Genomic DNA, 72,089 nt, shown 5'->3' with positions numbered 1-72,089 from the left:
TTTTGGTTTAATTTTTTTTTCACCTACCTGCTCAAAGCTCTTTAACTGCTGACAAATTATGGTCTCTTGCACCACATCTTTCTGTGTATAATTACATTGAAAAGAGAAAATGAGAGTGTGTTTTTAGAGGTACCAGTTTTGTTATGTACCTTGACAATTTTAACAATCCTAAGTATGTATAGAAGATCCTTCCAGCTCTAAACCTAAATCTATATCTAACCCTAAAGATAAATATCAAAAGGCTTCCAGACACTCTCACCTGTTCTCCTCTACAACCCTAGCTAATTGGGTTGTGTAGTCTAAAAAGCATTTTCTCATTTCCATATACCCATTTCAAAGCTTTGGGGACTATGGCCGGCATTGCAGTTATCCTCATTTGATGCAGGAGAACAACATGAAGACTCGAGTTGTTCAGTGCAGTTGTTAGAATCACATGTACAATGCCCTGCCCAGTTGTGACAAATTCTTGTTTGTTCTGTATGTGGTTTTCAAATACAACAAATTTAAAATGTTCTTAAAATACAATGAGTCATGACTGTACCTTGATGGGGTGACTTAAAAAAATACAGAAGTTGTGGGAATATGTGGAGGGCAGCTCGGATCTGTTCATTCTAAAACAGAAGTTACAGAGAGGTTGCTGGGAGACTTTGAAAAGCCTAGTTTCTCATGGACAGAAGGCTGCTGCAGACTGTGGGGACAGTTTGGAATATGGAATTGGGCACCATTCACAACCTCGATTATATGGAGAACCCCAGAAAGATTGCCTTTTTTTGTGTCTACTCAAGGTCAAGAACCACATCAATGATAATGCTGAAATTAAGCTTAAGTATAAAATATTTGATTAAAAATAATTTCTCTTTCTTTTTAAAATTGGTTCAAAAAAAAAAAAAAAAAAGAAAGAAAGAAAAATCCACACTACAACATAGAGCAAAACAGAGAATGTTTGTTGCCAGGAGACAACATGAGTTCCATGATCAAGGTCATCCTGTTTTAGGTCACCAGGATGCCCATATGCAATCTGACAACAGCACCACTGCACAGCCCCCTCCACCCCCAGCAGGCTCCACTGGAAGAAACTGGCTACTTTCCTATGGAGACATGGGGACTTCCCAGTGAAGAGCATGGCTCATGTGTCTGCATGTTCCTGGGCATGAGGAAGGAGCCAAGTTGTGTTTTGCTGGGTCAAGGTTACAGAGGAAGTGGACCTTCTCACAGCTTCACTCCAGCCACATATAGTCATCCTGCTTCAACTTTGCAGTATTTTGCTTTCACTTCAGGACCCACTTCTAATGTCCCAGGAGCATGGGGACTTACGGCATCAGGTGCCCTCCCTCTACAACAGCAGGATACAGGTTGTCAAAGGAATGGAGAGACCCTGGTCTCTGAGATGCAGTTTACATCTCCTCCACAAATGGAGGTCAGTTTTCTATCAGTGCTGTTTCTCTCTCCTGAAGCTGTAGAATTAGAGAGAGGCTTATTAACAAACTAGCATGGTTGTCAATTCTGCAGAATCAAGGCAGAACTCTGGTTGCTTTTTGTTGTTGTTGTTGTTGTTGATGATGATAATGATGGACCTTTATTTTATTTATTTGTATGTAGTGCTGAGAATCAAACCCAGGGCCTCACACATGCCAGGCAAGTGCTCTACCGCTAGGTACAACCTCAGCTCTCTGGTTTGTTTTTACAACCAGGCATCACCCAGCAGTTTCTGGCCAAATCACCACTAAAATATTTCCTTCTGGAATTTTATCTCCAGAAAGGTTGAAAACTTATTTTCTAAAAAAAAAAAAAAAAAAAAAAAAAAAAAAAAAAAAGCCAGAATTTTACTTTTTCTTCCTCTTTCTCCTGTTCACTCTTAGGAGATAAAGACTGTTGCTGAGAATGAGAGGGGCTAGAAAAAATGCCAGAGGCTGAAGAGTCTTAGCTAACATTTTGTAGTCTTTAAAATCAGAAACTTAGATAGAAACCACACATTGTATGCTATTACAAAGTGAGTGAAGACAGTTTCTATACCACAAGATAAATGACCATAACATAAACTCTCCCATGTGGATTTTGCCCAGTTTCTTGGCCAGTGGTACCAAATGCCTCCCAAGAATCTGCATTTACTACTCTTTTCTTAAAGAAACATACAAAAAAAGTTGAAAAGAAAATTCTAAAAGCTGTGACAACTGTGCCTTCCTTATCCTAAGCATAAAAGAGCTTTCTTTTCTTAGTTATACTTTCAGAGAATATTGCAAGTTTTACAGGGCTGACTAAACAATTTACTCCACCCCTCTCTGTGTTTCAAAAATGATGTGGCATCCCTTTTATGAGGAGTGTCCAAGCTCACCTGAAATTTCTCATTCTGAATAGCTCATGGATAGATCTTTGTTCAGGTACCAAAATGTCACTGTGGCCTAAAAAATGAGGGATCAGATAATCACATGGAGGAGTAAGCTGGCTGGGAAATTAAAAGTCTAAAATAATATTTAGAAACAATGACAAAATACAAGGGAATCAGCTTCACAGTAGGTGCCTGGTGAGTGGATGAGATCTGATGAATCCAATCTCTAAGAAAGAGTAGGGCTCTGCATGGTTTATTTAAGGGGAAGCACATCAAAGGGATATATTGTCAGGAAATATTCTTCAAGGTAAACAAAGTGGGCAGCAACAGGCGAATTGCGACTTATACATTTATGTGATATATTCTTCTTCCTCTGGACAGCTGGCACCTCAAGGCAATTGAGCTGTGACAATATTTCTTTCACTGCAGAGCAGCAGGCATCTGAATACAAAATAATCAAACCCATAAATCCCAACCATGCATGGAATCTGCACCATTAACAGCAGCCACCTGCAACTGGTCATGTCTTTCAGCACCATTGTACTGAGAGAAACCCAAAAGGTCTATGGAGTTTAAAGCAATGATTCATTGGTTGCTCCAAACAGCCCTAAGAATCAGAAGAGGTACTATGAACTGTGGTCAACAACATAATTAGGTAGCTTGTGTAGAAAATAAAAGTGAGGTATAGAGGAAATTTATTGAGCTACAGCATAAATGGTTCAAAAGTTTCCCACATGAACTGAAGTTCAGTGTTAGCTTTCCATTGTTGTAACAAAATACCTGAGTTTAAGCAACTTCAAAGGAGTTTCAGGGGTTTCAGTCCATGATCTCTTGGCCTCATCACTTTGGGCCTGTGTTAAGGCTGAACATCATGGTGGGGAGCATGTGGATGTACAAAACTTCTCACATCATGGTTGCTAGGAAGCAACAGAGACCAGAGAAGAAAGGTCAGGATCCCAACATCCCCTTCAAGGACATGTGCCCCCAAACCTAACATGCTCCAATGAAGTTCTGCCTCATAAAGTTTCTATCACCTCCCAGTAGTACCAGAGGCTGGCAACAGGTCTGCATCACATGGCCTTTAGGGCCATATGAGATCCATAGCACTCAGCTACTGTGATGGAACTCCAAGTTGATTTGGTCTATTGAATCTATGCAGGAGTCTAGGCCAAATTAATGGCTTCCCAAACATTTTATTTCAAAATCCCTAAGTCATTTTCTCTACATCACGTACGCACCTGAGCAGTGCCTTCCCATGATTCTGGATGTGGTGTGGATCTTGGGTCTGACATCTTTATTTTTGAGCCTGAGAGGAGGAAAAGCCTCTTGGAACATTTCAGTTAGGAAAAGTTTTTTTCTTTCAGGTTTCACAGAAAGCTTACTTCAGTTGAAAACAGGGTTATAAGATGGAATTATAATAAATGTATGTCTGGAAATTTGAGAAATACTTTCAAAGACTCAATTATATGATAGAATTTTAAAATATAAGAGCAATTTGTAGATCCATCATTTTTGTCTAAATAGTACCATAATAATGAATGGACTTCAGACATTACATTTCAGTTCACAAATCCAACACAATTTTTATTTGTAAAGAAAAAAAGGAAAAAGAAGTCCCAAATAGATGGTAAATTTTGCCATTATTATACATAATGTTATCTACTGATATTTCACTGGCTGATTAAAGTCACAGAAAAAAAGCTTAAATTCAAAGCTGTAAAGTTTAAAATTCTTGAAAGACATAGCCTGACCAGGCTGGCCCTATGAAGATAGACAAGAAGCATTTTGTCCTCATCAAAAAGATCATGGTCCATCTATTCATCGGGATTATTAATTTTCATCAATGTTCTGTCAGCTTCTTGTCACTATAACAGATACCTGAAATCATCAAATTATAAAGAGAAAAGGTTTCTTTGGCTCATACTTTTGGAGATTTCACTCCATGATCACTTGGCCCCATTACTTTTGGGCCTGTAGAGAGGCAGCACTTCATGGTGAGAGCATGTGTTGAAGAAAATCATTCACCTTTGAGAGTATACTCCCAATGACCCAAAGACTCTCCTCTAGGCCCCACCTCTGAAAGTTTCATCTCCTCCCAAAAGCACCACACTGGGGACCAAGCCTTGAAAACATGGGACTTTGGGGGACTCTCAAGATCCAAACTGTGGCAGTCTCTTAAGTACAAAAAATAATCTTCTGCATCTTTGTCTGGAAGACTAGGAAAGACTGTCCAAAATAGTTTGGGCTCAAATTTCTATAACACTTTCAATCTTCTTGCAAATTCACACAAACCTCTTCTTATCCTAGATAGCGAAGAACAAAATTATCAGTAAAACACTCTAGCATTATATAGTAGGAACATAAACTAGGCCTCTAAAATAAAAATGATCTATTATGGGACAAAAGGAAAGGCTAGGATAGAGCACTAATATAATACCAGGATATTGTTGGAGAGATATTTTCAGTATCCTTTACCTTCAGATGTGTTTTCCTCTGATCTGGTTAATTTCTGCTCCATGAGTGAGGCACCAAATCTAGATTCTTGGTTTTCCCTTACCATTCATGGTCTCATTTGTAGGAGCACTAGAGGCCATGCATGTTTTGGCATTTTGTCATCTGGGTAAGATTCTGTGGGTCCAGGGGCTATTATTTCTTTATCCAAAAATATGTTCTTTTAGGTCAATCCTGTTTTGTTTGGTTTGTTTTTTTTTTATGGTACTAGCACATGGACCATACACAGACACATGTAACATATTCAACAAGAGCTAATTAATGTGGCTTATTGTGTTTAGCTGTAAATGACATTAGTCAAACCCCAATATTTTATCTCATTTTCTCTGTCATCTTAAATATCTCAAACTTATTAGTTGTGATATGTTTTCCTTCTAGGAATATAGACAAGCAAAATTATTTCTTGGTAGAAGTTTTAATCCAAACATTGCTTTAAAACAATGCTGTTTGTGCTTGTTTCAGCAGCATATCTACTAAAACAAAGGTGTGACTGCCACCCATATATAAAGCAACTTGACACCTATATATGTCTTCTGAAGCCATACTTCAAATAAGTGCAAGTTCTTCAAATAAAGACAATAGCAAATTCATATTTTGACATAAATTTGTATAACTATCCTGTGTCAAACCCAAAAGCTTTTGCCCAGAAGAGACAGCAAAATATGTATAAATAATGGTCCAACCAGAGAAACAGAATGAGTAGTGTGTGTGCATGTGTGTGTGTGTGTGTGTGTGTATGTGTGTGTCTGTGTGTGTTTTTGTTTGTGTAATTACCTGGGCTTGAACCCATGCTTTTATACATGCTATGCTCATACTTCCCAATGGGCAAAATCCCTAGCCCTACATTATCATGTGTGATGTAGTCATATTTGTTTTGTCTTTCTTTTGTTGCCTGTGTTTTTAGTGTCAATCTTAGAGACCAGGACCAAAGCATGAAGTTATCATTTCTTATATGATGTTTATAGCTTCAGGCCTTAGTTTATGTTTATTCTCTACTTCAAGTTAATTTTTACCTATGGTGTGAGGTAAGGATCTAACTTCATTCTTTCAGTGTGAACAGTAAGTTTTCCTATACTATATGTTGAAGATGCTGTATTTTTCCCATTGTATACTTTGACACCCTTGTTGAAGACCATTTCCCCATATACAAATGGCTTTGTTTCTTTCTGACAGTTCTATTTCATTGGTCTCTGTTTGGTATTCATGCCAGTACCACACTTTTCGTTACTATGGAATTGTAAGTGTTGGAGTTAGAATTTCTGAGATCTCTTAGTTCTTCCATTTCAAGATTGTTTTGGCAATTCATAACTATCTTGAAATTCCATATATTTTTTTCCTATTTATACAAAAATGAAACCGAGATTTTGATAAGGATTGCACTGACTCTGTACAGCACTGTGAGTTATATGGAAATATTATCAATATGAAGTCTTTCAGTCTTTGAGCACAAGATACCTTATACTTATTTGTGTCTCATTCAATTGCTTTCAACAATGTTCTGAAATTTTGAATATTTGAATCTTTTTATCTTCTTATAAGTTTGTAAAGTATTTTATTCTTCTTGATGCTTTTGTAATGAGATTTATTTCTTTATTTCTCTTTTTTACTGTATATTGGTAATATGTAGAATCATAATTGATTTTTATCCTATAATTCTGATGAATTTTTAAATTAGTTCTGATAGTTTTGTGTGGAATATTTATATTTTTATTTTTTTTATCCTGTGCAATCATAACATCATAATGAACATAGAATTTTACTACTTCTATTCTAATTTCCTTGTCTGTTATTTCTTTCTCTTGCCTAATTGCTCGTAGAACTTCTAGTACACGTTAAATAGAAAGGGCAATACTGGGCATCTTTACTTCCTTTGTGATCCGAGAGGAGAGGCCTCCGGTCTTTCACTGTTGAGTTTGGCATCAGCTGTAGCCTTTTCTTATATGGGTTTCATTATGCTCAGACTGTTTCCTTCTACTCCTTGTCTGTTAATTGTTTTTTTTTTTTTTTTTTTCATGAATTAGTGTTGAATTTTGTCAAGTGTTTTTCCCTCTGGCATCATCTGAAATAATCTTGTGATTTCTGTTGTTCTTTCCATGAATGTAGTACATTGCATTGATTTTTCACATGTTGAACCAACTTTTTATTTCAAGAGTAAGTTCTACTTGAACATGGTATAGAATTGTTTTATTTATTTTTCTTTTCTTTTTTTTTCTTTATTATTTGTGTGTGTGTGTGTGTGTGTGTGTGTGTGTGTGGTGTTGAGGATCAACCCCAGCACCTCATGAAAGTTAGGTGAATATCCTTTTACTGAGTTATATTCCCAGAACTATAATTTTATCATTATGTTGTTGAGTTCAGTTTCTTAGAATTTTGGTGATGATATTCTCACAAGATTTTTCAAAATTTGTTGGTCTATACATTTCTTTTCTTGTAGTGTCTTTGTCTGCACTGAGATCTGGGTAATTGTGACCTTGTAGAGTGAGTTTGGAAGTATTCCTTCCTGTTATATATGTTTTGAAGAGATTGAAAAGTACATATGGCATTTAAAAAAAATGTGTGGTAAAATGGTCCAGTGAAACACTTGGACCCAGGGATTTTCTTTCTTTGGTGGTTATTGACAATTGATAGAAATCTCTTCAAAATTTAAGGGTCTGTGCAAATTTTTATTTCTTCACATGTTTAGTCTTTTGCATGCTATGTTTTTTAGACCATATTAACTTCTGTGGTATCCATTTTATTGACATAAAATTGCTTGTAGAAATTTCCTTAATGTTTCTCATTTCTGTGGCATAAGTTCTAACGTATCCTTCTTCATTTCTGACTTTAATTATTTGAGCATTCTCCTTTTTTCTTAGTTAATGTAGCTAAGGGATTTTCAACTTTTTAATCTCTTAAAAAATCCAGCTCTTTCTTTTTGATTGTTGTTTTTTTGTATTGTACTCCAAATTTTGACTTTATTTCTGCTCTATGTTATTTTCTTCCATTTGCTAATTTATGTTTAGGTGTTCATCATTTTATAGTGCCTTAAGGTATAAAATTGCATTGCTATGTTGCTCAATTGAGTTCTTTTTCTCCTTAAATGCCAGTGTCTGCTAAAATTTCCTAGTTTGTCCTGCTTTTCTCCATGTTTTTTTTTTAATTAAATTTTAATCATTTTGAGAGTTTCCTTTTTTTTTTTTTTTAGTGATTCTCGGGATCAAAGCCAAGAGCATTATGCTTGTGAGGCAAGCTTCTAACCACTAATCTATACCCCTACCTGGGCCATTTTATCTTAAGACATGGTGTCACTGTGTTGCCCTGACTGGCCTTGAACTTGTGATAATTTTTCCTAAGCTTCTTAAGGAAATGAGATTGTAATTAAGTGTTGCCACACCTGGTTTATAACATACTTTGAGAGATTATTATATCATTCTCTAGTAGGTGAGCACCATGATGTTTCATTACATTTGAGAAGGTCAGCTCTGGAACAAGGGTTGTGAATATATTTTCTTGGTACTAAGGTTACTGAGTTTCCATTCTGTGAATCTAAGAAAATGTGATTGTTCAGAAGTTTGCCATTTGAGGGTCTGTGCATGGTTTCCACCACAGCCAGTCTCTGCTTTAAACTTTTATAACTGCCTAATAATTGAGACCTTTTCTTAGCCTGGAAGTGGTGGGTATATAAGGGAAAAGTTAGTGCTTTCATATAAATTCATAGTGAGTTGTTAAGATATGAAACAAGGTGTGGGAAAATCAAATTATTGCCTGCAATTTTGAAGAAAGGGATAAAAAAAAGAGCTTTGAACTCAGGGTGTGAATCTTTTTCTACTGGCTTTAATATGGTTGGCTTTGCACTTACCTGAGGTGTAGGAAGGAGCTCCTCAGCCAGTCTCTGAGTGTCTCCCAAAAGTAATCTGTCCAGGTTTGGAGGAATTATTGTGTCCAGGGTGGGAAACAGGGTCCAAAGCTTCATATTCACTTTCTTGATGATGATACTTCTTCTTATTATTCACCAAGTGAGGCAGGCATCTGTAGGGGCAAATTTTTATCTTTAGGATGGACAAAGCTTCTGCACTTTTGAAAGGCTTATGAGTCTAACTTTCCTCTTTCTATTTATTTCAGCCAAAACCCTTTGGAGAAACTCATGTGAAACACATGAGAATAAAAATTCTCTCATAAAATTGAACTCAGCATGCCCAGAATTGTGTTTTGTGTCCATCACTTTTCCTTATGGAAATTATCTGTGACCCTTAACTGAACATGCTCACAAATGTGTCCTCCCTTGTTAGAGTTTGGATCTGGAATGTCCCCTAGTGTCTCAAGGGTTGAAGGTTTTCTCCCCCACTGGTGGCACTATTGGGAGGTGTTGGAAACTTTGGGAGCTGGGGCCTCATTGGAGGAGGTTGGTCAGTAGAGGCCTGTCCTCACAAGGTATACCTTGCCCCTGGTCCCTTCTGTCTCTCTCTGCTTTCCAGCTGTCATGAGCTGAGCAGCTTTTCTCCACCATCACCCTTTTACAATGGGAAACCCATAGTTACCTGAAAGCTGATGGAAAGCTGACTAGCAGAGATCACCACATGATTTTCCATATGCATCTGTGTAGGCAATAGAAATAAAATCCCACAGTTTCATTGTTGGGGAGAGCATTGTTTTGCAAATAAGCTTAGTGCTCTCCTTACCTGTTGAACATAGTAAATCTTTCTCCATTGTTTGTTCTCCTGATTTGGTTTTTTGGTTTTGCATACACAAAGATGTGGTCCCATTTTGTTTGGTTATAAAATTGGTAACTGAAAGGGGACAATTTCCTCAGAGGCTCCCAGGATTTTGCTAATGGACTCACAAGGAGTGAGGCTGAGAAGAATGGAAATTTCCCAGGATTCCAGGCCCTGAGCCTGATTCAGTGGCCTTGTACCACTGTAATTTTGGGAAAACTTAGTGACCACTTGGAGCCTGTTGCTTGGAAGTATCCACAGATCAGTGAGTAGTTCTGGGCCCATGAGTGGGCTAATAGGGTCATGACAATCTAGAGAAGGACTGGGAAGGTCAAAGAAGCATGCAAGGGTGAGCCACAGATCTAGAGCATTGTGCCTTTGTCCTGGGATTTGGGAGCTTAAAAAGCTACCCATCTGAAGTGGAGGCTACCTAGGGAGACTTGACCACAAGAAGTTTCAGAAAGGGTCTTAGTGATTTAAAAATAGTATTTCTATCTTGATTACTGGAAATTAAAAGCTTGGGATATTGAAAGACATTTTCATCCTGCAGATCTGCATCCAAGTAAAGGAACTCCAAAAGGAACTGTGGGGTTTATTTTGTTCTATATATGTATAGATATTTCAGAATGCCCAGATACCTAATTTTATGTTTTCAGTGCTCTGAAATCTTTGGACAATAAATTGAATTCAAAATTTATATCTGGGTAAAGAACTCTGAAATTTGCACTTTTGACTAACAGTCTTTTCTCCAGCCTTTAGGGAATTCATATGAAGGCAATGATACAGGAGAACTTGAAAAAGGAGAGTCTCTCTCATCACTGGCAGATGTTTGTACCTTCACCAGTGACCAAATCAATAAATAAATTGCCTCTGAAATTATTAGGAATATATATATAAATTTTGGCTGCCAGGGACACTTTACCACTGGGTTAAATGTCTAGGCATTTTAAATTTTATTTTGAGATAGAATCTCACTAAGTTGCTTAGGGCCTTACTTAGTTGAGGCTGGCTTCAAACTTGCAATACCCCCATCTTAGCCTTCTCAGTCTCTGGAGTGAGAAGCACACACCACCACAGTCAGCACCCTAGGAATAATTTCACTGGTGGTTTCAGTGACTGCTTCACCCTTTCACAGAATTTTCCCCTTTCTTAAATTTTTAACATTGTTGAGTCCATGATTACATTTTATGGCTTTTTTAAAAAATTCACTTTTAGGAGGCCATCCTCCAAAAATGGCAGAGTAGAGGAGGAGGAGCTTCCCTTGTGCTCTGCTGTTTGTAATTTGAATGACAGAAATAAGGCTTCATAATAAGGTGAGTGTATGAAGAAAACCATTATAAATCATTATTTGTATGTTCAATATTTGGGGAATCCCAGAGATTCTAGTGCAGTGAACAAAAGATATAAGAAACTACACTAAGACCTTGCAGCAACACTGGCGCTATGTCTCTACAAAGGAGCAGAAAACCAAATGAGAAAGAGAAACACAGTGGAAAAATTGGCACACAAAAAGTGCTCTGTGTTTCTCACGTTGTAAGTGAGAAGGAGACCCAGCTTGAGGGGATTATACTGAGTCTTGTTGCTATGGGAACCTGAGAGTCCTTAACAAATGTTTTCATCTGTCTCAGCCAGTGTTTATTGTATAACCTAAAGCACAGCTATTAAATCACAATCCCAAAGCATTCCCATGAATAGTGGATCCAAGGGGATTTGGGACAGAGATACAGAAGAAAATGTATCCTGTTTGCTCTTTAAGGCCACTGACACATGAATGACCAGCAGAAAAGCATCAGGGAACTTGTGCAGGCAGGAGTACATAAGGTAAAGTAAGAGTGATTACAATAGGGACAGAAGAATGCAACCCAATTTCCTTTAGAGCTTTGTGGCACCAATGATCAACTGCAAAGTGTAAGGGGAGATTGATCAGGTGGGTGGAATTACATTAGGGATGAAGACTAGGAAACCCAAATTTGGGTGGTAGATGGGCTACAGGAACCCTGCCTTGCACCATCCACCCAGAGGTCTGTCAATCCACCCTGAGTAGATCTCTGAAGACAATAGAGTCCTAGATGCCCAGGTGAGCTTAATTTCTACTCTGCCCTAGGGGTGCAAGGATTTAATCTCTCCAGAGAACTTACCCCTAACAAAGGTCCAAAGGCACACTTCCAACTATGAAGAGGTCTGATCAAAGGCCCAGTAAAAGGTTCTTCCAGTTGATATCCCCTGTACTGACTGATGGGTAAGCGGAGAAGTTGAGAGCAGGTTCAATAGGCTGCACTTCCAATTGACTCCAGGAGGTAGAGTGGCAAAACTCACAAATGAAAGTTGGGCTGAAACTTACCTAGTCCTGACTCCTAAGAGGCACAGAAAGGGACAGAAGGATAGTTTGGCATAGAAAGTAAAAACAGAAGTTCAGGTACCTCAATGGGAAAATTTCAGTATTTTTAATAAAGAATTTTTTAAAGAAGACATTTGGCATTTGTTTGTTAGGGATTGGCTAGCTTCACTTAGCATAATCTGCTCTAATGCCATCCATTTCCCTGTAAATTCTATGATTTTGTCATTTTTTAATGCAGAATAATACTCCATTGTGTATAAATGCCACATTTTTTTTTATCCATTCATCTATTGAAGGACATCTAGGTTGGTTCCACAGTCTTGCTATTGTGAATTGTGCTGCTATGAACATCGATGTAGTAGTGTCCCTGTAGCATGCTCTTTTTAGGTCTTTAGGGAATAGACCAAGAAGGGGAATAGCTGGGTCAAATGGTGGCTCCATTCCCAGCTTTCCAAGAAATCTCCATACTGCTTTCCAAATTGGCTGCACCAATTTGCAGTCCCACCAGCAATGTACAAGTGTACCCTTTTGCCCACATCCTCGCCAGCACTTGTTGTTGTTTGACTTCATAATGGCTGCCAATCTAACTGGAGTGAGATGGTATCTTAGGGTGGTTTTGATTTGCATTTCTCTGACTGCTAGAGATGGTGAGCATTTTTTCATGTACTTGTTGATTGATTGTATGTCCTCCTCTGAGAAGTGTCTGTTCAGGTCCTTGGCCCATTTGTTGATTGGGTTGTTTGTTCTCTTATTGTCTAATTTTCTGAGTTCTTTGTATACTCTGGATATTAGGGCTCTATCTGAAGTGTGAGGAGTAAAGATTTGTTCCCAGGATGTAGGCTCTCTATTTACCTCTCTTATTGTATCTTTTGCTGAGAAAAAAACTTTTTAGTTTGAGTAAGTCCCATTTGTTGATTCTAGTTATTAACTTTTGTGCTATGGGTGTCCTATTGAGGAATTTGGAGCCCGACCCCACAGTATGTAGAAAAAGAGCATGCTACAGGGACACTGCTACATCGATGTTCATAGCAGCACAATTCACAATAGCTAGACTGTGGAACCAACCTAGATGCCCTTCAATGGATGAATGGATAAAAAAAAAATGTGGCATTTATACACAATGGAGTATTACTCTGCATTAAAAAATGACAAAATCATAGAATTTACAGGGAAATGGATGGCATTAGAGCAGATTATGCTAAGTGAAGCTAGCCAATCCCTAAAAAACAAATGCCAAATGTCTTCTTTGATATAAGGAGAGTAACTAAGAACAGAGTAGGGTCGAAGAGCATGAGAAGAAGATTAACATTAAACAGGGATGAGAGGTGGGAGGGAAAGGGAGAGAGAAGGGAAATTGCATGGAAATGGAAGGAGACCCTCAGGGTTATACAAAAGTACATACAAGAGGAAGTGAGGGGAAGGGGAAAAATAATATAAGGGGGACAAACGAATGTCAGTAGAGGGGGCAGAGAGAGAAGAGGGGAGGGGAGGGGAGGGGAGAGGTGGGGAGGGGGGACGGTGGAGGATGGGAAAGGCAGCGGAGCACAACAGACACTAGTATGGCAATATGTAAATCAATGGATGTGTAACTGATGTGATTCTGCAATCTGTATATGGGGTAAAAATGGGAGCTCATAACCCACTTGAATCAAATTGTGAAATATGATATATCAAGAACTATGTAATGTTTTGAACAGCCAACAATAAAAAATTAAAAAATAAAATAAAATAAAGGAAAAAAATGTACTGGGAATTTGCTCAGTGGTTAAGCACACAGGCTTCAATCCCTGGCCACCCACCCACTCACCAAAAAAAGAAAAGAAATAGTGCCAAACTTCCTCTAATGATTCCTTGAAATAGGAAGGGAAGAAGCATTCTCAAATTTATTATATAAAGCCAATATCATACTGATGTCAAAATATGACAAAAATACATCAAGGAAATAAACTACAGACCAATATTCATGATCACATAAGCACAAAAATCCTTAATAAAATATTAGCAAAGCATATTCAAAAACACATCAAGGAAATAATACACCATAATCAAGTGAATTTTATCACAGGAATACAAAGTTTGTTCAACATACACAAATGGATGAATGAAATTCATCACATAAATAGAATTAAGAGCAAGAATTAAGGCAGAAAAAGCCTTTGACAAAATATAGCACTGATACATGTTAAAAACTCTGTAAGAACTAGAGATAAAAGGAATTCACCTCAACATTATAAAAGTTATATATGACAAATGCAAAGCAACAACATCAAGCTGGATGAAAAAAATATGAAAATGTTTTATCTAAATACGGAACAAGACAAGGATGTCTGCTGATCACTCTTATTTAATAGAGTTCTTGAAACTCTAGTCATAGCACTGAGGAAAGTGAAGGAAATTAAAGAGATACAAATAGGAAACAGACAAGTCAAATTATCTCTGTTTGTGACATGATCCTATATCCACAAGACTCCAAAACTCCATCATAAGCCTCTGGAGCTGATAAACAAAATTAGCAAAGCAGCGGGATACAAGATCAGCATACTGAAATCAATAGCTTTCCTATTCTTGAATAATAAACCAGATAAGAAAGAAATCAGGAAAACTATTCCATTCACAATGACCTCAAAATTTTGGGGAGAGGGAATACATGTTATCAAGATGCACGAAAGGAAATGAAATTAATTGAAACCCCTTTTCCTCACCCTGAGCAAAACTCAACTCAAACTGGATCAAACACTTAAGTACTAGAATAGAAACCCTGTGCCTAAAAGAAGAAAAAGTAGGTGCAAATCTTCACCATTTCAGCCTAGGAAATGACTTTCTTACCAAGATTCCTAAAGCACAAAAAGTAAAATCAAGAATCAACAAATGGGATGGATTCAAACAAAAAAGCTTCTTTGCAGCAAAGGAAACAATAACACAATGAGAGAGCCTACAGACTGGGACAAAATCTTTACCACATGAACCTCAGATAGAGCATTTATCTCTAGGATATATAAATAACTCAAAAAACTTTTTTCTATTGGTTGTTCAAAACATTACAAAGCTCTTGACATATCATATTCATACATTTGATTCAAGTGGGTTGTGAACTCCCATTTTTACCTCGTATACAGATTGCAGAATCATATCCATTACAAATCCACGTTTTCACATATTGCAATACTAGTGTCTGTTGTATTCTAATGTCTTTCCTATCCTCTACTATCCCCCCTTCCCTCCCCTCCCATCTTCTGTCTCTACCCCATCTACTGTAATTCATTTCTCTCCCTTGATTTTTTTCCCTTTCCCCTCACATCCTCTTATATTTAATTTTGTATAACAATGAGGGTCTCCTTCCATTTCCATGCAATTTCCCTTCTCTCTCCCTTTCCCTCCCACCTCTCGTCCCTGTTTAATGTTAATCTTTTTCTCATGCTCTTCCTCCCTGCTCTGTTTTTAGTTGCTCTCCTTATATCAAAGAATACATTTGGCATTTGTTTTTTAGGGATTAGCTAGCTTCACTTAGCATAATCTGCTCTAATGCCATCCATTTCCCTGCAAATTCCATGATTTTGTCATTTTTTAGTGCTGAGTAATACTCTATTGTGTATAAATGCCACATTTTTTTAATCCATTCATCTATTGAAGGGCATCTAGGTTGGTTCCACAGTCTTGCTATTGTGAATTGTGCTGCTATGAACATCGATGTAGCAGTATCCCTATAGTACGCTCTTTTAAGGTCTTCAGGGAATAGTTCGAGAAGGGCAATAGCTGGGTCAAATGGTGGTTCCATTCCCAGCTTTCCCAGGAATCTCCATACTGCTTTCCAAATTGGCCGCACCAATTTGCAGTCCCACCAGCAATGTACAAGTGTACCCTTTTCCCCACATCCTCGCCAGCACTTGTTGTTGTTTGACTTCATATGGCTGCCAATCTTACTGGAGTGAGATGGTATCTTAGGGTGGTTTTGATTTGCATTTCTCTGACTGCTAGAGATGGTGAGCATTTTTTCATGTACTTGTTGATTGTATATCCTCCTCTGAGAAGTGTCTGTTCAGGTCCTTGGCCCATTTGTTGATTGGGTTATTTGTTTTCTTATTGCTTAATTTTTTGAGTTCTTTGTATACTCTGGATATTAGGGCTCTATCTGAAGTGTGAGGACTAAAGGTTTGTTCCCAGGATGTAGGCTCCCTATTTACCTCCCTTATTGTTTCTCTTGCTGAGAAAAAACTTTTTAGTTTGAGTAAGTCCCATTTGTTGATTCTTGTTTTTAACTCTTGTGCTATGGGTGTCCTATTAAGGAATTTGGAGCACAACCGCACAATATGTAGATCAGAGCCAACATTTTCTTCTATCAGGTGCAGAGTCTCTGATTTGATATCAAGCTCCTTGATCCATTTTGAAGAACTCAAAAAACTTAATACCAAAAAATAACAAATAACCCAGTCACTAAATGGGCAAAGGAAATCAACAGGCACTTCACATAAGACGAAATACAATCACAAATACATGAAAAAAATGTTCAATATCTTTAGCAATTAGAGAAACACAAATCAAAGATACTCTAATATTTCATCTCACCTCAGTCAGAATGTCAATTATCAAGTATACAAGAAACAATAAACATTGGCATGGATGTGAGGAAAAAAGTACAGTCAGACATTCCTTGTGGGAATGAAAATTGGTGCAACCATTGTGGAAAGTGGTATGGAGATACCTCAGAAAATTTAGAATGGAACCATCATTTGATCAACTTATCTCACTCCTTGTTTTATACCCAAGGACTTAAAATCAGCATATTACATTGACACATCCACACCAATGTTTATAGCAGCTCAACTCACACAATAGCTAAACTTGGAACCAACCTAAGTGCCTTTCAATAGATGAATGGATAAAGAAAATATGGTGTGGGTTTCTATAACATGTACAACTAAAAGAATGAGAAATTATACTCCATCTATGATGATGTATTAAAGTGCATTAAATGTCACAAATAACCAATTAAAACAAAATTTTAAAAAAAGTTTCTGCCCAACAAAGGAAAGAAACATGAAGAGAGAGCCTACAGAATGTAAGAAAATATTTGCCAGCTACTCTTCTGATAAGAGATTAATATCCAGAATATATAAATAACACAAAAAAACCTTAACACTAAAAAAAACCCCAAATATCCTAATCAATAAATGGGCAAAATAACTAAACAAACATTTCTCAAAAGAAAAAATATACATGGCCAAAAATACAAGAAAAAATATTCAATATTCCCAACAATCAGGGAAATGCAAATCAAAAGTACATTGAGATTTCATCTCACTCCATTTAGAATGGCAATCATCAGGAATACAATATTAATAAATGCTGAGGAGGAAGTGGGGAGAAGTGTAAACTCATATATTGTTGGTGGGTTTCATATTAGTACATCTACTCTGGAAAGCACTATGGAGAATCCCCAAAAGACTAGAAATGGAACAACCACATGATCCAGCTATTTCATGTCTTTATATTTATCCATAAAGAACTAAACTCAGCATTCTGATACAGGGGCCTCAATGTTTAGAGAAGTGCCATTCACAATAGTCAAGTTATGAAACCAGCCCAGGTGCCTATCAATAGATAAAGAAAATGTGGTATATAGACACATGGAATTTACTCAGCCATTAAGAAGAATAAAATTATGGCATTTGCCAGTAAGTAGATGGAACTGGAGAACATCATGCTAAGTGAAATAAGCCAGGCTCATAAAGCTAAAGGTTGAATGTTTTCTGTCATTTCTCGCAAAGAACAAAGTAAGGGGAAAAAAGAGAGAGAGGGGGACACCATGAAAATAAAAGGGAGCTAATGGAGTATAGGTACAGACTTGGGAGTAGGAGGAGAGACAGGAAAAGGGAGAAACCATGGAATGAAACTTAACAAATTGTGCTCTGTACATATGTCAGTATACTACAGTGAATTTTACTTGCATGTATACTTATAAAGCACAAATATAATAATATAATAAATAGAAGAAAGATCAGAAGAATAGAAAAAAATGGGGGGAGAAGCACAGGGAATGAGAAAGTAGTGAGGACTTCAATGAAGCAAATTTTTTTCCACACTGTATGATTATCTCAAAACCAACCCATTCTTATGTGCACTAATATAAAACATTAAAAATTTACTTTTCATTTATGCACCTAACTTAAAATTATATTTGATTGGCACATATAACATAGAGTTTTCTTTCAAACACCTTTAAGATAATTTTAATAACTATAATGTACTAATAAAAGAAAAAAGATAATTTTAAAAATTTCATGGTCATTTGGAGGTTTATAATTTCAGTCAGTCTTAGCTGGAAGGCAAATATCTGATATTAAGTTCTAAACTTATCTGAATGTTAAAAAAGAAAAGAAAGGAAAAAAAACAATACATAAAAGAGCTTAAAAATACTGACTATATTTGTCTGGAATTTTGGTCATTCTGGGTTATCTTGAAGCAATTGTTAAAAGTAAATAAACTAAATAAATGTAATTGAGATATGTGTTTATAACTGTGTTCTTCATGTACAGTCTAAGTTATGTGACAAATATAAAACATGAGTTATTTCTAAGAAAGTTTAAATACTGAAATATTAGTGGCTAAATAGTGGGTTATTTTTTAAAAAAAATTGTTCTTTTTTACATACATTACAGTAGAATGCATTTTGACATTTTATACATATGTGGAGTATAACTTCCCTTTCACTTATGGCTTCTTAAATCCTATAGAGAACATATATTTGAGTCTATTAATAAAATGTGTCCTCATCAGTTGTTGGTGTGGGGAAGAAGATGGGTTTTCATTAACAAACAAAGTGACTTAAACAAAATATCTGGGGATTAAGGACCATAGGGAGCTAAATTTTAGTTTTATAACTTCTGAATTAAACACTTTGGTGGAAAGAGTAGGTAGAGCTCACAATCTAAGGATCTTATTGTTAGTCTATCATGCGCACATCAAGAATCCAGATATCATATAAGATTTTTAGTTAGATGTGAGTAGTTTATGGCAATCCATGAAGAATCCACAGTCAAAGGGATTTTCAGAGGGGCTTCCCCTCATCATCCAACTTGCCTTTCACATGGGACATGGTGCTTGAATTCTGAACTTCAAGACTTCTGCACTGTTGTCCCCTTTGGACTTACCTCTGGACACTTTCTCTATTCTGGATGGCTTGATGACCTAAAGAGGGAAAACAAGAAATGTTTATTTTCTCCCATAAGATTGGCCTACAGAGCTGGGATTGTGGCTCAGTGGTAGAGAACTTGTCTAACATGGGCAGGACCCAGGTTCGATCCTCAGCACCACATTTAAAAATAAATAAATAAATAAAGGCATTGTATCATGTCCATCTACACCAAAAAAATAAATATTAAAAAAAAGATTGTCCTATGAGATATTAAGACACATGATAAAGAACTGTAACAACTAAAAACCTTTGATATTTGACATGCAAAAACAAACAAATGGATCAATGGGAAATAATACCCACTAATAGAATTCATGTATTCAAGCATTTATTTTAGAAATTTGTTTTTCAAATTAAGGAGGAAAAATAGACAATTTGCTAAATTCTTCTGGGGCAATTAATTAACTCTTTGGTTCTCACTAATTTGCTGAGGCTGACCTCAAACTTATGATTCATCTGTCTCAGCTACCTGAGTTGCAGGGATTATAGGCATGCACCCACTATGCCTGACCTTGTTATCATTTTGGAGGAAAAAAAAAAATTAAACCTTATTTCCCATCCAGAAGCACAAATTCTCTATGCAGTATCAGGGGCTACAGAGATAAATAGTACCCCTGGGGGTGTTCTGAGGAGATGGCTAGAGAGTAGAAAGGGCATGTGCCAAGATGTACTAAACCCCTTCCTCCACACTTTTTGAGGATAATAATGGGGTGGGGGCAATCTAAACAATTTTAAAAAATATTTATCAAGCATTGTATGTCCAGACAATCAAAAGCAGTATTTTTTTTTTTTTGTGTGTGTGTGTGTGTGTGTTGAAGAAATGAATGTGAAATTCAGTGAAGGAAGATGAGGGTGGAAAAGCAGGAAGGGCTCTGATCATAAATGGCACTGGGTATCAACCTGCGGTGATCCTACAGCCAAGGGAAGTTAGGGAAGGTTTTTTGTTTGATCATTTTACATCAGGGAATTGAAAATGTCTGTTGTACATTGGATGGAGGTGAAGCTGGAATCAGGGAAAGTGAAAGAATGACAAAGCTCTATATGATGGGAATGGAGGAGAAATTTCATCATTTCCTCAAATAGGAATAAATATTTCTCAGGGCCTGTTTAGTGCCAGGGGTAATGCTTGGTCCCAGAGCTACAACAGTGAAGAAGACAGATGCAGTCTGGGGGCTCTCAGGGTTGGTTCAGTGTAGTTTAGCTGACAGGAAAATCAATAATAAGGATTTACAAGGGACAAGGGTTTGTTTTGCATTTATCCTGTGAGGTTCTGCATTCAGGGATTGTGACCAGGAATGTCCTCAGGATACTGAATTAACTAATGAGAAAAAGGGCAGATATAATCAGTAGGGTATGAAGACTTTGTGGGGAGAAGGGGACACCAGAGGATATTTGATGTGACTAAAAATCTTCAAATTCCACCTAGAAACCCAGGAACTTGGGAAGCTGAGAAAGGATTAGACATTCTAGGCCAGTCACAGAAATTTAGTGAGACCCCACCTCAAAAAAAAAAAAAAAAAAAAAGGACTAGGAATGTGGCTTAGTAGCAAAGCACAGACCACTCCTGGGTCCAAGCCCAAGTACTAAATAAATAAAAAAATAAGGAAAAAAAAAACTTAAAATAATGATGATTAATGATGTTTGTAAATAAATTTTGTGCAGGCTTTTGGCCTATAGAAGGATTGAAAAGAGATTTAAGGAGGAACAGAGTATAATATATATATATATATATATATATATAGAGAGAGAGAGAGAGATCTCTTTTCAAGGGTGTATAAACCCGTGAAAAGAGATTTAAGGAGGAACAAAGTATAAACTAATAATTGTTAGCTGATTTCTTGGCATCATTATGATTGAGTGAACTAAATGCTGTGATATAGGAGAATGAGGCAAAGAGCTAGAATTTACATGGACAAATTCAGTTAATGGGCAATTATTATCAAGTCTTCTCAACAAAATTCAATGTCCTAGAAGCCAATTTTCTGAATTTTCCAAATTCACTCAATTTATAGGGTGTGGTTTTAATACTTTGACAGGAATGTTAAATAGGCTTTTGAACATATTTACTTTGGGTCATGGACAAAAGAAATGGTACTTTTTTTGTTTTGTTTTGTTTTTCTATGAGTATTAAAGCCAGGGGCACTTTATCACTGAACTACATCCCCAAAACTTTTTATTTTATTGTTTTAAATTTTGAGACATGGTCTTATTTAGTTCCTGAGTGTCTTGCTAAGTTTCTAGACTGGCCTTAAACTTGTGGTCCTCCTGCTTTGGCTTCCTGAGTAGTTGTGATTCAAGCTGTGCACCCCTGTGCCATTCAGGAATTATATTTTTAAATGTTCACCTGAATGTTGATTTTTCTGAGCCTGAACTGTGCAGTTCACAAATCCATCATCACATGGTTCCAACTACAGGACCTGTTGTGTGCTGGGCTCTTACCATGGTGGGCATTTTTAAATTGTTTTTTTATTTTTTTGTGTACCTAGAATTGAACCCAGAGTCACCTAACCTCTGAGCCACATCCCCAGCCCTTTTTTTTTATATTTCATTTAGAGTCAGTTTCTTGTTGAGTTTCTTAGGGCCTCACTAAGCAGCTAAGGCTGACTTTGAACTCAAGATCCTCCTGCTTCAATCTCCCAAGACACTGGGATTACACACATATGCCATCACTCCCGGCTCCTTATGGGCATTAGTAACAAGGATGAAGGACTCAAAAAACATGCTCTGAAGACAAGATTCATATAAAGAATGTGAAGTAGGATAGCAAATACAAAAGAGATTGGCCAATATGTGTGATAACTTGTGAAAATCACCCATGAGACTGGGTCATATGCAGCTGATTCCTTGGTGTGAATCATGGAGTGAGCTCTGAGGAAAGCCTGACTGGAGCTGAGGAAAGAATGAAAGCAAGGCAGCAAGGGTGTCTGTCCAGTAGTTTTGGGAAGCAGCTTGATGGAGGAGGGGAGGAAAGGGCAACTGGTGTGAATTCAGGGTACTGAGAAAAGAAGGAATCAAAGCTGATGGGAACTTTGAATTATTGGGAAATAAGCAAAATCAATCTAAGACCTACCTTTTTATTTGATTGTTAGAAGAACTCAGCAAAATAAAATTCTGGTATAGTATTGGACACCAATGGGCCAACCACATTTAAAAAATAGCAACTTTATAGACAATAAGAAAAAAAAAAGAAAACTGTTATCTTTGACCATTAAGTTTATCTCATACAAACCATGTACTTATAGTCCTGCTAAGTACATAGACACAAAAATTACTGGAATGGTGGGAATAAGATACCTCCACCCCTTTTGCTCCTGAGGAGTGAACCAGGCCACTAATACTGAGTTGCATCCTGAGACCTTGATTTTTATCTTGGTCGGGGTCTGGCTCCATTGCCAGGGAGACTTTGGATGCTCTGCCTCAGCCACCTGAGGTGCTGGGTTCTATGTTTGTGGCACTGCAGCCACTTTTTTCATCATTATTTTTTCTTCTTTGAGTTTATAATGAACATGGTCACACCAAAATAAGGTCAGAACTCTTCAAAGGCTAATTTGGTTTTCTATGATGATTAAAAATGCTTGGCCCCTATGAAAATGTACAAAAATATGAAATGAAAATGAAAACTTTCCATTTTTAAACTACTTTGAAGAAGAAGAAAAAATAATCCTTCTGTGTTGCAAATTCATATTGTGGTTTTGGTTGAGTGGAGGGAGAGCTCAGGTCATCTGCCAATGGTGCTGACCAAAGTGGGCCCATGGGACTTTCTACTGGAAAGTGACCACATTTAGATTAAGACAGGAGGTGAAGAATGACTAAGTCACATGACATTTAAAAACATCTTAACTTTTCATTCTTTCTCTCCTTGTTTTCTTTTCTTTTTCTTTTCCTTTGGTGCTAGGGACTGAACCCAGTGGTGCTTTACCACTGAGCTTTATCCCTGGTTCTCTTCATTTTCTATTTGGAGACAGGATCTCACTATGCTGCTTAGTCTAGCTAAAATGCTGAGGCTGAGGCTCCAATTTGTGATCCTCCTGCCTCAGCTGCCTGCCTGTGTTGCTGAGATTACAGGCCTGTACCACCATGCCTGGCTTATTTTTTTTTTTCCTTGCTGTCTTGGTGTCCTCATTGGTATCAACATTGCCATCCACATCACCTTCAGCTACCTGTTTGCCATAGGTACCGCAGCCTCCTCCTTGACATCTCCATCCCCTTCCTCACCATCACCTTCCTGCCCTTCTTCATCTCCCTCATTGTCTGCCTGGTCTCCTATTCCCCATCATCCTCATTAGCATTCCCGTTAGCAAGGGCTCTTCCATTCTGACTCTGCCACAATTTCCTTTTTCTCACTAAAGTCCTTGGTGGTGATCTCAGACCTGGTGCACATGGTGGCATTTTGCATGGTGGGTAAGTCATGATTCCATGCAGAGGGTCCAAAAAGAAAACATGAGATCTGGATTTTGGAGCTAGACCTGCCAGAGTCCAGGGCTGAAGAAGGCCATCAGCACAGGGGGCTGTGGCTAGCAGGAGTGGAATCCTGGAATAATAAAGATAGCTTTTGAAGCCCCTGGTGGCTCAACCCAATTTTGGTTTGCTCTACTCTCTCAGTCGCTAATCTTATTCAAGCCTTCTCTTTCCCAAAATATTCCTCCATATACCACAAATCACCTTTATTGCCTCAAATGACAGGTTGAGGTGCCCAAACAGAAATTACAGGACCCATATGCAGTCATACTACACAAAATGACCTCTATGAATTTATTTGCCCATCAATCTGTTCCTTGTGCCTTTTCTTCATTTTAGATGCAGAGACACCATCTATCCTGGGATCAAGTTAGAAAATTATGTTCCTCTCCCCTGCCCTTTAAAATTTATCTTCTGTAGTGCTGCCATTAACTTACCCAGTTGCAAACATATTTTATTATTTATTTATTTATTTATTTTGGGGTACTAGGGGTTGAACCCAGAGGCATTCAACCACTGAGCCACAAATCCAGCCCTCTTTTATATTTTATTTAGTGATAGGGTGTCACTACATTGCTTAGGGCTTTACTGCATTATGGAGGTTGGCTTTGAACTTATAATCCTTGTGCCTCAGAGCCCCTGGGATTACAGGTGTGCACCATTATGCATGGAAAACCTTATTTTCCTCTGCTTTATCTTGTTGTAGGCAGTCTCCTCAGAGTTTGACATCAGGTAATTTAGTTAATCACTTTGAGCTTCAGGACTCATCTGTATGATCATGTACATCCCCATAGGGCTGCTAGGAGATAATGTGGAAAACAATCAGTTCCAGCTGCAGAGTTAGCCTTCAAACATTTGGAGGTTCATCCCCTAGCACCAAAAAAAAAAAAAAAAAAAAAGGAAAGAAAAGAAAAAAAAAAGCCATTTGTTTCAATAGAAAGAGAGATAGGCAGATCACTCTGATTCAGAAGAGTGAGAAACAACTGTCAAACATGTATTGCATTTTCTACACCTGAAGTACAAAACAAACAAACAAAAAAACCATTCAAATTATTATTACCTCTCCCCACATGTGGGAAAGTACAAAGTCCCAGAGGTGTGAAGAAAACTCAAAGGCCTGCAGTTTTTCCATTTGTGAAATGAAGATTTTTTTTCTATTACAGGACTGTATGAAGAACAGGATGTATTAAGTGGGCTCTGTGGTGCATACCTGTAATTCCATACCTGTAATTTTGAGGTTGAACCAGGAGGATTGCAAGTTGGATGCCATCTTCAGCAAATAAGCAGAACTCTGACTCAAAAACAAAATTCCTAAGGGATGTGGATCAGTGGTAGAGTGCCTCTGAGTTCAATCCACAGTACTGACAAGAAAAAAACATGTATCTACTGTTATTAATTTTGACAACTGATCTAAAGATCATAAAACATAACCTTATCTCTTATAATGTTCCTATTGTTCCTATGTCCTTATTCAATTTCAATCTATGGCCTCTCCTGCTTCTAATCTCAGGACTCCATAATAAATACCCTATCAAGTGATGCAACTCAGCTTTGAGTCAAGAATGATGAGAGTGTGATAGAGGAGCACAGGGTTTAGGTTCAAGGTCAGGGGCATACTATGGCTTAAACATCTCTGTTTCATTATCCTCAAGTCCAGGTGGGGGAAAAATAGTACCCTAGCAGGGGTGGAGGGAGGAGGGTGTTTGGTGGTGAGCATGAGATTGGGCTCAGAGTTAGAGCGCCGGCTTACCATGCATGAGGCACAGGGTTTGATCCTGAACAACACATAAAAATAAAGATATTGGGTCCACCTATAACTAAAAAATAAATACTATAAAAAAATAAGATTAGTTTCAGTGGATGCTCAATGAATGGAAACTAGGATTTGCTGAGGTTGGTGTTAGGGTAAACGTAATCAGATGTGTCTAGGGTGGGCTGCAGGCTAGGGCGGGACCAATTCTGCTGGCCCATGTCCCTATTGGGTGGGCTGGTTGTGTCTGTCAGGGGCCAGGCCATCTGAGGGCATGTCTAGGGTGGGCTATATTAATGGATGCTGCTCCAGAGTTGCTCACTTTAGCACTGAGAAAGATGAGGAGCAGAGGTTCAGCATGACTTCCAAAGGTGAGGTTCTTTGGTAGATGATTAAGATGTGTTTTTGTGGCAGGCTGTGGACTGCATGAACTAATGTTGGGGCGTAGAGGTGTTTGAGCTTCCTCCTTCTCCTTCTCCTTCTCTCTCTCTCTTTTTTTAAAATTTTTTGTGGTGCTGGGAATTGAACCCAGAGCCTTGCGTGAGACAAGCACTCCACCAACTGAGGTATATCCTCAGCTCCATTTTTTAATGGGCAGCTTTGGGGGCCAGGGATAGCCCCTGTTACTGACCGATTTGTCTATTGCTGCTGCACAGTGGAATTGTGGAGCATGGCTACTCCAAAGCCACTTATATTTAAAAATTAGCCCCTGGTTACATTAAAAGAGATTTCTTATATTTTAGAGAGATACGGAAGTATTTTCAGGGCAACAATATGTCTGGGATTCCCATGAAATCAATGAAGGGAAATGCTAAGGAGATGAGGCGAATGATAGGGTGGATCAAATAAAATAAAATGGCCAGGAACTGCTTGGTGTTAAGGTCAAGGGATGTTTATATTCTTGTTCTTTTTCTTCTTTCGTGTGAGTTAAAAAGTTGACCAGTTGCCATGATATGCACCTGTGATTCAGATACCCCAGAGGCTGTGACATGAGGATCCTGGCTTCATGGTCAGTCCAGGTGTTTTAAAAGTTAATGGGAGTGAAGGCAGTAAAAGGCTGGGAGAAAAAAATATAAATAAATAAAAATCAGCAGAATAGGCTGGGGGGAGGCTCAATAGTAAAGTGCTTGCTCAGTATTTTAGGCCTGCAAGTGTTAGGCAGGCAGTCTGAGGCCCTGGGTTCCATCTGGCTACTTCCCCAACAAAGAAATAAAAAGTAAAGAAAGGCATGGGTATAGCTGAATGGTGGGGTGCTGCCTAGCAAGCCACAGGTTCTGGATTCCATCTCCAGAATCCCAAGGCAGGGAGGGGTGAGAAAATACATTGAAAGAATTTTATGAGTGGTCCTGGGGTTTGTTTTTCAAAATACACATTTTTAAATTTTAGAAATAAATTGGAACATTTTTAACCTAGGATAGTGGAAGAGATTTTGGCACGCCAGTTTTTTGAGGAAGTGCACACACAAAAGTCTTGATTTGAGGCTCTAATTTCTTTCTTTTTTTTTTAGATGAGCCCTAGTTTAGAGGAGAAGGTTGTGGGGTCAGCTGTAGCTGTTTTGCAAATTTAACATGAGAGTCCTCCCCAGCTTTACATAGTAGACCCAGGAGTCCACTGGCCACATGGTCTTAGAAGGAAAAATGTGTATCAAAGGGCCTCCAAAACAGTGATGACTCAACAGCAGTCACTTTTGGATGTGAATCTGCCATGGATCTCCTGTAAGCAGGTGGGAGAGTCCATGCTTTTGACCATGGGCCTAGAGTGATCCAAAGGACTGTCTCTTTGGTTGCTCCTCCTCCTACTGAGCTTTCATTGGAAAAACCTCAAGTCTTTCAAATATTTTGAAGATGCACTTTTTTTTCAGAAAACCTGAGACTTTTTAGGTGAGTTTTGGGGTAGGGAGTGGGATAAAACAGACCAGAAGCTTTCCTAGAATCTTGATGGTGCTCATCTGAACTCCCGAAGTGTGATTTTGCTGTGAATAGAGTGTTGTGTTTTGTTTTGTTTTATTTTTAAAATTTAAATCCCCATTTGGGTGTTGGTTCCAAACAAGGGGAACTTGCAGTCTCATGGCTAGTTCCTCCTGCTGCACATCTTTGATGGCTCTCTAGAATAAGAGGTTGAAAAATGGTCCTGCATATGAAATGTTGGGGAAACTATCTCTCTCCTAGGTACCATTATTAAAAGCATTGCTTCCTTTACTCAACAGCCCCTCCTAGAGTGGCAGAAGCCTCAAATGTACTCTGCAGAGTTCACTGTCATGACTAAATACTGTGTTCAATTTTTTTTTTTTTTTTTTTTTTGTTAAGGAAATTGTACTTTGCTCCATAAGACAGAACACAGAATGCCTGTATTTTAGGGACAACTGTATTTCTCATATTAAAAACATGTCAAAAAAGAAAAAGAAACAATTCCAATCAGGCATTGCTTAATGGTGAGGGTTGGTTCTGAGAAATGTATGGGGAGATTTTTGTTGTGTAGACATCATAGATTGCATTTACATAAACTAATATAACTCTGATGTCAGTCTTCACTTGATGATATCCTCTGTGGCATCACCATCATGTATCCAGTCCATCCTTGACCACAGCATTGTTATTTGGTCCATGACTGAAAGTAAAACAGCTCTGGGCTCAGTCCAACTGGAATGGAGTCAATGTTGAACCCCCTGAAGTTCCTGTGTGAAAAACTTATGCTCAATGGAACAGCATTTCGAGGTGTGGTCTTTAAGGTCAGGGAGGCTCCACCCCCTGAGTGAATTAACTCTGTTATGTGGAGTGGGTTTGTTATCACATAAGTGGCTTTGCTGTAAAAGTGAACTAGGTTTGTCTAAAGTGTAGAGATTCAGGTCTTCTCTTTTGAGACAATTTCCTTGTGTTATTTTTTTTTTAATTTCAATAAAACATCATGTAAAATTTACCCTCACCACTATTTTTAAATGTACACTTCAATGGCATCACCTATATGACGTTGTCCTCTAACCATTACCAGCAACTGTCCACAGAGCTCTACATCTTGTAGAACTGATACTTTGTAACCATTAGAATAGAACTCCCCAGAGCCCCCTCCCCAGTCCCTGAAGACTATCATTGTCTATCTCTATGACTTCGACTATTCTAGATACCTCATAAAAATAACACTGCTGGATAATAGTTATTGTAAAGTCTTCCATACCCTAACCACATCTGCACCAATTTGTGAGTATTAAGCAGGATCATATGCAATTTGTTGCAGCTGACTCTCATAAGGCTCTTTTCCTAACAACATACCTAGATTTCTTTGAGGATAACCAGCTGCTGCATTTTGCCTAGCCGTCTCCGTGCAAAATTCCTCACTGGCAACCTTACATAACAGGTATTGTCCTCCATTTAGGACAGCTTTACACATACAAGTCCAATCTGCTGGTGTCATGTTCAAGTTGGTAATGGATTCGACTATGCTTACAGTGAAGGGTGCTTGAGGACCATAAGTTGTTACAGCCTCTTTTAGCTGCTTCACTGTTTTGAAATCTAAATCATGGTGATTTTGCTGCCCTCCTGCTGCCTCAAATACAGGGCATGCTAATCTTTGAGGTCCTGTCTCAGGATCCCATCTATCAACTACGGGGGTTGAGGGCCACTCAGCATATGTTGTCTCCATAGGTGGAGCTGTTGGTTGGACACTTACACCCTCTGGTGATAGAAAGGTGTTAGTAGAAACCTGCCATTGTAACTTCTCTCTGAATAGCCCTTCCTTCTCTAAACTTTTTTCCCCTGTCTGACTAACTCAAGAGACTTCCTCTTTTACTTGATTTAAGATGTCTTCTCCTAGACTAAACAAACAAGATTGTACCAACGTCCATAATGGTAATGTGCCAACTGGCAGAGTCCCCGGGCTTTCCTTTTGTATCTTTTAAAAATCTTCACCATGTTGGTTCCATTGTGATATATTTAACAACCCCTCTTTAATGAACCATGGGCTACACCTTTGTATCATTTTAATGTATGCCCTAACTGTTCTTGATTTTACTGAGATGCCTCCTTCCTCTGGCATTTTACTTAACACCCTTTCGGTTTGGTTCTTATTAATTTTTAATTCCATATTTCCGTGATGAAGATACCCCTCACTAAGATAATGCAAAACAAAACTGAGACAAAATGAAACAAAAGTGGAACAAAAATTCATTATATCAGCCTTTCTATCCTCCTGAAATGTTCATCCGTCCTTTCTCCCTATCTGTTCCTCAGATGCAAATAGTTTTTCCTCAGATGTGAGCAGTTTTTCTTCCATCCCACCCATTTCCAGGGACTGGCAACTTAAAACAAAAGTGAAACAAAAGGAAAGAAGAATCCTTAAATGGTTACCCATCCTCTCCTACTGCCCTCGGGAGCGAGCAGTTTACCATATTACTTACTCCCCCCCCCCCCACAGGCCACCAATTGCCGCAGTGTGGCTCGGCACAAATCCCGAGCCACTCAAGCAGGAACAAACTTTATTTCCAAACTCAGGGTTCTAATATACAATTGAATACACAGCTTAACATAACCATCATCATCTCAATGGCTCCCTGGAGTCACCTCTCAACCACTCCCTTCTGGCAAAAATGCCATGCCATCATTCCAAGTTGGCTGTGGCTCTCACCTTTCTAATTCAGTACCTGATATTCCCTCTTCTCCTCCCTTCTTCCCTCCCACTTGTACCTTCAGTCTATGCTACTGATCCTTCTGCCATTTATAGTTTTTTTTTAATTAGTATCTTTTGGATGTACATGATGGTGAGATTCACTAAGGCATATCCATTTATGTACATAGTTAAGTTATGTCAGATTCATTTCACTGTCTTTCCCTATACTCATCCCTCCTCCCTTCCCTTCATTCTCCTTTATCTAATCCTCTGATCTTTCTTCTTTTTTTTTTATCCTACTTTTATTTTGGATTAGCTTCTTCATATCAGAAAACATCAGACCTTTAACTTTTAGGAGCTGGCTTATTTCACTTAGTATGGTAGTCTCCAATTCCATCCAGTGACTGGCAAATGCCATAAAGTCATTGTTTATGGCTTGTGTATATACACCACATTTTCTTTATCCAACTATCTGTTGAGGAGCACCCAGATGACTCCATAGCATAGCTATTGTGAATTGTGCTGGTATAAACATTGATGTGGCTGGGTCACTACAGTGTGCTGACTTTAAATCTTTTGGATATATATGGAGGAATGCAATAACTGGATCAAATGATGGTTCCATTCCTAGATTACTGAGGACTCTCCACAAATTTTTCCGGAGTGGTTGCACCAATTTGCAGACCTACCAGCAATGCATCCCCACCTCTTCACCAATATTTGTTAATTGTATTCTTCATAATTGCCATTCTGACAGGGGATGAAATCTCGGTGTAGTTTTAGTTTGCAGTTTCCTAATTACTAGCAATGTTAAACATTTTTTCATATTTTTTTGACCCCTCATATTTTTTTTTTCATTTGAGAAGTGTCTGTTTAGTTCCTTTGCAGGGAAATGGTATTTATTAACCAAGTAATCAAACTTAGAGCTTGAATTAAGGAAACTCCAGGAAGGGCCTTAGCAAAATAAAATTGCAGTTGCACTCTATCCTCTAACTTCTTTTCTTTTGTGTATGTTCAGTGTAAAGACATAAGGGCCTTCTGACAGGGCAATTTGTTTTCCTAAAAAGCCTCAACACATCCGAAATTTAACCTTTTAAAACTAAGGCTTGTTAACACCATGACTTATAAAACATGTTCAGACTTGGATTCATAAACATGTGAATGGAGGTCATATTTGTTTATATATTGGTCCTTTTATTAAGTTGTGAGGTCATTTTTTTTTCTTTTTTGTTTTTCCAAACTATACATGCTCTGGAAATCTTTTGGGTTTATGAGAAAACAGGTCAGTCTCTTCATCTTCCATGTTTGCTTCCATGAAGATGCCTCTGGCCTCTTCTCATTCATCTCAACATAGATCTGTTTCTCCCATATCATCACCATGACTAATGCAGAGCCAAGATGGCTCCATTTTTCTGTTTACTTTTTGCTTCACAGACTTACTTCTAAACTCCTGGGCTGTGGGGGAAGGGGAAAAACAAGGCTCAGGATTCTGCCTCTCTCTGGAAGATGTTGGGTAGGTCACTCTCACTGGGATGCAGTTTATGGTTCTATAAAATGAATGACCTGCAGCACCTGTTAAGATCCCTTTTGGTTCTAAGCCATAATAATGTCACAAATAAGATCATAGGATTTCTTTATGTTTGGCATTTTTAAAATGCCAGAACACTTCACCTTTTGCACAGATTTTATCAGATGTTGAATGAAAACAGTAACAAAGAGGAAACAACCATACAAGGAAAAAGAGACACTGGTGTCCAACCCAGAGACTCAGCAAATACACAGGAAGGGAGAACTACACACCCCACAACCAAGGCATTCTGCATTTCTTAATCAGTGAATGTCAAACTGATATTTGAACTGTGCTAACAGTTCCATTTAGAGCTACCAAAAAAAAAAGCATAAAATGTGTGATAATATCAACATTGATCAAAACAAAAAAAAATCCATTTCATTGTAGAGAAAGTCACAGCATTTTATTTGAGTTAGTCTATTTCATTTAATCATCTGCCACATTGTTCTGGGCACAATTATTATCATTTTTAGGGTCATCTGGAGACAGCTATGTTTTAAGAAAAATCTGGGTTGGATCTCCATGATGCTTAATTCCTGGTCAAATTTTTTTCTTTACTCAAAAGTAACCCCTACTCCATGAGGAAGATCAGGAAAGACTGAGATGTATTTGCAAAAAATTTATGTCCACTAAAAACAATTCATAGCTCATTATCCCTCGGGGGCTTTCTTTTTGGGGAGAGTTGTTTCTTATAAATGTTTGCTAATACAACAACCTGCCCAAGGAATCACAAAGGGAAATGAGAAATAGCTTCCAGAGAACAAGCAGATGCTCTCCTCAGAAGGAGCCCTAATGTCTCCTAAGTGTGATGGCGCCATTCTACCAAGGTAAAGAAACAGAGATAGGGGACCTCTCTCCCCAAAGGCCAGTAGAAATATAGGACGTTCAGGTTAATCAGTGAGGTAGTAACCAGCTGGAAAACCCAGAGGTTAGCATCTCTAGAGAGGAATGTGGGTGTGACTGAGTAAGCTAGGGCTGGATGAAGAAAGCAACAGACAGCAGGAGAGTGAGGGAAAATTCACGTTTCCCCAGAGGACCCACAGAAAGGTGGCACCACTACTGAAGGTGTCCTGTGCTGTTCTAGGAGATGAGGGCACATGGAATGAATGATACAGAACAAGTGGAAGCGAAGTGCTTCCCTCCTTTGTCAATAACACTGGAGGAGAACCACCTGATGCACAGGTGGGAACAGGTGCCCTGGGGAAAAGGACAGCTGCCTGAGTTGTGACCCTGAATTGAAGGGGCAATCTAGCAGTGGCCATCACACTCTGCCTACCACAGAGCACTGTGTCCCTGGGGCCATGTGCAGGGAACGATCACTGCTGGCTGGCAGCATCAGGGAGACCCTGCCCTGGTACTCTGCTCTGGGTTCTCGGCAGGTCCTTTGGGCCTTTACACAATTGCTTAGTTGAGGAGATAAGATCATGCCTCACAGGTGTCTAACAAATGTATTATGGAAGTGTCATTTCATTTTGGTTCAGAAAGATGAGAACAAATTTCGAAGAGATGCTTTACTCAGAAACAGGGAGCACAGGCCCACCAGCAAGCAAATCTAGTACTCCTTTCAGCCCTGAAGACAGAGAGGGACCAGCACAGCCAAGGGCCACAGAGGGGGAGGCTGCAAGTCTGCTGCCATTCAAGTTTTCTGCAGAACTTGGAAAACCAGAGTTTTTTCTTATTTTTTTCTTAGATAACAACTAGTCTACTCAAGCTCAACCCAAGCATATGGAAGAAAAATGAACATTGAGAGGGTCTTAAATACCTTTGTAGGACAGACACTTTTAGAATGTAGAAAGATCATCAAGTAAACATAGCGAAAGAGAGTCTGAATGTGAAAGTGGAGAGGAAGTTTTGGCTTTCTCCTTTAACTGTGTTTTTGGCGCTTTGGCCTGTAAACAATCAAGATGGAGAGAGATGCTATCCCAAAGAGGAAAGTCTGCAAGAACCAGAGTAGTTGAGCCCGACTGTCTGTGATTCCTTTATACCTGAAAAAGAAAGAACAAAATTCAGACACCAGAATTGTCATTTTATGGGGGTTACTGACTTCTCTATTTTTTTCATTTAGCACTTCCATCTACTTTCAGGTATATTTTGCTGTTTTTCTCTGAAGGGGAAAGATGGGTTCATTTACTTTTCATCTCTCTTGTTTTCTGATAAATGCATCTTAGGTGGTACACTTCCCTGGGAACCAGTCTGGCTGCTCTCTGGGTACAGTATTGTACAACTGTTTCTCATGTGATTCTGATCAGTGGATAGGTAATCGGCACTAGCAGGGCTTCAGAGCAAGTGTCTTGAAGACAGATCAGAAGAGAATCCCAGCTTGCCACCCACTAGCTGTGACCTGGAAAATCACTCAGTTTTCTCATTTGAAAAATAGGAATAGTAGTTTCTAACTCACCAAATTTTGAGGTGATTGGTAAGATAATATACCCAAAGGGCTTAGGAAAGAGCTTGGTGCATAGTAATAATAAACACCTGCTCACAGAGTCTTTCAAATTAAACTGCCTAAAACAAAACTCCAATTAATAAATAAGAAAAATAATCTAATTGAAGAAAAATTTAGTCTCATCTGTAATATAAATCTCATTTGGATGACTTTTTATTTAAAACAAACATCACATATAAAAGCATATATTTTTTCTACACTAACAGATTTTAAAAGACCATAAAGAATCTTAGTAAATTCAGAAGAAGCATTTGATAAATTTTATCATCTATTCTTAATAAAAGTTCTCAGCAAACTTAGAAATACAATGGAGCTTCCTAAATTTAATAGAGGTCTACAGAACTCTAGAAGAAACAATTCCTGTAACATGATACACACAGAGGTGTTTTTTTTTTTTTTTTTGTACTGGGGTTGAACTGAGGGCCACTGAGCCACATTCCCAGCCCTATTTTATATTGTATTTAGAGACTGGGTCTCACTGAGCTGCTTAGCACCTTGCCATTGCTGAGGCTGGCTTTGAACTCGTGATCCTCCTGTCTCAGCCTCCCAAGCCACTGTGATTACAGGCTTGTGCTACTGCGCCTGGCAGAAGGCTTTCTTTTAAGATCAGGAACCATGCATAATGTCTACTACCACCACTTTCAGTTGACACTGAAAATACAGTCAGCACACAAAGGGAAGAAACATAAACGAAAGGTACATAAAATTGAAAAGAAGTGCAACTATCTAGACACAATTGTATATGTAGAGACTATTAGAATTAATAAATGGACTAAATAAACAAATGGACTTAGCAAGGTAGTTAGATATCAGGGTGATATATAAAAATTGATGATATCCACACAGACTACCATCAAACAATTAGAAAAGGAAGAAAAGTCATTTATAATATCACCTGAAAGTAGAAACAGCTGGCTATAGTCAATAAATGAATAAACAAAGATGTGAAATACCTCCTAAAATTACAGAACTTTATTGATATAGGAGATTTAAATAGATGGATATGGATCATTTTCATGTTTAGAAGATGCAGGAATGGAAATGTCAGTTCTCTTCAAATTAATTCACATGGTGAATACAATAAAGATCTCAACAGGTTTAGATTTTTGCTTTTGCAGCATATGACAAGGCATAAGAATGTGTAAAAGTCCAGGAGCAGCCTCCTTCTTGAACAAGAAGGCAAGAGGACGTGCTTTATCAGCTGTCAATGATCATAAAGCCACTACTACTGACAGAGCCATGTTGTCCCAAGAATGAACACTCAGACCAATGGAACAAAACAGGAAGTCTAGAAACAGCCATACACAAATATACATATGATATAAGACAGGTACATCAATGGAGATTGAAGACAATCACAAATGGCTCTAGGAGGACTGAGCATCCATATGGAAAAAGGTGACCTCAGAAACATCTTTCCCACTCCCAAATCAGTTCCAGGTACATTAAAGGCATAAATGTGAGAGGCAAAATTGTAAAACTAGGCAAAACTCTTTTAGAAGACACTGTTAAAGAATACTTTCATCATTTCAATACAAAGAAAAAAATAATAAATTTGACTAAACTGATCAACTTCTATTTTTCAAAAGATCTACCAGAAGAAAAAGACCCAGAGAAAGAATATTTGCAAAACATCTAAGTGGCAAAGTAGTTAAATAAAGGGGGAAAAGAAAAAAGTGCCTATAGATGGATAATAAAAGGGCAAATACCCAATTACAGAAGTGTTAATGTAGGTGGTATAGGCCAAATGTACCAAAGACATATTTATTGCAATATAGTTTATAATGGCAAAACAATTTAGAGACTTAAAAAGTTGATCAGAAGGGGACTTTCTTCAATACATTAAGGCACATTCACATAATAGAACACTATGCACTAATATTAACGGATGGAGTAAAAGTCACATGAATAGACACAGAAAAACAGGGATATGTAACAATGGAAAACTGAATAGAAGAAGTTCTATGTATATGTAAAATTATTTATAAATGCATAAATCATAATGATAAATATTAAACTTTTAATAATGACTATTTTGGGGGATTTTAGGAGACCTTTAAATTTTCATTTCATTTAATCTTTTTTGCAGTACTAGTGATTGAACCTAGGGCTGTACCAGCCCTTTTAATTTTTAATTTTGAGGCAGGGTCTTGTTAAGTTGCTGAGGCTGGCTTCGAACTTAGATCTTTCTGCCTAACCTTCCCAGTAACTGGGATTACAGGAGTGCACTACTGCACCTGACATTACCAAGAAATTGATTTATTTATTTTGATTGCTGAAGATTGAATCCAGGGCCATGCACATGCTAGATAAAAACTATACCCCTGAGCCACATCCCTAGCTTTGCCTTGAAATTGTTAAAAACATGGAAAAGGTGCTTAATATTATGATTATGGTTGACATAGACAAACATCGTCCAATCGTATCTCTGGTTAAGAGGAATTTACAAAGAAATGTATTGAATTTATACCAAGGTGCCAGATGTTCAGTAAATTTTAATTTTCTGCCTCTCATAATTATCTAGAATCAAGGATATTGTCGGTTGGGTGCAGTGCCACAGGCCTGTAATCTCAGCAACTCCAGAGGCTGAGGCAAGAGGATCACAAGTTCAAAGTCAGCCTCAGCAACTTAGTGGGACCCTAAAGTGCCCTGGGTTCCGTACCCATACTGTTTTGTGCATACTACTTATTCAATTAAAAAATTCACATGCATGAAAAAAGGAATCCACCAAAATGTTACATGTAGCTATTTCTGGGTAGTAGAATTTGGGAGGCTGCAATTGTACTACAGGTTTTCACTTATTTTTTATTCTTTCATTTATCTTATAATTCAAAAGGAGTATTTATTCTGATTTACAGTGACCAATGATACATTCCAACAGATTAGGCCATGATTTCAAGAACCAACTTCTCCATGTCTAACCTCCCTCTGCTTCTCAAAAGACTGATAAAAGAATGTTAAATTGAGTCTTTAGGTTTTCATTAGAGGTTCCAAATGCCATTACAAAATAATTTTTTTTCAAAATACGCATATCTAGTTTCCATACCCAGAGATTCTGATCTGGTGTGTGTTGCTTCACACATAGGAATGTTCTTTCTTAAAGTTTTACAGATAATTCTGGGACAGAATGCAAGTTTAAAGACCCCAGACTAGACCCTATTCAGCAGATACCAGTATAGGTTAATACCACATGAGAAAGATCTCTTTAAAAATTCTCTTTAACCTGTATTAGGAAAAAGATTCTCTGCATATTTGTACTTTGCATAAGCATATACAGAAATTCTGATTCAAAGGATAAGATGGTTATATTAATGCCATCTATACTCTGGCAGTCTAAGTTCAAGGACTGGCCAAACAACTCCAAGGTAAGATTTCACTGAGACACTGAAGAGGCCATTGGAAAGAGGTACCTGTATGCTCTGACATTTTCTGTGTCAAGTCCAGAGACTGGCTTCAAGAGAACCAGTTGGAGAGATCAACATGAGCCCTTGAGATTTGAAGAAAGGATTAGTATCTGACTCAAAAGTATTAAGACTGTTTTAGTCTGCTGGGTGAAAGAGCAAAGAAACCAGCTGTACTGGGAACTGTACACACTTGCAGATGATCACACTGGAAGGATAAGGAAATCAGCCAGACAGATTTTTTTAGAAGAGTACTGGACCTGGTAGGTTTTGAAGGAACCCTGCATGAAAGTCGCAAATGAAGCAAAAATGTGATCTCAATAAAAGGGTAAAACTCTTTCTCAAAACAGGTCCAGAGGTAAAACTGCAAAGTGGCATGCTGAAGGAGGCACCAAAAAAAAACCATCAAGGGAAATGCAAAGGGAGATCCACAATGATAAGCAATTTCCTCCAAATTCACCAAAGGCCCTCTAGAGAAAGAGAGTCTACACTGAATTTGCAACATAGATAGCACCCAAATGACTGATCAAGAGACGGGGCCTGTTTCCCTAACCATTCCTACCATTCCAAGGAAGCCACAAGCAGGCTCCTGAGCCATAGCTGGATAGGAGCTGACATTTTGAATTAGAAGAAGCTTATACTTTTAACAAACAGACTAGATGAGAGTGGACAATTACAGATAGTGACTAAAAAACCCACAGATCTGTTTGAGTTTCATCCAGGGCTATAGTGGGGGTGTGGGGGAGACGGAAAAATACATGGGGTAAATTTACTTGGAGAGGGGTGAAAAGAACATAGTTGCTTTCTGCTCGTTTGGTAGAAAGCCCAGTGTGTTTAATAACAAGAAGATAGAATACCATAATCTATACTTAGCAACTTAGCAATTTCTTGCATGGTATGCACCCAATCAATGTTAATTATTTTTATTATTAAAATATAGTGGAAATACAGTGTCCCACTTTGCACTTTTAGAAGTAATACAACAATAATAGAAGTAATAATTAATCTGGGTCATACAAAGATATTAATTTCATAGCAATTAAGCATTAGGATAATCATCATATTCTCTGTATCATAATTTCTGTATTTGCTTATGCAAAGCACAAACGTAAAGAGAATTTTTTTCTAGTACTTTCACACTGTATTAACCTACACTGGAATTTGATGAATTGGGCATTGTTTAGGGGCTTTTAACTTGTATTGTGCTCCAGAATTATCTGTGGAACTTTAAGAAAGATCATATTCCTATGTCTGAAGCAAGACCTACCAGATCAGAATCTCTGGGTCTGGAAACCAGACTTGTATATTTCATAAAAGCTCCTCAGGTGACTCAGTTGTGACACTAGGACTGTGAACCATTGGCCTACATCAATAACTTTCTTTTTCAAATTAGAAGGAAGCCTAACCTTTTGTTCTAGTTGGGGCCACACAGCTTTGAAAACATAAGAAAAGTCATCTCAATTAGATAACTAAATAATTGATTCATTAACAAACAAACTGAATTTATTCATCAAACATTTACTGAGTACTCCATGTCAGGTTCAGTACTAGGTATGGGGATTCAGATCTAACCCGAGAGTGCTCTCAGCCTACAAGTATATAAATTATTGAAATGTGGCTACTCTCATCTTCAATTAGATACCATGAGAAAAGTGACAAAAACCTATTGCAAAGACTTACTTGCACAATACCATGGCATATAAGGACTCTCCCACGTGAATCAGCCAGGCAAGCCAATACCTGAAACCGGGAAAACAAAAACATTTTGTCTAGTTTAAGGTGACAGTTACCAACTGATGGAATCTAACACAGAAATCTTAAAAAGAAAGGTGTCTTAATGTGAACTAGCAACACTGTTAGATATCTAACGGCAATTGCAGGCTTTTCAGGTCTCCAGTGAGACCAAGGCTGTAATGTCCACAACTGGCTTCTGCAGTTCTCCTTACCCATTATGCAGGAGGGTGTGATGGTGGTTCACCAAATACTGAGTAAAGTAGCCCAGAGGTCCAAGGCTCTGATAAGGGACACTCTGAGGCCAGAGGACAACACACTGAAAGAGAAGCAGAAGTATCTTTTAGGTCATTTAAAAGATCAGCAATTATTTATTTTTGAGAGCAACTATGAAATAATTCTGATTCTACAAAACAACTCAGACTGTAAAAACTCTGAACAGCATCATTTGGACCTCCATTTTTTTTTTTTTTTTTGTGGTGGTGGGGATTGAACCCAGAGGCTTGTGCATGCAAAGCAAGCACTCTACCAACCGAGCTGTATCCCCAGCCCATGGTCCTTTATTTTTTTAAAAACATTTATTTATTTATATGTGGTTTTGAGGATACAACCCAGGGTCTCACACACTGTAAGCAAGCACTCTACCACAGTGCCACAACTCCTGGTCCTCCATTTTTTTAATTTTAATTTACAAAAGTGACTATACTGCAATGTTTATGCAGAGGAAACTATGTGGTTGTCAGACTCAGTGCCCAGGGTGGCTGACTCCTAATCTTATTAATGAATTTCAGCAAAACATTATTTTACAGAGGTCCTTAACATTTTTTTTTAGTTTATGTTCCTTGACTAGCTTTTTACTGAAGAAACTACAGCTTGAGCCAAAGCCCCATTTAATGTAAAACTTCTGTCTCTTCCTTCAATTGTGCACTTTTAAAACTGGAAATGATCCACTGCACAAAGATGAAAAATAGGTAAGATTCACTTTGTGAAGTTATAATAGCTGCTTAAACACATGAGGTTTCTATGGGAAAATTATCAACTTTTCTTCAGCCTATGTTGTAATCTCTACCAGCTTAGTTTTGCTTAGTTTTTTGAGAATTGTCAACAGTGTCAAAATTTCTTGTCCATTCATCTCTGTTAAGAGAAATACTATTCTCCCAAGATGCTCTTTTCCATATAAAATGAAAACAAAGCATGAATTATCAGGGCATCTTCTCAAACAAAAACAAATAAAAGGAAGTATACAGCTCCATGATAGCCCCATGTGAAGTCTTCAAAGCTTTTCCCCCTTTGGATTTCACCTAATCAGAGAGTCAAAATAGCACAACAGAAATGCACCTTTGAAAAGTTTCAATTCAATGCCTTCATTTTACATATGGGGAAATCAGGACAGTAGTGGTCACACTTGACACCAAACAACACAGTGGACATGAGGAATCCCTAAACTTCAGAATCTCTCCTGGGCAATAGTCAAATAGCTTTGCCTTCCTTCATATTTACATCAATTTAGCTCCCAGTGTATTTCCTAGCATTTTTCCCATTAAACAAACTCTCAGTCCTACAAAAAACGTACTTCCTCTGTAGAGCTTTCTTGCTGCCACATCTGTGCCCAAACAGTTAGTTATATCCTCTTTATTTCTTTTGAGCAATTTAATCCTGCCCATTGTTCAGCTTTATCCCCATTTTCCAAGCCATTCCAACTGCTTCAAACATTCTGCTTTGGAAGTCCTATCCTGAGCTGACAGGGCTATGGAAGTCTGTCAACTTGACTTCTTTACTCTTTGTGAGAGGCTCAGACTCGGTTAAGCCTGAATAACCAACCTTACAGGGAGCCAGAACACAAGGGCAGAAGCCCTCCAAAGCAGAAGATTTCCCAAGAGCCCAGGGAACTTCCGCTTACACCAGTAACATAGGCAACCGTCAGGAGCGCGTGCGCAGAACCTCATTACCACAGCAACCCTCGGCCTACCAGGGCCTGGCCTGCCCAAACCGATATACCGCCCGCCCTGCCCCAGGACTCACCGAGAAGTATCCCAGCGTCAGGGCTGTGACCAGGGAGGGCAAGGGTCTGGCTACATGGAAGTAGGAGGTAGCATCCCTGCCGGCCTCCGACTTCCCCTCCACCATCTTGAAAGACCCAGGCACTGAGTTCCTGGGTGGGGAGGCTTGCTGGCGTCCACATAGGGAAAGCCTGGTGAGTCGGTTTCTCAGAGCCTTGAGCACCCGCCCAAGGCTCTGCTGAGGACTAATTCTTCAGTATCTCCTCCCCAGGTCTTGGCCCTCCCCACCCCATCCAAACACGCTGGAGCCTGGACTGCTCCTGCAGGGACCCCCTGCAGGAGAGTCCTGCAACCTTGCAGCACTACCTCCGCTCCCTGGGGGGGGGGTGGGGGGTGGGGGGTGGGGGGTGGAGCTGGCCCTTGCCCTTGCCCTTGCCCTTGCCGTGTAGTAGCCAAAGGAGAGGGTAATGACTGTGAACCAGAACAGACTGCCCCTCCGGAAGTAGGCTGCACCACCTGCTAGGGTCGCCATGGCTGCAGCATCTCCAGGGGAATGAGCGGCCACCCAGTTCCACGCGGGGGTGGGAGCTGGGTCGGACCTGGGCTGGGCAAGGGAGAGGCCTGCGCCACCGCGTGTGGTGAAGACAGAAATCAGTCTCTCTAGTGCATTCCCTCCTCCTCTCTCTCTTTTTGGCCCCTGGGATTGAACCCTGGGGCGCTCAACCTCTTGGATCTTCTTCCTCCCTGAATAAGTATTTTCTCAGCTTTCCTTTTACTTCTTATCCCCCAGATTCAAGGTTGCCTGTGTTCTCTGTGCTTTCTGTACATTTGAGATTCAATTTTCATCTCCTTTTTCATGAATCTAAAATGCTCTTTCTAATCTTGACGTCTCCCCAGATACCTGCTAGTCGCTTTCACCAAATAACCTGCACACATCAAAAAGAGAGTCTATGCTCACTGTTCACAGTTCTGACTACAGCTCCCCTATTTATGTAAATAGCACACTCTTTCTACCCTGTACCCCCATACCTAGTTAACTGTAGAGAATCCTCTTGTTTGGGGTAACATGACATCTCATTCTTTTGGATTAAACCATGGTTTGTTTAATCCCCACTCTCTCTGGGTCATTCGTTTCTGATTTTTTTTCTCCTTCAACAACCCACATGCACACCATTTATCAAATTTACAAATGACAGGGTCATCTTCAGGTGTAGTTCTGACTAAGGTTTTCATTTTGCTTTTCTGGAACTTCTCTAATGTTTATTTCTTGTTTGAAATATCCAATTTGACTTTTACACGGAACAGGGAACTTGAATTGTATAACCTCAAGACATCCTGCGCTGTTGTCCCCTCTAGGCTGTGGTCCCTTCTGGGCTAGCAGAGGACTGTCTTACCCCTGGACACTTCTCCTTTCAGGATGGTTTGATGACCTAAACATGGAAAACAAAAATTGTTTTTTTCTCATAAGATTGGCCTACAAAGTATGAAGACACACTATAAAGGACTGTAGTAATAAAAACTTTTGGTATTTGACATGCAAAACCAACAAATAGATCAATAGGAAATAATATCCACTAATAGAACTCATATATCCAAGCATTTATTTTATGATGAAGGTAATACTTCAAATTGAGGAGGAAAAATAGGCAATTAGCTAAATTATTGTGGGACAATTAGCTAACTATTTGGGTCTCACTAATTTGCTTGTGATCCTTCTGCATCAGCTCTCCGAGTTGCAGGGATTATAGGCACAAACCCACCATGTCTGACCTAGTTATCTTTGAGGGTAAAAATGTTTTAAACTTTGCTCCCATCCCCAAACACAAATTCTCAGTGCAGTATCACAGGGTACAGAGAAAAATAGTACCCTTGGTGTTCTGATGAGATGGCTAGAGAGTAGAATAGCCATGTGCCATGATGTAGCAAACCCCTTCGTCCACACTTATTCAGGATCATAATGGGGGGAGCATTTAAATAATTTTTAAAAAATAAAAATCAAACATCATGTATCCAGACAATCAGGAGCAGTATTTTTATTTCATTTTTTTGGCTTGAAGAAACAAATGTGAAATTGAGTGAAGGAAGATGAGGATGGAAAAGCAGGAAGGGTCCTGATCATGAATGACACTGGGTAGCAGCCTGTTAAGATCCTACAGCCCAGGCAAGTTAGGGAAGGTTTTGTTGCTTGATTGTTTTGCATCTGGGAATTGAAAATGTCTGTTGTACATGGGATGAAGGTGAAGTTGGAAGCAGGGAAAAAGAATGATTAACAAAGCTTTACATGATGGGAATGGAGGAAAGAATTCATCACTCCCTCAAATATGGAAGAAATATTTCTGTGGGCCCATTTAGTGCAGGGGTAATGCTTCATCCCAGAGATACAACAGTGAAGAAGACAAATGCAGCCTGGGGCTCTCAGGTTGGGTACAATGTAGGTCAGCTGACAGGAAAATCAGTAATAGGGATTAACTAGAGACAAGTATCTATGTTGCATTGATCCTGTATTCAGGGATTGTGACCAGGAATGTCCTCAGGACATTGGATTAAGTAAAGAAGAAAGGAGGCAGGGATAATCAGTAAGGTGTTGAGAGTTTGTGGAGTGAGGGGAGGCCCCAGAGGATTATTTTTTTTGACTAAAAATTTTCAAATTTCACCTAGAATCCCAGGGGCTTGGGAGGCTGCAAGAGGGTTGCTAGCTCTAGGCCAGTCACAGCAGCTTAGTGAGACCCTGCCTCACAATAAAAAAAAAAAAAAAGGACCGGGAATGTAGCTTAGTGGCAGAGTGTCCTTGGGCTCACGCCCAAGTACTGCATAAGTAAATAGGAAAAAAAAACTCTTCAAATACTGATGATTAGTAATGTTGAAAATTAAACTTTGTGCATGATTTTGGCCTAAAGAATACTGGTTTACATATATTCTTGAAAGAAAATTAGAGGTAGAACAAAGTAAGACTAATAAATGTTAGCAATTTTTCTTAGCATTATTACAGTTGAGTGAACTATAAAAGCTGTGATGTGGGAGAATGAGGCAAGCAGCTAAAATGTGGGTGGAGAAAATACAAACTCGTGAATAGGCAATTGATATCAAATCATCTCCATAAAACTCATGTCCTAGAAGCCAATTTGCTGAGTCATCAGTTTGCCAGATTCACCCAGTTTATGGGATGTGGTTTTGAGACTTCAACAGGAATGTTAAATATTCTTATTGATAATGTTCACTTTTTGTCATGGACAAAAGAAGTGTTACTTTTTTTTTTTTTTTAATTGAATATCGAACCCAAGGACAATTTACCACTGAGCAACATCCCCAGCCCATTTTTTTTTTTTTTAATTTTGAGACAGGGTCTTGCTTAGTTGCTGAGGGTCTCTCTAAGTTCCAGACTGGCCTTGAACTTTGAAGTCCTCCTGCTTAAGCCTCAGAAGTAGTTGTGATTCCAGGTGTGTACCACGGTGCCATGCAGGGATTATATATATTTGAAAGTTCACCTGAATGTTGATGTTTCTTAGCCTGCGCTGGGCTGTTCACAGCCCCATCGTCACATAGCTCCATCCACAGGACCTGGTGTGCACTGGGCTCTTTCAGTCATGGGTGTCTGTAGCAAGGATGAAAGACTCAGATCAAATGCTCTAAAGCCAAGCTTCAAATAAAGAATGTGAACTAGGAAAACAAACAAGAGATTGGCCAAGTTTGATGACTTAGGAAAATGACCCATGAGATTGGGCCATTTGGAGCTGATTCCTTGGTGTAAATCATGGAGTGAGCTCTGAGGAGATCCTGACTGGAGGGGAGGAAAGAATGAGAACAAGGTAGTGTGGTGGGGTGCAGTGGGGTGGGGTGTGGGGATGTGTGTCCAGGTGGTTTTTGGAAGTAGTTTGATTGAGGAGGGGACCAAAGGTCACTTCCTGGTATGAATTCAGGCTACTGAAAAAAGAAGGAAACAAAGCTGATGGGAATGTTGAATTATTGGGGAAAAAGTAAAAGCCAGAGAAATCAATCTAAGGCCAACCTTTTTATTGGACTGTTAGAAGAACTCGCCAAAATAAAATTCTGTATTGGACAACATGTTTCCTCCTAGACAGGGATAAACCTCCTATGTTCTCTCCAGAGCTTACTATTATGACTACATAGTATGTTGAATTTGTTCATAAAGGAGATTATCATCCTTTGTTTCATAAGAGAGAAATTAATATGCCTGTATTTTAGGGAGAACTGTATTTCTTGTACTAAGAAACATCAAAAAGCACCAAAAATGATTCCATTTGGGCATTGCTTAATGATTTGAACTAATTCTGAGAAACATATGAGGAGACATTTGTTGTGTGGACACCATTCGGTGCACTTACATAAACTAATATATCTCTGATAACTTGATGACATGCTCTGTGTCATCACCATCATATATCCAGTCCATGCTTGACCACAGCATCGTTATTTGGTGCATGACTGAGAGTAAAACAGCTCTGGGCTCAGTCCAACTGGAATGGATCCAATGTTGAAACCCTTGATGTTTCTGTGTGAAAAACTTCATCCTGATGGAACAGCTTTGGGAGGAGTGGTCTTTAAGGCCAGGGAGTCTCCACCCCAGAGTGAGTTAAATCTGTTCTATGGAGTGGGTTAATTATCCTGATGTGGCTTTGCTATAAGTGAACTATGTTTGTCTAAGGTGAATAAATTCAGGTGTTCTCTCTTGGGATGATTTCCTTGAATTACTTTTATTATTTCACATTTACTAAGCTGATCCTCTGTGCCAGTCCTGGGTTCTCAGACCTTCTCAACATCCCAAGAACCATCCTTTGGGATGTATAGTTGATGTATAACTCACCCTCACTACAATTTTTAATGTGCAGTTCAGTGGCATCACCACATTGTCCTGTAAACCTTACCACCAACTGTCCACAGTGCTCTTTTCATCTTGTAAAACTGATATTTTTGTGGGCTGTGGTTGTGGCTCAGTAGAAGAGCACTTGCCTAGCATGTGTGAGACTCTGGGTTTGATCCTCAGCACTGCATATAAATAAATAAATAAAATAAAAGATCCTTTTACAGGTTAAAAAAATATTTTAAAAAGTAGGAGGAGGAAAAGGGAGAGCTACTACTGCCATTTACAAGTAAAAAGAAAAAAGAAAAAAAGAAAACCTGATACTTTGTAATCATTAAACCATAATTCCCCATTCCCTACCCTGCTCCTTAGCCCCTGGACACTATCATATAGTACTTTTGGTTTTTATGATTTTGACTCTATGTACCTCATACAAGTGAATTTCCTGGAAAATAGAGTCATTTTAATTTTTTTTTTTTTTTTTTTTGAGAAATTGCCATGTTGTTTTCCACAGTAGCTACACCATTTTGCCTTCCCAGCAACAGTGCATCAAGGGTTCCAGTTCCTCTGCTCCTGTTCTGCAGATTCTTTACTGTGGTTATTTCGTTTGTGGATTGTAGCCACCCTAATGAGAGTGAGGTGTTATCTCCCTGCAGATTTGAGTTTGGCTTCCCTAATGATTTGTGATGTTGACCATCTTTTCACATGCTTAATTACAATGGGTTTTTCTTCTTTGGAAAAATGTCTATTCAAATCCTTTTTCCATTTTATTTTACAGTTCTGTGTAAGTTGTGGTTCTTTGTCTTGATATCAACACTTTGTCAGAGAGGATTTGAAAAGGGGTTTTCCTATTCTGTTGACTGTCCTTTTCTTTACTCCATTGTGTCTTTTAGTTCTTTATTTAGATGTAGTCTAATTGTCTTGAGTGTGTGCTTTTGGTGATGTAGCTAAGAAATCATTGCCAAATTCAATGTCAAGAAACTTTATCCTCAAGTTTTGTTGCAGCAGGTTTTATGCATTTTTCTAGCTTTATTTAATTCCATTGAGTTAATTTTCCCTGTGGGGTAAAAGGCCCAACTTGATCCTTTGCATGTGGATATCCAGTTTTTCCAGCACCATTTGTTAAATCCTGCCTAAAGTTTCTTTGGACTCAGAAATAAATGTTCCATATTTGTTTTCTATGGAAGAATGGATGCCTTCCAAGGGGATTAGGTCACACAGAGAAAAGGAGAGGACAGAAAGTGGGAGTTGTCTATGAGTGTGCTGAGGGTGTCACCCAGAATCCCATTATTCTGTACAATTGTCAAATCACTAGTAGCAGGGCATGAGGTGCATGCCTGTCATTTCAGTGACTCCTGGGGCCTGAAGCAGGAGTATCTCAAGTTTGAGGCCACTTAGTTGAACCCTGTCTCAAAATGAAAAAATAAGAAAGGGTTGGGATGAAACTCTATTATAAAGCCAGTGGAATAGCTACTGGGTTTATCTATTACCCTTCTGAAAAATGCTGGAGAAACAAAGCCATTGGAGTGAGAGCGAAGTGGAAGGTAGAAAAAGGAGGGCTACTACTGCCATTTTTTTGGTTTGGTATGTCTTACGTGTGTGTGTGTGTGTGTGTGTGTGTCCTTAGTTTGTTCTTACTGTGTTAACTTGGGCTTTTTCTTTCCTTTTGATAGGGGCATGTTTTGACTCTCTTCTCATTTCCTCTCATGTCAATTCTATATATATTTTTCTTAAAAAAATAATGTTACAATATTTTATTTTCATCTTAATAATAAGTGCAGTCTCATAAATCTCTATTCGTTTACAGTTCAATCCCCCATTTTAGGCTCTCATCTTCTTCCTTCCTTCCTTCCTTCCTTCCTCTCTTTCTTCCTTCCTCTCTTTCTTTCTTTCTTTCTTTCATTTTTTTTGTTGTGCTGGGGATTGAAGCCACAGGTGCTCTACTACTGAGCTACATGCCCAGCCTTTTAGCCTTTTCTATTTTGAGTGTAATCCAGTGGAAGAGTGCTTGCCTAGCATGCCTGAGACACTGGCTTCAATTCTCAGTACCACCAAACAAACAAAGCCCCCATAAAACACTTGGCGAGCCCTTGGCACTAGTGTTTTAAGACTGCCATCACATTGCAGAGGGGTTAGGAAAGGGTCATGTGTGCAAAAACTTCAGTATCCTTTATTTGATTGTTATGTTGAACAGTAAGCTCAGTTTGAACTTCATATTATAGAGAAAAAAATGAAGGTGGTCATAAAATATCAATACTTGTATCATCTGAATGCCTACTCCCTAGTTTATTTAGTCTTATTCCTTCCCTACTCTACTGCAACGACTTAAAGTGTTGGGTGTGAGATTGATGTGAGCTGATTTATTTGTACTTTCTCAGTTAATAATAATGGCTGAGCATTGCATTAGTCACTTTCTTTATATTTTTGAATTTTTGTTAGACCAAAATCCTTTTCCACCCTGCAGATCATAATATCAGGGTATCCTCATATTTTTAAAGATAGGCCCTTAATCCTTTTTTTTCATTATGAATGAAGTGTGAGGCAGAGCATCACCTTTAAAAAATCTTAGTCAACAAATAATCTTTTCTTTCTCTGGATTCCTCTAGTATTCTTAAATTCTGTTCTTTATGTTACCATCTTTTTCAGCATCTTCAGTTGAAGATTGTCATGAGGAAGCAGGAGAAGCAAATCAAGAAAGAGGAAAAGGAAAACCACGGCACAAATTTACAAAACATGATGTAGAGATTCTTAATCGATCATTTGAACAAAATCCATACCCAAATTTTAGGATCCGGGTGGAGCTGGCCAAGCAAATGCATTGCCACATATGTGAAATCAATGTAAGTCCAAAGTCCAAAAATTACATGAACATATATTTTTGTAGATGACACAGAAAATAGAATTTTTAAAAAGTTTCATTTCAGGTGGTCTGGATGTGAGAAAAGGAGCACCCGCCTTTTGGTTTAATATTTGTACCCTACTTGCTAGCTTCTCAGTCACCGCTGACAAATTATGGAATTTTGCAACTCATTTTCTGTTATAATTATGTTGGAAAGAGAAAATGAGAACGTGTTTTTAGATGTCCCAGTTTTTATGTATAGTGACAATTTAAAAAATCTTAAGCATGTATGGAAGATCATTTCCAGCTCTTAACCTAAAGCTATTCTGAACTTGGGAATTGGTTCCAGGAGTGATCAAATATCAAAAGGCTTACAAACACTCTGGCTGTGCCCCTCTACAACCCTAGCTCATTGAGTTGCATAGTCAAAAAAGCATTTTCTCATCTCTATACTCTCATCTCTAAACTCTGGGGAATACGGCTGGCATTGCAGGTATCCTCAATTGATGCAGGAGAAAAACATGAAGACTAGAGTTGTTCAGTGCAGTTGTTCAAATCACGTGTGCAATGCCCTTCCCAGTTGTGACAAAAGCTTGCTTGTTCTGTATGTGTATTTTAAATACAACACATTTGTATATTCTTACAATACACTGAGTCATGACTGTACCTTGATGGGGCAGCTTGAGAAAAATTAAGAAGTTGTGGGAATGTGTGTAGGGATCTGTTCATCCTAAATTCAGAAGTTGCAGAGAGGTTGCTGGGAGACTTTGAAAAGCCTGGGTTCTCATGGACAGAAGGGCTGCTACAGACTGTGGGGAAGTTTGGAATTTGGAATTGGGCACCATTTACAACCTCCATTATATGGAAAACCCAGGAAGGATTTTCTTTTTTGTGTCTACTCCAGGTCAAGAAGCAAGTCAGTGGTAATGCTGAAACTAAGGTTACCTAAACAATATTTGATTGAAAATAATTTGTTTTTCTTTTTAGAATTGGTATCAAAACAAAAGATCCAGACTACCAGCTAGAGAGAAACAGAGGATATTTGCTTCCAGGAAACAACAGGATTCCCCTGTCCAAGGTTATCAGGTTTTCCACCAGCAAGATGCCCAGAGGCAATCTGACAAGGGCACCACTGCACAGCCCTCTTGCCCCCAGCAGGCTCCACTGGAAAGACCTGGCTACTCTACAGGGAGGTCCTAGTGAAGAGGATGGCTCATATGACTGGGTATTCCCAAGCATTAGAGAGTGCCCTGGAGAAGGTTGGACTTATGCAGGCCCTCCACAGCAACAGACACAAAGAGAGCACTTGCCAAATTTAAACAAACATGTGCTTTTGGTAGACACTTCTTGCACAGCCCTGCCTCAGACATTTTCTTCCATTTGGAGGTAAGATCCTCTAAGGTGCCAGTGTATGGAGGGTTCTTCAGACTGCTGCTGTCCTCCGTGGACCAGCACAGTATGTTCAGGACACAGAAGAGCTTTCTAGGACAGCCTGGACTCTCAAAAATCTGTCAGCATCATTGATATCAAAATAGATTTCCTTCTGTCAAAACTAACAACAACACAACAACAAAGACCTATAAATAGACAAGATAGGACATTATGAAGGAAGGCATCTCACCCAGGATTGCCCAAAAAAAGTTCACAACATTATTCCAGAATGCAGCCTTCTAGGAACAGACTTCTGCAAGGAGGTCTGTCCATCAACTGTCTATTTATCTTTGAACTCACATAATCCTTGTGATTAACATTGTTGCCTAGAATTGTTGTGGTTTTTTTTTTTTTAATTTGTTTTGTACTTCTTTTTAATTTTGCCTTTAAAAATCTTCCCCAGCCCTAAGCTCTCCCACTGTGTTCATAGTGAATATACTCAAGCATATGTGGCAGGTATATGCCTGCCTACTATACTGTGTCAGGCATATGCCTATTACAGTGTCATTCCATTTCCAATTTACATTCTTGGAAGCATCTTTCTCAGTTATTTAAATAGACACCTCCATCCACCTAAATAAAAGGCACAGCACTACCTGAGTTTTCCCCACCAAAGACATGGCTTCCATTGAAGTAGAAGCTCTAACTACTGAAATCTCAAGAACCTCTGGAGCCTCTTGCACTGGGATAAGAGTCCAGGATGAAATTCCATTGTATTTTGACAGTTACCTGGGCATGTTGGTCTGAGGTGCCCAGGTGAGCATTCAGATATTGTCAATATGAGTTTTTGAGACAATCTTCAAAGTGGGGGGTACCTGGGAACCTTCCACTTGGAACCATTTTCATAATTTTGGTCTTCAGGACTCAAAACACTTTGAAGTATTCCAGAGTTTCCTGTTTCTTCCACAGCTCCTGCAAAAACAGCTCTGCAGGCTACGTCCGTCAAACCACTAGGGGGCAGCATTCACACAATGCCAGTGGAAGAGAGGAACAACAACTTTTGAATTTCCAGTTGGCTCCTGGGGTGTTTTGTGTAGAAGTAGACCAAGGCCTGAGCTCTCTTTGGTAGCACTTCCCATTTTACTCTAACAATATTTAATTACAAAACGGTGTATACTGGTTATGATCATTTAGTAACACTAGGACATTTAGAGAAACTTTGCTCTTGTGTTTATTGTACTTTCCCCACCTCCTCATAGCCATTGTGAATAATCTGATATGCTATGTTTGTCATGTGTCTCATAGTTATTAGATTGTGCAAGCAAAAAAATAGTATAAGTATTAAATTACACAATAAAGCACGTTTTGTATGAATTTCCAAGTTGTGTAACATAAAAACCTTCATTTTGAAAATATTTTCCTTCCTATAATGAGATTGAAAACGGATGAGGAAATAGCAACTCTCCAACAGGGAAATCTGTTATTTACACAATCCCTTTAGGTAGTCACTTGGAATGTTTATTGAAATTGCAGATGTCTATCAAGTCTGCTACTAGATGTTTCCATATGAAAATGATGGTCCTTTCTTAGAGAACACAGAACCCCCAGATAAGAAGTTTCATATAAAGTAATGCAGCTAGCTGTGTTAGCTCTGCACCACTATAATTCATATCTGTGACAAGGATTATTTGACTTTTTAAAAAAGTTGTCTAGGGATTAAATCGAGGGCTTTTTGACACTGAGCTACTTTCCCAGATGTTTTTATTCTTTGAGATATATTCTCACTAATTTGCTCAGGCTGGTCTTGAACTTGTGGTATTCCTGCCTCTGCATCCTGAGTTGCTGGGATTATGGGTGTGGTTGACCAGGCCAGGCTTGGCTCATGGTTTTGGAGGTTTCAGTTCATGGTCAGTTGGGCCTGAAGGGAGATAGTGCATCAGGGTAGAGTAAAACTGTCTACCACCAGGAAGACATAGGGAGAAAGAGGGAGGGGCCAGGGCCCCATAATCCCCTTGAAGATCTGCCTCCAATGACCTAAAATTCTCCCCATAAGCCCCAACTCTTAAATGTCCCAATATTTCCCAGTAGCATCACTAAACTTTACCACTTGTAGCTTTAAGGGATGTTTAAAATCTAAGGTTAGCACAGCACAGTTAAAAATAACAGACTAATGTAGTTATTTTGAGAATTTTCTAGGATATAATGACCAGTGAAATATCAACTTTCAAAATTAGCTTTATAATATGATAATTCTGAAAATGAAAGAAGAGCTGAAAGAGTAATGATTATTCTTGAATTTACACATAGGCATTCACCCAGTAAAAACACATGGACTAGATTTACATGCCTTAAATTTTTAAAATATTTATTTTTTTCATTATAGTTGGATGCAATATTTTTCTTTTATTTATATGTGGTGCTGAAGATAGAACCCAGTGCCTCATGTGTGGTTCATGAGTGATCTGCCTCTGAGCCACAACACCAGCCCCTGCCCTAAACTTTTGAAAGTTGCATTTGGACTTGGACAAAAGCATTTATTTTCACCAATATTATGAGAAAACTCAACTGTTTTTAACTAACTAGCTGTTTAATTCATTTATTTATTTTTAAATGTTTTTTGATTGTCAATGGATTTTTATTTTAGTGATTTATATGAAGTGCTGAAAATCAAACACAGTGCCCCATCCATGCTAGGCAAGCACTCTCCCACTGAACCTCAACTCCAGTCATTAGCTGAATTTATTTATGCCTTCCCTTTCTATAGGTTTTGAATTTTCAAATGCTGTTTTCATTGATTGCAAGATTATAACCCAGTCATAGTGATCTGCATAGATTTTTCTTAAAGAAAAATGTTTTTCTTTTAGAAAGCCTAGTAGATCTTCATACATGCATCTATTTAATTGCATTTTGTATGTTTTGTTTTGTTTTGGATGCCACGCACTGTCTGATCACCTCCTCTAAAGCAGGGCAGAAGCCATAATTGGATGAAGCTGGCACTGTTCTGCTTCTGGAGGAGAAATCAGGCTTCAGCCCAGCAAGGTGCAATGAGATATCTCTTGACAGCTCTCAGGTGGGATTCCCCCACTGCCAAGCAAAGGCCAAGCAGGGTTTCTAGCTATAGCTGGGGACTGAATCCCAAGCAGGGAAGTTGACACTCCACACAGGACAGGAGTCAGGAGTTTATGTCTGGTCACAAACTAAAGATGCTTACACTGCCTGGTGTCTCTAAGGAGCTCCATCCACCTCTACCAGGGGACCAAGGTTCACAGGGATAAGGAAGCCATAAGACCAGGCAGACCTGATACATCAGGATCCTGACAAGGGCACTCTGCTATTTCCTGGTCACCCCAGACCTCTCCTTAAAGGTATTTGTGTGCTCCAGGTGGCAGGGACCATTCTAAGATCTCCCCTGTGTAAGTGGAACCCAGGTGGGTATATGTAGAATTTTCAGATGAACAAAGGCTTCAGTCTTTGAAGTGTGTTCAAAACAAATTCCCATATAAAATTTCACAGGTATTCCCATCAGTTTGCAGTTGCTCCATGTACATTTTGCTTTATTTTATTTATTTATTTATTTTTGTTAAATGGGGTTCTTTGTAAATTTGTTTAAAAATTATTTCTTATATATTACAATTAGGTGTATATGCCACCAGAATGCATTTTGATTTACTGTACAGAAATGGAACACAATTTTTCATTTCCTGGTTATACTCTATGTAACTTTGCACCATATGTGCAGTCATACATGTACCCAGGGTAATGATGTGCATTCATTTCATCATCTCTCCTGCCCCCAACCACCTTTCCCTCTCCTCCCTCCCTGTTGCCTAATCAAAGTTCTTCCATTCTTCTCATCCCCCCCACTATGGATCAGCTTCCACTAATCAGGGAGAATATTTTAATTTGAATCCATCCCATTTATCGATTCTTCAGTTTAATTCTTGCACTATAGGAGTCTTATTAATGAAGTAGGGGCCTAATCTGACATGATGGAGATTTGGGTACAATGTCTCAGACTTAATTCATAGGTCATTTATCCACTTTTAGTTGATTTTTATGATGGTGAGAGATAGAGTTTTAATTTCATTTTGTTACATGAGGATTTCCACTTTTCCCAGCTCATTTGTTGAAGAGACTATCTTTTCTCCAATGTATGTTTTTGGCACCTTTGTCTAATACTAGATAACTGCAGTTACCTGGGTTAGTCTCTCCTTCCTGTATTCTGTACCAAGGTCTACAGGTCTGTTTTGGTGCCAATTACATGCTTCTTTTGTTACTATTGCTCTGTAATATTGTTTAAAGTCTTGAATAGTAATGCTACGGGCTTCACTCTTCTTGCTAAGAATTGCTTTGACATCCTGGGTCTCTTTTTTTTTTTCCAGACAAATTTCACAATTGCTTTTTCTATTTCCATGAGAAATATCATTGGGATTTTGATTGGGATTGCATTGAATCTGTACAGTGCTTTTGGTAGTATGGTCATTTTGACAATATTAAATCTGCCTATCCAAGAACAAGTTGTATCGTACCATCTTCTAAGGTCTTCTTTAATTTTTTATTTTGATTGATTTATTTATTTTAGCGTGCTCTAGTTTGTATTGTAGATCTTTCATTAAGTTTATTCCAAAGTATTTTATTATTTTTGGAGGCTATTGTAAATGGGGTGGTTTTCCTAGTTTCTCTCTCTGAGGATTTGTCACTCAAGTAGAGAAATGTCTTTGATATAGGTGTTCATTTTATACCCAGCTACTTTACTGAATTCATTTGTTAGGTCTAGAAGATTTCTGGTGGAATGTTTTGGGCCTTTTAGGTATAGAGTCAAATTTTCTGCAAATAGTGATAATTTGAGTTCTTCTTTTCTTATCCATGTCCCTTTAATTTCTTTTGTCTGTCTGATTGCTGAGGCTAGAGTTTGAAAAACTATGTTAAATTGAAGAGGTGAAACAGGGCATCCCTGTCTTATCCCAGTTTTTAGAAGGAATGCTTTTAATTTTTCAGCATTTAGAATGATGTTGGCCTGGGGCTTAGCATAGATGGCCTTTACAAGTTTGAGGTATGTTGCTGATATCCCTATTTTTCTAATGTTTTGAACATGAAAGAGTGCTGTATTTTGTCACATGCCTTCTCTACATCTATTGAGATGATCATATGATTTTTCACTCTGAGTCTATTGATGTGATGAATTACATTTATTGTTTTCCATATGTTGAATCAACCTTGCATCCCTGAGATGAACCCTACTTGATCATGTACTATCTTTTGGAAATGTTTTTGTATTTGATTTGCCAGAATTTTATTGAGAATTTTGCATCTGTATTTATTAGAGATATTCATCTGAAGTTTTCTTTCTTTGATGTGTCTTTGTCTGGTTTTGAAATCAGGGTGATATTGACCTTATAGAATGTGTTTGGAAGTGTTCCCTGTGTCTATTTCATGAAATAGTTTGAAAATTATTAGTGTTAGTCCTTCTTTAAAGGTCCTGCAGAACTCAGCTTTGTATCAATTTGGTCCTGGTCTTTTCTTGCTTGGTAGGCTTCTGATGGCATCCTCTATTTAATATTAAGGCCATTTTGATAATATGAATTTTTCCTGTCTTAGAACCTGAGAGATCTTTCAATTATCTAATGACTGAGCCACATTTCCAGAAAAGTATTTTTGTTGTTGTTTGATTTTTTTTGAGACAGATTCTTGCAATATTTCTAGGAGCCTTGTTAATTTGATGAAGCAGACTTTGAACCTGCAATTCTCCAGAGTTGCTGGTATTACATTCGTGCACCATTGTGCCCAGCTTCATACAAATTTTAAATCTTCCTTCAGTTCATCGTAGGTAGGTTACCACAACAGAGGTTGTAATACAGTCATTGGAAAAGCCAGCTCCACATATCAAAGGCATATCATAACAAGGTGTCTCATGAGAGAGTCTGTCCATTTACTGGTCCATTATGAAGATGTGAAAAAGTCAAACTGGGTTTTATAAATCTTGACAGATTCATGGAATGAGAGAACAGAGGGTACAAACAAATGTGGTTTGAGCAAAAGTTGATTCATTTCTTCAGACATGTGCAAGATCAATCTATCTGTCATCTATTTTCTTTATCTATTCATCTGTCAAAGACCATATGCATGGTAGATAGGGCGCCCAAAAGGACCACACCTGACATTCTCGCAATGTTGTTTTATTCATAATAAATGGACTCACACCACATCTGCTCTCAATAAAAGGTACTTGACAGAAAAATGATTTGAAGAATGTGTGACTCCTGTACAAATTGCAAATGGCAACCTGAGAATGAGAAAGCAAAATGGCCTGGGTGTTATGCAGTGTGCCATTATGCCCATGATTGTGACTGAGCACCATGGAATTGTGGTTAACTTCCTGAGCTGGATTGTAAAATCTGCTGTTAAAGCTTCATTGAAAGTGGTGGGTTGCTCTCAAAGACTGGTTTTCAGAAAAGATACAGGTGCTGCACAATGTCTTTGACTTGGGTTTAGTGAAGCCTCCCTAATGAGCAGGGCTGCCACTCCTCACTTGGTATGTGTGCAGGAGCACTCTAGTTCATTATTGTTGATTTGTGGATTGTGAGTCCCTGGCCTCCTCTTCTTCATGAAGTAAAATTCCAAGTGTCTTTGCCCTTTCCCTAAATGGATGCCTGAATAAGCTGGAAGAACGTCTTTGATGAGATTAATTCAAAATGAGTTTATTTAAGAAACTAACAAAAATGACTTGTAAATCAGGTAGCCTTCAGAATCAGAACAGATTTGAAGAACTGTGGGCAATAACATAATTATGCATCATTGATAGAAAACAGAAGTGATGTATAGAGACAATTTAGTTGTTTACAGCTGAAGTGATTTAAATGTTTCCACATGAACCAAAACTCAATTTTAGCTTCTCATTGCTGTGACAAAATACCTGAGTTAAGCAACTTCAAAGGAGTTCCAGAGGTTTCAGCCCATGATCCTTGGGTCTCATCCCTTTGGCCCTGTGGTAAAGCTGAACATCATGGTGGGAAGCATGTGGTTGAGCAAAACTTCTCACATCATGGTAGCCAGGAAGCAAAAAGAGACCAGAGATGAAAGGTCAGGATCCCAACATCTGCTTCAAGTACATGATCCCAAAGACCTAATGCCTTCCATGTGTTTCTACCTGAAGTTGCCTTCTAAAGTTTCTACCACCTCCCAGTGGCACCACAGCCTGGCAACCCAACCTTCAGCACATGGCCTTTAGAACTATTTGAGATGCATAGCACTCAGCTACTGGATGGAACTCCATGTTGATTTGGTCTGTTTATTCTATTTTGGAGCCTAGGCAAAACCAATGGCTTCCCACATGTTTTATTTCACAATTCCTAAATCAGTTTCTGCACATGATGTAAGCACCAGAGCAAATGCCTTTCCATGATCCTGGAAGTGGTGTGGACCTTAGGTTCTACCTCTCCATTTTTGAGCCTGAAAAGAGAACAAGTCTCTTGAAACATTTCAATAAGGAAATGGGTTTTTCTCTAAGTTTCACAGAAAGTATATTTCGATTGACAAAAGGGTCCTCATATGCAATTATAATAAATGTATTTCTGGAAATTCAATAAATATTTTCAAACACTCAATTGTATTATATGGTTTTAAAATACAACAGAAGTTTTGTAGATCAGTCATTTTTTTCTAAATAGTGCCATGGTAATAAATAACTCCAAATATTACATTAGATTCATAAATAAAATTGTCATTTGTAAGTTGAAAAAGAAAAGAAATATGCCTAATAGGTGATATATCTTTCTCATTATTACACACATTTCAATCTACTTATATTGCATTGGTTGATGAAAGTCACAAGACTAAATTGAATTCAGAGCTCTAAAGTCAACTATTTTTTTTTAAAGTGAGAGTGAGAGAGAGTGAGAAAGAGAATTTTTTAATATTTACTTTTTAGTTTTCGGCGGACACAACACCTTTGTTTGTATGTGGTGCTGAGGATCGAACCTGGGCCGCACGCATGCCAGGCGAGCGTGCTATCGCTAGAGCCACATCCCCAGCCCTAAATTCAACTATTCTTAAAAGACATATCCTGGCCAGGCTGGTCCAATGAAAATATGCAAAAAACATTTTGCTCTCATAAGAGAGATCATGGTTCAACTATTCAATCAGGATTATTAGTTTACATTCTTGTGCCTTTCAGCTTTCTCTCAGTATAGCAAATACCTGAGATAATCAAATTGTAAAGAAGAAGGGTTCTTTTGGCTCAGTTATGGAGATTTCACTCCAATGTCAATTTGGCACACTGCTTTTGGGCCTGGAGAAAGGCTGCACTTCATGGTGAGAGCATGTGTTTAAAAAAATCTGCTCACCTTAGTTCTGGGTTGTGGATCAGTGGTAGCACTTGCCTAGCATGTCTGCAAGAGGCACTGGTTGGATTCTCAGTACTGCATATAAATAAATGAATAAAATAAAACCAAAAATCTCTTGACGTTGAGAGCACACCCCCAATGACCCAACAAATTTCCTCTAGGCCCTACTTCTGAACATTCATCATTTCCCATGAGCACCATGCTGGGGACAAATCCTTAAACATCTCAGCCTTTGGGGACTCTCAAGTCCAAACTATGGTAGCCTCTTGAGTACAAGAACGAATCTTCTGCCTCTTTGTCTGGAAGAGTAAAAAGAATTTTTAAATAGTTTGGGCTCAAATTTCTATAACACTTTTATGCTTATGGAAGATTCACATAAATTTCCCTTCCTATTAGACATTGAAAAACAAAAATAATTAATAAAACACACTAGCATTATGTAGAAGAAACAGGATCTAGGTCACTAAAACAAGAATTATCATTTACGACACCAAAGGAAATGTAAGATACAGCAAATGTAATACCAAGATGTTCCTGGGCAGAAGTTTTGAGCATCCTTTTGCTTCAGATGTGTTTTCCCCTGATTAGGTTAATTTCATCTCCCTGAATGAGGCACCCAGTCTAGGTCCTCATTTCCCCCTCACCTTTCATGGTCTCATTTGTAGGGGTATTAGAGGTCATGAGCCTCTTGGTATTTTGCCATCTGGTTAAAATTCTATGAGTCCAGAGAGAGTATCATTTCTTTATTCAAAAATGTGGTTTCTTTTAGTTCAATTTTTTTTTTCTTCTGGAACTAACACACATGGTCCATACACAGACATGAGTGACACACTCAATAAGGGCTAATGTAGCTAATTGTTTTTAGCTCCTAGATTACATCAGTAATCCCCAATATATTGTCTAATATTCTCTTTCATCTGAAATATCTTAAACTTATCAGTTGTATAAAAAATTACACATTGTTTACTTTTTAGCAGCATAGGCAATTGAAATTATTTCTCAGTAGAATTTTCAGAATAATCATTGATTTAAACCAAAGGAGTGACAGGCATGTCAACCTGGCACCCATACAAATCTTCTGAAGTCATACTTCAAATGAGCACAAGTTATTCAAATAAGAACAATAGCAAAGTGATACTTCCACCTAAAGTTGTATAACTATCCTGTGTCAAACCCAAAAACTTTTTCCTCAAAGGGGGAACAAAATATTTATAAATGACAGTTCAACCAGGGAAATACAATCAGTAGTGTGTGTGTGTGTATGTATGTATGTTTTTGTGTGTTTGTGTTTACTGGAGCTTAAACCCAGGCCTTATACATGCTAAGCACATACTTACCACTGGGCTACATCCTTAGCCCTACTTTTTCATGTTTCATGTGTCATATTTGTCTTCTTTTGCTTTTGTTGCCTGTGCTTTTACTGTCAATCCAAGAGGCCATAAACACATTTCATGTCATTAAGCTATCATTTCTTTTAGGATTTTTACAGCTTCAGGCCTTCATTTAAGTCTATCTTGTATTTCATGTTGTTTTATACATATGGTGTGAAATAAGAATCTCACTTCATTCTTTGAATATTAACATCAATTTTATTTATACTATATGTCCTTTCGCCACTGTGGAGTTGGACACCCTTGTTGAAGACCATCTTTCCATATACACATGGGTTTCTTCCTGGCTCACTGTTGTGTTTCAGTGGTCTGTCTGTTGCTCTTCATGTCAGTACCATAGTTTTTACTGCAGAATAGTGAAGTGTTGAATTTAGAATTCATGAGATCTCTTAATTCTTCCATCTTTGGATTGCTTGGGCAATTCAGAATCTCTTGAGAGTGCAGGTGAGTTTTAATTTTTTTTTCTTATATATACAAATATACCATTGAGATTTTAATAAGAACTGCATTGAATCTGTACAGAAGTGTGGGTTATATGGAAATATTATCAATATGAAGTCTTTCAGCTCTTGAACTTAAGATACTTTGCTGCCCCTGACCAGCATGGGCAGCTAAACTAAGATCACTCTTGTGAATTTGCAGGGACACAAAATAAAACACAGACACAATTTACCTTTACACAAGCTTCAGGACAGCTTCCCTGGCTCTTTTCCTGAGGTGCCCAAAAGGGACAGCATGAGAAAGCCACAAGAGGGTGACAAGAGAGAGGGAACATATACAGAATTGAGCTTTTATTGGGGGGACTCTTGTTCTTAGAAACTTCTATTCAAAAAAGGCCAGAAAGTGCAGGACTACAAGGGAACAGGTGAGTGTAGCTCCCACCTAGGGGCACACCCCTAAAAGAGGACCTCCTTGCTCTCTGAGCAGGGGAAAAGACTGAGACACAAGTCATGGCACCAGACTACAGTGATCTTTCAGATCCCTGTGGTGCATCAGGACTGGAAGTTGGGGTCACTCAATGTGATACCCCACAACACCATTTACTTATTTGTTTTTCATTCCAGTTCTTTCCATAATGTTCTGAAGTTTTGAAAAATTGAATCTTTTGCCTATCTGTTAAGTTTTTCACTTATTTTATTCTTTTGTAATATTTATTTATTAGTTGTGGCTGTCCACAATACCTTTGATATATTTATTTATTTTTATGTTGTGCTGAGGGTCAAACCTGGGCTTTGCATGTGTTAGGCAAGTGCTCTACCTCTGAGCCACACACCACTATGTCATTCTTCTTTTCCTTATGTAATAAGATTTATTTCTTCAATTCTTTTTTGGACTGTTCATTTGTAGCACATAGGAACATATGCTATTTTTATCCTATAATTTGAAAATTTTGAAGTCATCTCTGAAAGTTTTGCGAGGAAAATTTGGCTGTTTTTTCTGTCATCCATGAACAGACAACTTTACCTCTTCTTTCTAATTTGGAGGTCTGTTATTTTTTTTCTGGCCTACTTGCTCATAGAGCTCCTAGTACTCTGTTGAATAGAAGTAGCAAGACTGGGCATCCTTGCTTCCTTCCTGATCTTAGAGGAGAGGCTTCCAGTGTATTACTATTAAGTTTGGTGTCAGCTGTGGGCTTTTTTAATATAATTTTTATGATGCTGAGTCCAATGCCTTCTACTATTGGTTTATTAATTGTTTCTCTCATGAATGAGTGTTGAACTTTGTCAAGTGCTTTCCCCCCCTGCATCAGCTGAAATGATCATTTGGTTTCTGTTCTTCCTTCCATGAATGTCCTAGATTGCATTGATTTTCCACATGTTGAATTATCTTATATTTCTATTTCAGGAATAAATCCCATTTGATCATGGTGTAGGATGGTTTATTTGTTTTTCATTTGTGTGTGTGTGTGTGTGTGTGTGTGTGTGTTATTGATGATCCAACCCAGGACCTTGTGAGCATTAGAAAAATATTCTCTCCCCCAGTTATATCTTAGTCCTATCATTTTTAAATGCATTATTTTTTTCTTTCTCCTCCTCCTCCTCCTCCTCCTCCTCCTCCTCCTCCTCCTTCTTCTTCTTTTTAAATGATTCTGAGAATTCAACTTAGGGCATTGTTCTTGGTAGGCAAGCTCTCTGTTGCTGACCTACATTTCTAACCCATACTTTATATCTTGACACTGGGTGTCAAAAAGTTACCTATGATGGTCTAGAACTTGTGACCCTTCTGCCTCAGCTTCCTGAGTTGCAGGTTTTACAGGCATTCACCCTCCATGGCTGACCTAGTAATCTTCTGGGAGAAAATAATTTTAAACTTTGCTCCCATCCCTCAACAGAAATTCTCAATGCTGTATCACAGAGTACAGAGATAAAGAGTACCTACAAGGGTGTTCTAGTGTGATGGCTGCAGAGTAGAACGGGCATGTGCCAAGATGGAGCAAGCCCTTTGTTCCACACTTTTTCAAGGCCATAATGGAGAAAGGGCAATATGATCAATTTTTTAAAAATATACATCAAGCATTGTGCATCCATTGAATCAGGAGCAGTTGTTTTTATTTATGTATTTTTTAACTTTTAATTTTGGCATGCATAAATGTTTTTGCAAGTGAGTGGAGGAAGTTGAGGCTGGAAAACAGTAATGCTCCTGATACTGAGGATATTGGGTATCAATCTGTTGTGATCCTTCAGCCAAGGCAAGTTAGTGAAGGTTTTTTCATTTGTTTATTTTCCATTATGGAATTGAAAATGTCTGGGGTATATTGGATGAAGGTGAAGTTGGAAACAGGGAAAATGAATGATTGAGAAAGCTCTCTATGATGGGAATGGAGTTAAGATTTCATCATATTATGGGTTAAACTTATGGGCCTTGAGCAGACAAACTCCATTTTATAGTGAGATTCTATTTCATATAAAAAATAGCTCTCACAAAAGAAAACCTGCCTCTCCCATTCTTCTTAGCAGACACTGTTAAGCAATGCATAGAAAAAGTGTTTCTTTTATTCTTATACAATGGAAGATGTTCTTCTTTTAGTCCCCCATTTATTGGTGGGGTGGGAGCATGTACTAATCCCTTAGTTAGGTCACTTTGACCAAGTTCTTATGTTGGTAATGGTTTCAGTTACTGGTTGCTTGCAGTTTTTAGGTATTAAAAAGTACCCTACCTTCTGCAATGGGTCAAAGAATGCTTGTTCCCCTCCACCCCTATCGTGGTGAATAAAGTTTTATGTACTGCTTCAAGACTGACCCAGTCATTTATTTCCAATGTGCCACAACATTTGGAGGCTCCAGCCAGATTTCAGGAGTCAGGAATATGGCTCTTGGGCATGAGGGATTCTTGATCCTTGCTTCACAGAAATGGGTGCCATTCCTCTGAAGTTGTGGGAGCTCTCTGGGTTGCGTGGTCTGGACACCATGTGTTCATGGATTCAAGCCTACCTGTAAAAGAGGATCTGGTGCAGATCAGACCTGGAAACCTAGCACTTTTTGACAGGGTGTTTAACACATTGAGCCAGTAAATAGACCTTGGGGGTGGTCTGATGCCAGGGTATTGGAGGAGAGAGTGCCTTGTCATTGTCTGTCTCTTGCTTGTTTATGTCTGTCTCTGTTGCTGACAATGTCCTCTGACTCTTCACCTGACCAATTCCTTTCTTTTTATTTTGGCAGATTGGACTCATCAGGGACTAATAAACCACCATCCTCTGACTTGAGTCATGCTCAGCACCCTGTCAAATTGTTGACTTTCACCTTCTTTTTGTTTCTACTTATTGTTTTAATTGTTAGCTTTGTCATGGGAAACCCAAATCCTATCCTGGCCTCATGACCACCCACTGGGTGGTTTGGGAAATGGTTAAAAAGCTCTAAGCTCCTCACTAAGTTTTGCACTGGAATATACATGGCTGCAAAAAGGCTCCGTAGAGAACTAATGTGAAAATATAGATTTAAAAATTCTATTTCACTTCTTCCAGGCTGAGACTTAGAAAAAGTCAAAATTATTTTAGAAGTCTCTCCCTCTGTCTTTATTGTACTCTCATGTTGCTTTACTAAAATTTGCCACCATAAATATGTCCCGACTTTTGGAGTTGGCCCAGAAGGTTTTTAAGAACTATGGCAGCACAGCTGGTAAAGCTACAAAATGCCAGGCTAAAATATTGGTACTGCTATCCAAGAGGCCAGGACAAGCTGGCTTAGAACCAGATCAAAAAAACATACATACCTCTCAGGCCCCATCAATCTATAATAATTGCCAAGATATGGGGCCAATGTGTCAATCTTGCAGTGGATACCCAAGCAGAATACTCTGTCCTGAACTCTCTAATAAGTCCCACAAACTCCAGGGAACATGCCACCACACAAGGAAAACAGAACCCAATTTTAAAGGAGAAAATTCTCCCTCAAAAGTTTAACTGTTAGACTTATGGTTGCAGGCTCCATTGTAGCTTCTTTGGGAAATTCCTTAAGGGAGGGGTGTGGACACAGCCTTTGTCTATATTTCCTTACAATTAAAAAAATCAAAATCCTTCTTTCTCTAAGTTCCCACAAACCCTCACTTCTTTTACTAAATGCTTTTTACATTTGAGGGCTATATCAGGTCAGACACCAGGAAGACTTTTATAACTGTACATTTTTTTGAGCTTATAATTTTGATCTGGCATGCAGAGGATAATGTGTTCTTCTGATCAATCCTATTTTATCCAACTATGGAGGTTTCGTTTTTACACATTGTTTTGTTCAGAGACCAATTTACAAGTGTTAGCCCTCAATGTAAAAAGTTTTTAAAAATCTAGAAAGCCTTTGTTTATTGTTTTGTTTTGGGTATGTATGTACACCATGTGTTTGCATGTCTGTATGTGTTTGGTAAATAATACAGGTTTAAAATTGTTGTCTGTCCTCACTGAAAAGAATTGTACTAAGAGTTAAAAGTCCCGACAGGTATATTTAAATTTCTGAAAGGCGAGTCCAAAGTGTTTGCCCCAGCCATGTCCTTTCAATTCCCCTTTTCTTACAGCAGTAGGCACACCTAAAATTAGAGGGGGAAAATGAAACAACAGTTAAAGACAGTCAGTGTAGTTGCCTGGCGAAAATATTGGTGGCACTATCTAAGAGATCAGAAAAACAGTTTTAGTATCAGATTCGGTCAGGTCACAGAAATGGAAGCCAGCTTGGATCCAAAAATTGGGAGACCACCCGTGGTAGATTAAAATGTTAATTCCCTCAGGGCCCTACATCCGCCCTTACCAAAATAAACTGTTTCTACTTCAAACTGTTGCTAAGTCTCTCCAAGAGGTTCAACTTAGAGCTCATTAATTTCTTTGAAGATAACCAGTCCTGAGAGACTGCTGACTTCCAACACCCATTCCAGCCCACAGACTATTCATCACACCTGAGTCAAAAGAGAAAATGTGTGTCCTAAAAAATGAATGAAAGCCCTCATGGCCCTGACCACCCTGAAAGATAAGACTGAAAAAAAAGTTTATCATGTTTTTTTTTTTTTTTTCTCTTTCTAGGACTATGTTAGAAGGCCCTAGCTTGTAGGAAAACCACATTTCACCAGTCACATTAATGTATTTACATGGCCATTGTTAGATGCAGGGCAGGCTTAACTAAGTTGTCTTCAGGTCAGGCTGAACAAATGTTAGCTGCAGGACAACCCATTCACTCAAACCCCGCACTGTCGGTACTTTATCACCTGTTTGCATCAAGTCTGAACACTCAACCCCACTCAAGGCTGAATACTGGACCCCCACTTGTCTGGTGCAATGGAAACCCACATCTAGCTCCTGACCCTTCTGTCTGAAGGCAGAAAATGACACTACTGTATGATCCAATCACTGTATACCGCCAAGGCAGCTTGCAGCCCCAGAGACTCCATTAGATTTGGGCTATAAATTTGCCCTCCTTCTGGGCTCCTCTCTCTTGCTCTTTCTCTCTCTGTCTCCATCTCTTGCTCTTGCTCTCCTTCTTCTCTTGGTTTTCTCTCTCTCTCTCTCTCTCTCTCTCTCTCTCTCTCTCTCTCTCTCTCTCTCTCCTTTCTCCTCTTTTGCACTGCTACAATAAAGATCTCTTGGTCATTCCAATTATTGTGGTCAATTAGGTGTAAAGGTACCCTACCTGCTTCACAGTGTCAGAGGTTGCAGAGGGGAATTGCTTGATGCACTTCTCAGGTGCCATGACAAATAAAGTTTCATGTCCTGCTTCAAGCCTGACCAGTGATTTAATTAAAATGTGCCACAATAATGATTGCCCCACTGGCAGAAATATTTCTGAGGGCCTGTTTAGTGCCAGGGGGAATACCTTGTCCCAGAAGTATGATGAAGGTCAATGCAGTCTGGGGCTCTCAGGTTGGTACATTGTATTTCACCTCACAGGATAATCAATCATAGGGATTTAATAGGGACAAGTATCTATTTTGCATTGATCCTGTGAGATTCTGCATTCAGGGATTGTGACCAGGAATGTCCTCAGGTCAATGACTCACTAATGAACAAAGAGGAAGGGATAATCAGTGTGGACACTTTGTGGGGCAAAGGGGACACCAGAGGATAATTTTCTGACTAAAATCTTCAAATTTTACCTGGCATTTCAGGGACATGGGAGGCTATAACAGGGTTGCTAGCTCTAGGCTAGTCACAGCAGTTTAGGGGGACCTTGCCTCAGGACAAAACAATAAAAAGGATTGGGAATGTAGCTTAGTGGCAAAGTGACCTTTGGTTCAAGTACAAGTACTAAATAAAGAAAGGACTTTAAAAAAACTTCAAGTAATGATGATTAAGTAAGTTGATAATTTAAGTTTGTACTCCATTTAGTCCTAAAGAATCCTGGTTTCTGTGTATCCTTGAAGAGAATAGAGGTGGAACAGAGAATCTACTAATAAATATTAGCTATTTTTCTTAGGATTATTATGGTTAAGTGAACTAAATGGTGTGATGTGGGAGAATGAGGCAAGCAGATAAAATTTAGGTGGACAAAATAAAAATTCAGTGAATGGTCAAGTGATATCAAATCATCTCCACAAAATTCAATATTCTACAAGCCAACTGTTGAGTCATCAGTTTTCCAAATACACCAGTTCATGGAGTGTGGTTTTAAGACTTCCACAGGCATGTTAAATAGCCTTATTGAACATGTTTATTTTCCATCATGAAACAATAATTGTTATTGTGTTGTTGTTGTTGTTGTTTTTAATATTGATCCTAGGGGCACTTTGCCACTGAGCCTTCTCCTCAGTCCTTTTTATTCTATTGTAAAATTTTTAGACATGATCTAATTTAGTTACTGAGGTTCTCACTAAGATTCAGACTGGCCTTGAACTTTAAATCCTGATGCTTCAGTCTCCTGAGTATTTGGAATTCCAGGTATACAGCCCCATACCATGCAGGGATTATGTACTCTTAAAAGTTGACCTGAGTGGTTGGGATTTTGGCTTGATGGCAGAGTGCTTGCCTCAGGGTTGTGAGGCACTGGGTTTGATCCTCATAAAATAAATAAATTAATTAACATATTATGTTTATCTACAGCGAATTAAAAAAAAAACAAAAAACAAAAACAGCAACAACAACAACAACAAAAACAGGGTACAACAGAATGTTGTTGTTTCAGAGCCTGCACTTTGCTATTCAAAACTCCATTATTGCATGGCTCCATCTGGAGGACCTGGTGTGTGCTGGGTTCTTACTTTCACAGGCATTTGTAACAAGGATGAAGGACTTAGGTCACATGCTCTGAAGCCAAGCTTCACATACAGAGTATGAACTAGGAAAACAAACAAAAATGATTGATAAAAATTTTTGATGACTTAGAAAACTTAGCCATGAGATTGGGCAATTTGGAACTGATTCCTTGGTGTAAATCATGGAGTGAGCTCTGACGAGGGCCTGACTGGAGTTGAGAAGAGAATGAGAACAAGGCAGTGAGGGTGTCTGTCCAGGTGGATTGGATGGAGGAGGGGAGGAAAGGAGGTCACTACCTGGCTTGAATTCAGGGTACTCAGAAAGGAATGAAACAAAGGTGATGGAAACTTTGAGTTATTGGGGTTAAAAAAAAGAAAAATCCAGGTAAATCAATCTAAGGCCAACCTTTCTATTTGACTGTTAGAGGAACTCTAAAAAAAAATAAGCCTGGCTTATTTTTTCTCTCCTTGCTTGTCATTGGTATCAACATTTCCATCCATATGTGGCAGGAGAGAACATGTCAGCTGTTGGTGGTAGTGACCACCAAAATTTTGGTGTAATATTGGACAACATGATTTCATACTAAAACACCAACAAATTTTTTTTAAAAAAACATCAATTTTGTAAATAATAAAGGAAAAGAAAAAAAGGGATGTTTAATCTCTGACCTTTAAGATAAACTCATACAAACCATAAACTTATAGTCCAGCTAGTATATAGACACAAAAATTTCTGGAATGAGAATAAGATACCCACTTCTACTTTGCTTCCAGGAGTGAACCAGTGGCCACTAACACTGACTTTTATTCGAGACTTTGATTATGTATTTATTTATTTATTTTTTGGCCAGGGCCTGGCTCCATTGCCAGGCAGATTTTGATCTTCTGCCTAAGTCACCTGAAGTACTGAAGTTACAGATTGTGCCACTGCAGCCATATTTCTATTTTGATTTTAAATATATATTTTTTTCTTTTTTGAGTTTATATTCAACAAGGTCAAAATACAATAAAGGCTCTGAAGGCTGGTTTGGCTATTAAAAGTGCCTGACACCTATGAAAATGTACAAAAATATAAAATGAAAATTAAAAACTGCAATTTTTTCTTTCTAAACTACTTTGAAGAAATAAAAAGGAAAGACCAGGTCATGGGACATTTATTTATTTATTTAACATTTTCTCTCTCTCTCTCTTTTTGGTGCTGGTGACAGAACCAAGTGGTACTCTGACACTGAACTTCATCTCTGCTTCTTTCCATTTTCTGATTTTGAGACAAGGTCTCACTCTACTGCCGAGTCTTCCTCAAATGCTGAGACTGAGGCTTGAATTTGTGATCCTCCTGCTCTAGCCTTCCATGTTGCTGGGATTACAGGCCTGCACCAGGAAGACTGGCTTATTTTTTTTTCTCCTTGTTGTCTTGGCATCCTCATTGGTATCAACATTTCCATCCATATCATCTTAAGCTGCCCATTTTATCACCACCACCCCATCCACCTCCTTGACATCTCCATCCCTGCCTCACAATAAGCTTCCTGCCTCTCTTCATCTCCCTCATTGTTGGCCTGACATCCTGAAACTGTCATCCTCTTTACCTTTCTCATTAGTCAGGCCTCTTCCCATCTGACTCCTTTGCAATTTCCCGTTTCTTATGAAGTCCTTGTTGGGGACCTCAGAGCTCCTATACATGGCTGCCTATCACATGGTAGATAAGTTGTGATCCCATGCAGAGGGTTCAAAAAGAAAGCCTGAGACCTGGAATTTGCAGCTAGACCTGCCAGAGCTCATGGGAGCAAAGAAGTCCATCAGCAGAGGGGGCTGTGGCTAGGGGGAGTGGGATCCCAGAACAATGCAGATGGCTTTGGGGACAACTGGTGGCTCAACCCAATTTTGGTTGCTCTACTGTCTCAGTTTCCAATCTCCTCCAACCCTTCTGGTTCCTAAAATATTCCCTCATGTGCCCCAAAGCACATGCAGTGCCTCAAATGGCAGATTGTCCTAAGCAGACAGCCTGGGGCCCACCTGCTGTCATAGCCTGTGAAAGGTGCTCCATGAATTTAACTGCCCATCAATCTGTTTGTTGGGCCTCTTCTTGAGTTTTGGTTACAGAGAAACTGTGTATCCTGGAGTTAAGTTAGAAAACTGGATTCCTTCAGCTTTTTTTGGTTTTAAAATTTTAATTTCTGCACCTTTGGCATTAAATTGCCAAGATGAAAACATAAAATAAAACAATAAAAAAATGGCTATGGGTGGAGTTCAGTGTACAGTGCCTGTATGTTCATGCTGCCTTATTGAAAACAAGAATAAAAAGTGTGTTTTTTTTTAAGAATGATCTAAGTTTCATAAAATATTAGTCTGTGTCTTATAATATTATTATTCATTCCCAGTATAGTCTCTCCTAATTCTAAGCTCAATACTGTTTAAGCAATACTATATCCAGGGATGAGTCTGGTCCTTGAGTCAAGACTGTCAGAACACATAGAGTGTGTGGGCTGTGAGAGTGTGGTGAGAGGAGGTTTGAGGTCAGTGGCTCTGAAAAGCCTAAACAACTCCATTCTTGGTACCCTTAAGTCCAAGTGGGCATAAAATAGTACAGACATTTTATGGGTATTGTAGAGATTAAATAAATATAGTTTCAGTGGTTGCTCAATGAAGGGAAGCCAAGATTGGAAGAGGCAGGTTAAATGTCATCAGAGGAGTCTAGGCTGTAGTGTGGGCTAGGGCGGGGCTGAGTCTGCAGCCCCAGGGAGCCTGTCTGGGCCTGGGGCAAGGGGCGTGGTATGGGTATTGGCGTCATCACTCAGGGGTGGAGCCATCTGTGGGCGTGTCTAGCGTGGGGTATATTAGAGGATGCTGCTCCAGAGTTCCTCAGTTTACCAGGGAGAAAGCCTGAGGAGTAGAAGTGCAACATGGCTTCCAAAGGTGAGGTTCTTTAGTGGACGGTTGAGTTATGATATTTCGTGGTAGGGTGTGGACTGCGTGCAAGAGATTTCTTATAAAATTTAGAGGTATTTGGAAATATTTCGAAGCCAAACCATATATCTGGTAGTCCCAATTAAAACACACACACACACACACACACACACACACACACACAAATTAAGCGGCATGCCTAGAAGATGTGCAGCATGAGTGAGTGGATCCAGTTAGATTGGCCAGGTACTGCTCTGGGTTGAGGTCCAGGGATAAGTCCTTTGGGTTCTCATTCTCTTTCTCCTTTCCTGTGAGATGAAGAGTTAGCCAGGCATGGTATGTGTGTGCCTATCATCCCAGCTATGTGGGTAGCTGAGGTGGGAGGATCCTGACTTCATGGCCAGTCTAGGAGTTTTTAGATATTAATGGGGACAGAGGTGGTAAAGGGCCCAGAGTGAAGAGAAAAATAAAATCAAATCAACAGGATAGGCTGGGGTGTGGCTCTGTAGCAGAGTGCTTGCCAAGCAGGCAGGAGCCCATATGCATGAAGCCTTGGTTCTTTCTGGCTTCCTCCAGCACAAAACAAAGAAATCAAATGCAAACAAAGACATGGGCATAGCTTAAAGGTAGGGTACTTGCCTACCATGTCCCAGGTCCTGAGTTAGATCTCCAGAACCCAAGGATGGTGGAGGGTCGAGAAAATATACTAGAAGAATTTAATGAGTGATCCTGGGGATTTTTATCGAGTTCAGTTTTTTTTTTTTTTTTATTCTGTGGAATTTAGAAATAAATTTAGAAATAAATTGGATAGGGGCTGGGGATGTGGCTCAGGCGTTGGCGCGCTCGCCTGGCATGTGTGCGACCCGGGTTCCATCCTTAGCACCACATACAAACAAAGATGTTGTGCCCGCCGAAAACTAAAAAAATAAATATTAAAAAATTCTCTCTCACTCCTTTTCTCTCTCTCTCTCTCTTTAAAAAACAGAAATAAATTGAATAGTGGAAGAGATTTTGGCACAATCTTTTGTGTGCAATGTGGACGTTCAAAAGTCTTTGTTGTAGTTCTGATTTCTTTTTGTAGATGAGCCCTTGCTGAAAGGTGAAGGCTGTGGGTTCAGGTGTAGCTGTCTTGCAACTTACATGACCCTGCTCCCTAGTGTACATAGTGGATTCAGGAGTCCACTGGGCACATGGTCTCAGAGGAAAAAAATGTTCAGGAAAGTCCCCCTGCCCCCAAAACAACAACAGTGTTGAATTACTGCAGTCTGTATGGGATGTGAATTTCTCCACAAAGCCATCATGGATCTCAGGTAAGTAGGCACCAGAGGCCCTGCTTCTACCCATGGGGCTATTGCAGTTCACAGGATGATATCTTTGGTTGCTGTGTTTACTACTGAGCTTTGACTTCCAAAAACCTCATGTTTTTCAACCATTTGAAGGATGAACATTTGCTTTTCAGAAAATCTGAAACTTTTGTATATGAGTTTTTGGGTGAGGAGTGGGATGAACCAGACCAGAAGCTTTTCTGAAAACTTGGCTGTGCTCATCTGGACTCCCCAAGTGTGAATAGATGATTTTGTTGTTGTTGTTTTTAAATTTTAAATCCCAATTTAGGTGTTGTTTCAAAACATTGGGTAATTTGCATTCTCATGTCCAGTACCTCATGCTGCACATCTTTCATGGTTCTCTAGAATAAGTGGTTGAAAAGTGGTACTGCTTAGGAAAAGCTGAAGAAACTTTCTGTC

At 38.8% G+C, this 72,089-nt stretch overlaps 1 protein-coding gene across 3 annotated transcripts; it reads right to left on the bottom strand.

The window, feature by feature from the left end:
• Window positions 1–31,837: 31,837 nt before the first annotated feature.
• LOC124096148 (transmembrane protein 254-like) lies at window positions 31,838–41,578 on the bottom strand. Of its 3 annotated transcripts, none has more exons than XM_046449706.2 (4): window positions 41,456–41,578; window positions 39,229–39,332; window positions 38,963–39,022; window positions 31,838–33,420 (listed from the first exon to the last, which is right to left on the bottom strand). In XM_046449706.2, the coding sequence occupies exons 1-4, from the start codon at window positions 41,543–41,545 to the stop codon at window positions 33,300–33,302; spliced, it is 375 nt and encodes a 124-aa protein (XP_046305662.1). In that variant the 5' UTR covers window positions 41,546–41,578; the 3' UTR covers window positions 31,838–33,299. The 3 variants fall into 3 exon arrangements, with proteins under 3 accessions (XP_046305662.1, XP_046305660.1, XP_046305663.1); XM_046449704.2 differs by lacking the exon at window positions 41,456–41,578 and adding an exon at window positions 41,036–41,274; XM_046449707.2 differs by lacking the exon at window positions 31,838–33,420 and having other exon boundaries at window positions 38,959–39,022.
• Window positions 41,579–72,089: the final 30,511 nt, after the last annotated feature.

Source organism: Marmota monax, unplaced genomic scaffold, assembly GCF_021218885.2.
Source record: "Marmota monax isolate L192 unplaced genomic scaffold, Marmota_monax_Labrador192_F-V1.1 WCK01_AAM20220418_F8-fsc01134, whole genome shotgun sequence".
Lineage (NCBI taxonomy): Eukaryota > Metazoa > Chordata > Mammalia > Rodentia > Sciuridae > Marmota > Marmota monax.
Note: the sequence above shows the minus strand (reverse complement) of the source record. Positions and strands in the feature narration are given on the sequence as shown.

What these genes read in the sequence shown, in the direction of transcription:
- LOC124096148 (XM_046449704.2), bottom strand. Translation starts at nt 41,140, where the DNA reads ATGGTGGAGGGGAAGTCGGAGGCCGGCAGGGATGCTACCTCCTACTTC. An exon ending in TGACGCTGGGATACTTCTCG is followed by an intron (nt 39,333 to 41,035) that starts GTGAGTCCTGGG and finishes CTTCTCTTTCAG; the next exon opens with TGTGTTGTCCTCTGGCCTCA. An exon ending in TATGCCATGGTATTGTGCAA is followed by an intron (nt 33,421 to 38,962) that starts GTAAGTCTTTGC and finishes TTTCTTTTTCAG; the next exon opens with GTATAAAGGAATCACAGACA.